Source organism: Channa argus, chromosome 3 (assembly GCF_033026475.1).
Source record: "Channa argus isolate prfri chromosome 3, Channa argus male v1.0, whole genome shotgun sequence".
Classification (NCBI taxonomy): domain Eukaryota; kingdom Metazoa; phylum Chordata; class Actinopteri; order Anabantiformes; family Channidae; genus Channa; species Channa argus.
In genome coordinates this window covers 15520620-15589791 of record NC_090199.1, presented here as the reverse complement: position 1 = coordinate 15589791, position 69172 = coordinate 15520620, and the positions used below count along the sequence as shown (strand labels likewise).

The 69172-nt window shown below is 42.1% G+C and overlaps 6 protein-coding genes and 1 long non-coding RNA gene across 19 annotated transcripts in view; 4 read left to right on the top strand and 3 right to left on the bottom strand.

The window, feature by feature from the left end:
* The window catches only part of LOC137123437 (zinc finger and BTB domain-containing protein 5), a 7309-nt gene extending 7126 nt beyond the window's left edge, over positions 1–183 (top strand). For all 6 annotated transcript variants that reach the window (XM_067497127.1, XM_067497124.1, XM_067497130.1 and 3 more), the window contains exon 4: positions 1–183. This exon is cut by the window's left edge and continues 3756 nt beyond it. The gene's annotated coding sequence lies outside the window, so the exon portion shown is untranslated.
* grhprb (glyoxylate reductase/hydroxypyruvate reductase b) overlaps positions 1–3526 on the bottom strand; it is a 3566-nt gene extending 40 nt beyond the window's left edge. Inside the window, exons 1-9 of the mRNA XM_067497133.1 lie at positions 3282–3526; positions 2721–2854; positions 2553–2625; positions 2362–2478; positions 2157–2245; positions 1948–2052; positions 1684–1819; positions 1130–1260; positions 1–1021 (exon numbers count right to left, since the gene is read on the bottom strand). The exon at positions 1–1021 is cut by the window's left edge and continues 40 nt beyond it. Coding sequence (XP_067353234.1) covers positions 900–1021; positions 1130–1260; positions 1684–1819; positions 1948–2052; positions 2157–2245; positions 2362–2478; positions 2553–2625; positions 2721–2854; positions 3282–3454 — 1080 coding nt within the window. The 5' untranslated portion in view covers positions 3455–3526 and the 3' untranslated portion in view covers positions 1–899. The remainder of the gene's footprint in view (positions 1022–1129; positions 1261–1683; positions 1820–1947; positions 2053–2156; positions 2246–2361; positions 2479–2552; positions 2626–2720; positions 2855–3281) is intronic.
* Positions 3527–4471: 945 nt separating this feature from the next.
* uba6 (ubiquitin like modifier activating enzyme 6) lies at positions 4472–13841 on the top strand. 3 transcript variants are annotated; one of them, XM_067497117.1, is made up of 32 exons: positions 4472–4531; positions 5024–5116; positions 5283–5377; positions 5466–5494; positions 5617–5711; positions 5843–5954; positions 6536–6616; positions 6731–6853; positions 7050–7173; positions 7415–7518; positions 7634–7696; positions 8109–8185; positions 8334–8400; positions 8518–8661; positions 8876–9022; positions 9107–9187; positions 9295–9372; positions 9482–9663; positions 9855–9960; positions 10073–10162; positions 10281–10361; positions 10479–10607; positions 10724–10775; positions 10926–10989; positions 11085–11154; positions 11228–11299; positions 11386–11509; positions 11674–11867; positions 12203–12330; positions 12541–12628; positions 12782–12876; positions 13082–13841. In XM_067497117.1, the coding sequence occupies exons 2-32, from the start codon at positions 5076–5078 to the stop codon at positions 13221–13223; spliced, it is 3078 nt and encodes a 1025-aa protein (XP_067353218.1). In that variant the 5' UTR covers positions 4472–4531; positions 5024–5075; the 3' UTR covers positions 13224–13841. The 3 variants fall into 3 exon arrangements, 2 of the variants coding, with proteins under 2 accessions (XP_067353218.1, XP_067353217.1); XM_067497116.1 differs by having other exon boundaries at positions 4475–4531; positions 5075–5116; XR_010913848.1 differs by lacking the exons at positions 12203–12330; positions 13082–13841 and having other exon boundaries at positions 4474–4531; positions 5075–5116; positions 12782–12843.
* Positions 13842–15288: 1447 nt separating this feature from the next.
* On the bottom strand, positions 15289–30245 carry polq (polymerase (DNA directed), theta). Of its 4 annotated transcripts, none has more exons than XM_067497113.1 (35): positions 29981–30245; positions 29762–29834; positions 29235–29683; positions 28914–29158; positions 28532–28708; positions 28318–28448; positions 28050–28206; positions 27647–27758; positions 27361–27562; positions 27095–27236; positions 26789–26935; positions 26460–26672; positions 26160–26302; positions 25813–26002; positions 25410–25558; positions 25067–25260; positions 24457–24581; positions 23826–24069; positions 22026–23577; positions 20305–21931; positions 20050–20190; positions 19769–19971; positions 19235–19442; positions 18943–19136; positions 18723–18851; positions 18419–18593; positions 18105–18225; positions 17782–17876; positions 17602–17684; positions 17411–17512; positions 17213–17324; positions 16875–16999; positions 16651–16786; positions 16452–16558; positions 15289–15425 (listed from the first exon to the last, which is right to left on the bottom strand). In XM_067497113.1, the coding sequence occupies exons 1-35, from the start codon at positions 30049–30051 to the stop codon at positions 15312–15314; spliced, it is 8388 nt and encodes a 2795-aa protein (XP_067353214.1). In that variant the 5' UTR covers positions 30052–30245; the 3' UTR covers positions 15289–15311. The 4 variants fall into 4 exon arrangements, 3 of the variants coding, with proteins under 3 accessions (XP_067353214.1, XP_067353216.1, XP_067353215.1); XM_067497115.1 differs by having other exon boundaries at positions 16657–16786; XM_067497114.1 differs by having other exon boundaries at positions 28914–29155.
* LOC137123435 (uncharacterized) lies at positions 25091–28333 on the top strand. Its single transcript, XR_010913849.1, has 4 exons — positions 25091–25231; positions 25903–26004; positions 26496–26703; positions 28122–28333. It is a non-coding gene; the product is annotated as an uncharacterized lncRNA (long non-coding RNA).
* Positions 30246–41544: 11299 nt separating the features above from the next.
* On the top strand, positions 41545–50925 carry ptpn9b (protein tyrosine phosphatase non-receptor type 9b). Of its 2 annotated transcripts, XM_067497119.1 has the most exons (14): positions 41545–41698; positions 43769–43912; positions 44636–44820; positions 44972–45061; positions 45276–45400; positions 45521–45626; positions 45744–45854; positions 45944–46848; positions 46994–47090; positions 47949–48018; positions 48200–48278; positions 48870–49020; positions 49356–49563; positions 49892–50925. In XM_067497119.1, exons 6-14 carry the CDS (start codon positions 45561–45563, stop codon positions 50113–50115), a joined length of 1911 nt encoding a protein of 636 aa, XP_067353220.1. In that variant the 5' UTR covers positions 41545–41698; positions 43769–43912; positions 44636–44820; positions 44972–45061; positions 45276–45400; positions 45521–45560; the 3' UTR covers positions 50116–50925. The 2 variants fall into 2 exon arrangements, with proteins under 2 accessions (XP_067353220.1, XP_067353219.1); XM_067497118.1 differs by lacking the exon at positions 44636–44820.
* A 2519-nt stretch (positions 50926–53444) lies between these two features.
* adamtsl7 (ADAMTS-like 7) lies at positions 53445–65297 on the bottom strand. Of its 2 annotated transcripts, none has more exons than XM_067497121.1 (12): positions 65161–65297; positions 64410–64539; positions 64132–64307; positions 63920–64028; positions 60668–60850; positions 60225–60354; positions 58308–58530; positions 56467–56640; positions 56154–56327; positions 55886–56065; positions 55238–55382; positions 53445–53925 (listed from the first exon to the last, which is right to left on the bottom strand). In XM_067497121.1, exons 1-12 carry the CDS (start codon positions 65293–65295, stop codon positions 53786–53788), a joined length of 1899 nt encoding a protein of 632 aa, XP_067353222.1. In that variant the 5' UTR covers positions 65296–65297; the 3' UTR covers positions 53445–53785. The 2 variants fall into 2 exon arrangements, with proteins under 2 accessions (XP_067353222.1, XP_067353223.1); XM_067497122.1 differs by having other exon boundaries at positions 60668–60826.
* Positions 65298–69172: the final 3875 nt, after the last annotated feature.

The following is a 69172-nucleotide window of genomic DNA, read 5'->3' as shown; positions in this document are numbered from 1 at the left end:
ACACAATACAGCAAGTGTGTCATCTACACTGTCAACAGGCATCACATAGTCGTTGCTTTCATTTCTAGTCAGCACCTTATTGTACTGTAGGGTCCTTACACTGTTAGCCTGTACACAAAAACAGTTTGCTTTGACTCATGTTAATTGATAATGTTAACATTTTATTTTAGAAGTATGATTGCCTTGTATAATGTACTCCCTATAAAGATAATTAACCTACTGTTTACCATGTGAGTCTTTAGAATATATAGTAAAGTCTTTAAAAGTCGACCCCAGAGTTTAAATGGTTAAATGTAATTTCTCTGTGTTGCCTCCTCAAATTCAGCCTCCTCTTTCATTATGGAAAGAAGTACCTGTGATATCCTCTTAAGTCCATCAAAATGGCTTCCATGTCTCACACAGTGGCCTGTTAGGAAAAATAATGGTGCTGTCTTAATGTGAATCTCTAAAAAATGCACTGACTGTCTTACCCCTGTATAGTATGCCAAAATTGAAAACATTTTTATGTAAAATGCCTAAATTGATGGTGAAAGTTGCTGCCTTATACCCTCTAGCTTGAAAAGCTGGGTGTTTGTTGATATGCCAAATCTGAAGGATTTCTGTTTTTTTGTACCTAACATAGTGTAAAATGAGAGGACTAAATGTTTGTTTCTTTACTGGTGAAGGCTAGGAAGATTTACAGTATGTTCAGTTGTTGTAAAGACTGAATAAAAAAACAATGAAATTCATTTTGTTTTGCTGTTGACATTTTTCGAAACAGCACAGACACGATACAAGAATGAGTCAAAAATAAACAAACATTAGGAAAAATGCACTGTTAAAAAAAAAAAAAAAACGATGGTGAGATAACCTCATGGTCCAGTATTCAGCCAATCCAATTCCAGTGGAATGGTTTCCTCTCACAGCTTGAGTTCTTTTATCATCGGTTCACCTCGCAGACCAAGTAGGAGGTTGTTAGCTGCCAGGGCAGACATGTTGTTACGGGTGGTATAAGTGGCACTAGCAATGTGCGGTAGAATAACTGGAGTTAAAGAAATAGAGAAATTATAGGAAGTTAGAATTAAGCATGGTGATAGTGAAATAGCCTGAAAAGTTCCCTTTAAAACCAAATTTGCTTCAGCAAACTTACCACAGTTTTTAAGGGTAAAGAGTGGGTGGTTGGTGGGTAGGGGCTCAGGTACAGTGACATCTAAGCCAGCTGCTGCAATCTGCCCAGTGACTAAAGCATCGTATAGGTCTTCCTGGTTCACTACCCCACCTCTGAAACAGCAGAGAGACCATCATTATGTCAGGTACTATATTTTCGTTGTCAGTCAATTTTTATCTTCTATCCCTCCATCCGTTATCTGTAACTGCTTATCCTGTGTAGGGTCATGGGGTGGGGGGCGGGTTTACACCCTGGACAGGTCCCTAGTTTATCTCAGGGCCAACACAGAGACATGCTACATTTCAAACTCACATTTACACCTATGGCCAATTTGGAGTCTCCAATAAACCCAACATGCTTGTCTTTGGACTGTGGGAGGAAACCAGAGTACCTGGAGGAACCCACGCAGTCACTGGGAGAACATGCAAACTCAAAGAAAGGCCATGGTTGGCTGGGGATGCAAATCCTTAACCTGCTAGCTGTAAGACAGCAGCGCCGGATATGTATCTTGTTTTAAAGCTTGACTTGAGTGGTACCTGCTTGTGTTGATAAAGATGGAGGTATTTTTCATCTTGGAGAAGAGGTCCTTGTTGCAGATCTCCTTTGTTTCTGGTGTTAAAGCACAGCACACAGCCAGGAAATCTGACTGCTTTGCCAACTCATCCATAGACACTGGAGCAATAGGATGTGGACATTTATTTTAAGCTAATTTTATTCCTTAGATTTTTGCTTTTCCCAGTGTAACAAATCAAAATGTTTTCTGAAGGCATTGCAGGCATGCCAATGTTTTTGATCCTTACCAAACTCTGCATTGATGGCCTTAGCCAGGTCTGGCCTAGGCGCCACATCTGTGTAGATGAACTTCTTTACTTTGAAAGGTGACAATCTTTCAGCAATAGACACACCTTCAAGCACAAATGGCTTAGAATGATTAGACTGACTGAAAGGACAGGTTTGTGATAAGTTGATGTAAATATTGTGTGTATTCTATCAGTTAGTGTATGCTCACCAATCCTCCCTAGGCCAAGAATACCCACGGTGCTGTTGGCCAGCTCATATCCACACAGCCACAGAGTTCTCCAAGTGTCCCAACCACCACTGCCACCATTGAGAGAGGAAAACATTTATCTATGTTTTTAGCTTAAAGATTATTATTCATGCATGCATTTTCTAAATGTGTATATGGATAGATTTGTGTTTGTGTGTATCATTACCTCTTGGCCTCATGTGTGGCCTCTATGAGCCTCCTAGATGTTGCGAGCAGCAGAGCTACAGTCAGCTCAGCCACAGCATCTGTCAGAACATCAGGGGTATAACCAACACGAATCCCTCTGGGGAGAAGGACACACAAACATTTACACAACAGTATTTTTGGTTTATCATTAAATATAAAAATAGTGATCACCTTTTTTTCAGCTCCTCCAAAGAGAGGTGGTCAAAACCCACTGACATAGTGGTAAGGACCTTCAAGTTTGGACCTGCAGCAGTAAATGCATATAAAACACAGTGACAAAGATGAGACACTCTTCATTCCACGTGGACTATTTAACTGGATCGAAGACTATCGTCAGACCTGCAGCGTCTAACAATTCTGCATCAATCTTCTCAGTCAGAACGCAGAGCAGACCATCAACACCCTTGACCTTCTCAAGTAGCTTTTTTCTGGGCACAGGTACATCATCTGAGTCCCACAGCTCAAGCTGCACCCTGGGTAAACAGAAACAATGACCAAAGATAGTTGTTCTTTATGATGTATACAAGGAAATTATTATTTTTTTGCTGAAAAAATACTAAAGCATTAACAGCGTACACATATATACTGAAAAGCTGGCTACACCAAATCGTAATGCCGTTAAATCTTTTACTTAGACACACTTGACATTCAAACTGTGTCTCAAGACATGTCGTGTTCTTTGTTGTAAAAGAATACCCTTTAGGCTCCCAGTGTTATTTGATCAACCTAAGGGCAAACGTTAGCAGGGCAGTTTGCTCAAAGTAAATGATGAATTTTACAAAGCAGAGATTCAAGCTACAAAAATTTATCATCGTTGCATCCACTACAGCAGGCATGAAATAAGTCATAAAATATATAAATCATAAATTTGAGGAGACTGAACATCAAACCAAAACTCACTGTCCAGATTCACATAGGATCTTCACCCCCTCGGGGGGTATCTGTCGGGTGACATACACCCGCGGCAGAGTTGACATTTCTCTCCTGATGTTGCCTGTTAGACACCCAGCGATATTCAGTGGAGTAACAGCAATCCTCTGGAGACGACACAGTGCTACACTACTACACCACATTGCTAGGAGAGAGTAAAACTGTGGGCAGACGTTTGTGCAATGAAAGTAGTTCTTTGGAGTTTAGGGTCTGTTTGTGCAGGTGGACAATTTTGGTTCAAGGTCAGGGGGGAGGTTCCTCTGTGTGTCTGTTCTGACCAATATGATTATAGGGAGGACGTCTGTAAAGTCTGAGGTGGGGTTCGTTGTCCTTGCCAAAACTAAATATGTAATATGAAAACTAAATATGAATAAACGAAAATGAGTTTTTATCCATCCTCAGTTTTAGGAAGTCACATTTTGGCTGATTTGCACATCGGGGCAAATCTATCCTCCAAACACAAACACGGACCAGCAGACTTGCAAACAGATAAATTACACAAGCCTGGACTGGCTCAGAATAGTAGTTGGTAGGATGTAAATGTTTCACTCACTGCTGTTGACCTTTGTTTCTTTAAACAGTGGAGGTCCCAAACAGTGTTTTGCATTTTCTGCACTCTCAGGTGGAACTGGTTAAACAATCTGTTCTCTCTTTTGTTGTTGTTGTTTGTTTTGTTATTTCAAATGATTATCCCAACATGGTTTAACAACTGAGTACTGATGTCCAATCCAGGTGTTTATAAATACACATGCTGATATATAAAAAAAAAACCTTTAAGTTAAAAAAAAAGTTTACAACTTTTTGGTGTTATACAAAAACAAATGATATGTTTGGACTTTACTGGATATGTATATTTATTTATTTAAAAAAATATATTAATTAGGGATGTATTGTAAGTATTTTTAGGAAGAATTGCTATTATATTGGTGGGAGCTGCTGTGAATTCTTATATAAACAATTTCTTGTGTTTTCTTGTTTTCTTGTTTTTCCTTGATTTGTAAGATATAGAAAAGGTATTTATGTATGGGTAAAATGAGTGCGCTTGGTTGGCGTTATAAACTTTTCTGACGTAATATTTTCAAAACAAATGAATTGCTTTGAAAAAGCCTGTCAAGCTATTGGATGATCAGGATCATGTGACTGTGGTAACCCGGAACTACTCTAAGTTTTTAGCCAGTCACAGCCATTCATTCGCTACAGCTCGTCGCGCATACTGACAGGTAGCGGATTATTGATTATTTGCTTTTTAAACTGTATTACCAACCAGTTTTTCGTCTTGCTTGAAAGACTTATAGTACCCAAAACAACTGATTACTTTGAGGAGTTATTTAGTGCCTAACGTATGTGCTATTAGTTTTAATGAGTATATGACAAGTGTCCTCTCGCCACCGGCACCAGTGGTACTCAGTGCTAGCTAGGCGTACCAGCTAAGCTTCTTCAGCAGTTCACAAACCAACCAGTGCTAATACAGTAGCTACATACCGTAACCTTTAATTGTTAAAGGAAATCTATTTATTAGTCAATTTAAGGCTTTTTAGCGTCTAGCATTTGATCGTTGTTAACAACACAACAAGAAGTAGCCGACATGAGCAACCGTTTAGTTAGCCGTTTAGCTAACCCACAACAGGGCGTTGGTTTAGATCCTTAACGAAAACATCTAAAACGTTTTTTAGCTTTGCTAAACAATGTCTGTATATTCATATGTCAAATAGGTATAGAACCTATTACCGACACAGTTGAATTACCCCCTCTTCCCCTTCCAGCATGGCTGCAGACTCGATGGAGATCGATGATTCTCTTTACAGGCAAGTCTGAATTAATTTAATTCTGTTATGATTAAAGATAATGATTCACACCAAAGGCACCAAATGGCAGTGCTATGCTTTATACTGCAGTCAGTGTAATTATATTAAGTTGATGCTCCTCACTGTCCTCTGATTTTCATACCCTCACTACGTTTTTCTCCTCCAGCCGCCAGCGGTATGTGTTGGGAGACAGTGCTATGCACCAGATGGCCCAATCTTCAGTCTTTCTTAGTGGAATGGGAGGACTGGGGATAGAGATAGGTAGGTTGGCAATCACAGTAGTGTACAATTGTATTCAAATGATCTGCTTTGTCAAGTGACAGTAAACAATATGACCTCCTTGTCACAGCAAAGAATATTGTCCTGGCTGGTGTAAAGGTAAGTGCTCTCATTAAATACAGTCATTGTTCAATACTATGACACTAACGAGTATCAGAAGTATTTTGAAAATCAGTCTAACTTGTGCCTTAGCTACTGTCCCTGTATGTGCTTATGTATAGGCAGTCACCCTTCATGACACAAAGCAATGTGACATCTGGGATCTGGGCTCAAACTTCTTTATCCGAAAAGAGGATGTGTTGGGCCAGAAAAAGAGGTACTACACATTACAAACCTGAACTGTTTCTCTTAACATCTGATTTGAATGGTCATGGTCTGATATAGCATCCACTCACACCTTGTAATTTTACACATAAGCAAACTCTTCTATGTTTTGGCCATCCTCAGGGTGGAGGCAGTGTGCCTTCGGGTTGCAGAGTTGAACCCTTATGTTCATGTTGACATGTCTTCCTCTGCTCTGGATGATAACACTGATCTCAGCTTTCTCAAAAAGTATCAGGTAAGAATTGTTGTTTCAGAATCTGGATTATAATAATGTTAAAAAAAGCTGGAATCTGGAGTTCACACACTTTATCTCTTTAAATTTGTTTACAAAAATATGTGTAGAAATGTGTGTGGATTAAATTGTTCAGTATGTAGTGTTTGTGTGTAAACCAAATTATCAGGTAAGAATTGCTGTTTCAGAATCTGGATTATAATAATGTTAAAAAAAAGCTGGAATCTGGAGTTCACACACTTTATCTCTTTAAATTTGTTTTCAAAAATATGTGTAGAAATGTGTGTGGATTAAATTGTACAGTATGTAGTGTTTGTATGTTCATCAAATTATGGGAAAACTGGACAAACCCAGATGGTGGAAATACTACAGCTAAAGGTCAAAATATGACGGGTCATAACTGACAAACCTATTAGGATTTGATAAAATATTCAGAGGATTCTGATTATTTTTATTATGTATCTTGTTACTTACTGCCCCATGGGCTATCTACATTAGCTGTTTACTGTTTTACTTGTACACTGTTTTCTACTCTCCTTGAGCTGGTAAAGTTCAGTGTCTGTGTGCTCTTATCGCTTCTACAGTGTGTGATTCTGACTGAAACCAGGTTGAGCTTACAGAAGAGAATAAATGAGTTCTGCCATTCGCAACAACCCTCCATCAGAGTAAGTATACAGTCACATTACAGACTTGGAACGTGGAATGCACAAACAGTCAAATATTAACCAAATCTTTTCCCTGTGTATTAACCAAACTGTGCTGCCTTTTGTCCTTGCCAGTTCATTGGCTGTGATGCATATGGCATTTGTGTGCGGGTGTTTTGTGACTTTGGAGAGGAGTTTGAGGTGTCTGATCCCACAGGAGAAGAGCCCAAGGAGATTTTCATCCAAAGTATTACTCAGGTAGTCTTATAGGTCCCATAACGTGTCCATTACTAATAATGAGCTACATTTCTGTTTGTTGCCAGATTTTCGCATTGTCTTAAATTGTTCTTTTCAAACTGCTGTTTTGAAAATCTAGCAGTAACACTTTAACAGTCCACAAAGAACATCTGCTCTAAAACTTTTATGATTTTCTTTTTGAATTTGGACACTTTAGGACAATCCAGGGGTGGTAACCTGCATGGACAACCAACACCATGGCCTACAGACAGGCCAAAGTGTTGTCTTCAGAGAAGTCAATGGCATGGTTGAACTGAATGGCACTGCACGACAAGTGACAGGTACAGCATTGGGTGTGAATTGCAGATCAGGGTTTAAGTACATTAAAGGTCTTTACAGTGCTTTCACTGTAAGCACCGTTATAGAATGTTCTGATTAATATTTATTCACATTAAACAAATAGATATTTTGAATAAATTCAAGATCAGATCTGGTGAGATCATTTTTGTATAAGGGGACATAATAGTGTAGTAATCTGAGGTGTGTGTGTGTGTGTGTGTGTGTGTGTGTGTGTGGTATTAGTCCTCTCCCCTCACAGTTTTGCAATAGGAGATACATCCCAACTACAATCATATGCACATGGAGGGTTCTTTGTCCTGGTGAAAACCCCTAAGACGTACAGATTTGTAAGCTAACTACTTGCCAAGGCAACCACAAATATCACAGTTTAAGAAAACAAACATACAAACCTAATAAGCAAATTGTCTCTTGTGTTTGTGATTTTCCATGTATGCATTTCAGGAGACAATAGAGAAACAATTGTGTGATCCTCAGGTCCTGACCCCAGACTTCAGTAAACCACAGGTGAGCATGTAAACCTGCCCCTGGAGACAAACTTACAGTGCAATCTTAATTGGCTAGTTAGCTGGCTAAGTTAAGGATTTATAGGATTTTTAGGTAGCTCGAGACCAAGGTAGTACATAATCAAAAGGCTAAATCAGGACAGGTTAAGTTAGGGTCAAATATACTAACTAGTCAGTTTTTAGGAAAAATGCTATATGGGCATAACACTATTTATGTATTAAAAGCATGGCATACAGTGTGTTGACAGACAAGTAGTTCGCTTCCATGAGTTAACAGCTTTAACCTACCTAGCTTAACTAGCCAAATACTTCAAATATTGGTCACTTAACCTTGGTACAGACTCCAGCATATTTGTCATTTTTTGTTTGGCCAAGCAGTTTCCTCACAATTCCTTTTTATGTCTACCTATCAGGCTCCACTACAGATCCATGCAGCCATGTTGGCCCTTGACAGCTTCCAGGAGCAACACAGTAGACTTCCCAACACTGGGTAACCAAAATATTTCTCTGCTGTTCACTATCTGGATCCAAACTGCTGCTCTGTTTACTGTATTCGAACAGTAGCCAAGGATATCAGTGCAAGAACTTGTTCACTGTGTCATGTTCACTTATGAGCTGTTTTACTCTGATACAATCAGGTGTTTACAGGATGCTGATGTTTTACTGAAACTTACTGAGGAAGTGAATGCAATTCTCAGGAACAAAGTGAGTTGTTTTTTTTCTTCTTCATGTTTTTTTTGCTTTTGAACCTGCAAAGATACGTGCACAAACTCATTGTACACATACCCCAACATTTAAATTTTCCTCTCCCTTTACTCCAAGGCTCCTGTGAATGATGAGTTGGTGCGCTGCCTGTCAAGAACAGCAAGAGGAACTCTTCCTCCATTAGCAGCAGCTGTAGGAGGTCTAGCAAGCCAGGAAGTCCTTAAGGCCATCACAGGAAAGTTTGCACCTCTGCAGCAGTGGGTAAGTTGCAACAATATTTTCCCTGCAGCCCTTCTGTTAAGAAGCAAAACTAATATGACAGTTTAGTAGTTCAGCCATTTTGTTGTAGCACATCAATGCAAACTGTTAATTTGAAAAGTTCTTACTACATTTTGTTAAGCATCCTTGCATATATTTTAGTAACTTTAACCCTAACTGTTAATTTAATCTCCTTCTCCATTTTTTCTGTGTCTAGTTTTATCTTGATGCCATTGAAGTTGTCAGACCAATCCAGTCTCTCCCTGCAGAGGAGTTTTTGGCCAGGGGTGATCGTTATGATGGATTACGAGCTTGCGTTGGTGAATCGATGTGTCTCGAACTGCATAAGCTCAGGGTCTTCATGGTAAGATTTTTTTTGTATTTTAAATGTGTTTTCAAAATGAATTATCTTAAGATTTATGTCTAAATGATCGCATTTCTCTTACAGGTTGGTTGTGGTGCCATTGGCTGTGAGATGTTAAAAAACTTTGCCCTGCTTGGGGTTGGATTGGCTCAGAGTTCAGGAGAGGTGTGCATTCCTACTCTCTTTTTGTTCTCTCCCCTGTCTTACTGCATTTCATTATGCATTACAGTATATATATTTTTTTTACTACTGAAGCATCTGTCTATCTTCAGGTGTGCATCACAGATCCAGACCTTATTGAAAAGTCCAACCTCAACAGGCAGTTTCTCTTTAGACCACAGCATATACAGGTTAATAGATGTCTTTTTCCACCTCTGTCCAATAAATATTAAATTGCTTGAGTCACGATGAGTACGCACACACATTAAACACAGCCATGCACATTTTCTTGTGTCTCAGAAACCAAAGAGTACCACAGCAGCAGAAGCCAGTCGCAATATCAACCCAGACCTGCAGGTGGATGCTCACCTTAATAAGGTGTGTCCAGCTACTGAGAACATCTACAGTGACTCTTTCTACTCCCGCCTGAACCTAGTGGTCACTGCACTGGATAATGTGGAAGCACGTAGATATGTAGACAGGTTAGTGCAAAATTAACGAAATTAATAAAATTATTACATTAATACAATAAGTTTTTTTTAATGCCTAAAACCACACGCAATCACATATATATATTGTTCTTATGACATGACATACTGTTGGAGTTAGGCAAATTTTTGTGAGATATTTACTAATTTTTTCAAGTACTCATATTGTTTTTCTTCATTTGCAGCCGCTGCATATCCAATCAAAGGCCTCTCCTTGACTCTGGCACCATGGGAACTAAAGGACACACTGAAATCATTGTGCCAAATTTGACAGAGTCCTACAATAGCCACGTGAGTATGTCTGTGAGAAACTATATTTTTGTTCTTTGCTTGCATTACTCCTTTACATTGTAGGCAGGGGCTTTATACCAAGTACTTATGTATATTATTATATGTTTTTCAGAGAGACCCCCCAGAAGAGGAAATCCCATTTTGCACTCTCAAGTCTTTCCCTTCTGTCATAGAGCACACCATCCAGTGGGCCAGGGACAAGGTCGGATTCAGTTAAACTCCAACAGAAATCCTCTCCCATTTGCACTTGATTATTTTTGAAAGTATCTGTTTCTATAGTTCCCCAATTTTATTGTTTTTTCCCTTGGGTATGTGTGTAGTTTGAGAATGCATTTGTGCACAAGCCCTCTGTGTACAGTTCATTCTGGGAGACCCACTCCTCTGCTGAAGTGGTGCTACAGGTAAGAATTTATATGTTTATACATTTTTTTATTTATAAATTATTTATTATTTAACACAGCAGTATATGCTAATAATGGGCTGTATTATTAAAGATAATGTTTTTTTATTGTTTACAGAGAATGCAAGCAGGAGAAAGTCTGGAGGGGTCATTTCAGGTCATTAAGCTGCTAAGCAGACGGCCTAAACAGTGGAAACAATGCATTGCTATTGCCCGTCTAAAATTTGAAAAGTATTTTAAGAGAAAGGTAATTGGTGTGCACATGGAAATGCATGTTGAAACCAAAGACATTTTACATGTATGTATGTATGTATGTATGTATGTACAGTAGTTGCATTGCTGAATGATGTTTCTTTTATGTAGGCCCTACAACTGTTGCACTCTTTCCCTTTGGACACAAAGTTAAAAGATGGAAGTAAGTTTTTATGCATAGCTATAAATTAAGACAATTATTTCACAGTAATTTGTTATGCATAACTACAAGTGTAGTGTAGTTGTGCTTTAAATTAAGCATTTAAAAGTGTACATGAAAGTAGCAGCAGTGAAAACTTTGTCCTTCTCTTAGGTTTGTTTTGGCAGTCCCCAAAAAGACCTCCAGCACCTATTGAATTTGACTTGAAAGACCCTTTGTGAGTAGAGATTTTCTCAGTTTTTACAGTTTAAGCATTGCTTATATCATATGTTTTATATCAAAACTAGCCAAACTATCCTCTATTCCCATCAGGCACTTTACTTTCATTGTCAGCTCTGCACGGCTCTTTGCAGGGATAAACAACATCCCTTACTCAGAAAAGGTAGGTCATAAACAGTCAGGTTTACACTATCACACGCTTGCAGACTCACTGACATTTCATATCGTTTGACCAGGACCTTTCAGTAGAGGCAGTGACCAAGATTCTCTCTGATGTCAAGATTTCTGAATACAGGCCCTCAGAGAAAGTAAGTTTCTGCATTGATCTGTTTTCTTTTCATTGCTTTCTTAATATCTAAATCTTCTTAACTGTTTTGGTTGTGTCCCTTTCCAGAGTATAGAGACAGATGAGACCGCAAAGAAGCCTGATCAAATCAAGCTGCCTCTAAGCAGTGAAGAGGAAAGGGAGGCTATCGCACAGCTGGAGCAGGCTATTGCTACTGACGGTGTCCAACCAGGTACAAAAACAAGGACGGATACAGCCAAACTGACGTGTTCGAGATGATGGTTAAAATTAAACTCTGCTTTTGTCACAATGCTTAACTATTGTATAATTGTTATCTTCTTTAAAATGCCTTTATAATAAAGGGACAATCTCTGTGCTTTCACATGTTGTCTGTAGAGAACTTGCAAATGAGTCCACTGCACTTTGAAAAGGACGATGACAGCAACGGCCACATGGACTTTGTTACATCAGCCTCTGCTCTCAGAGCAAGGATGTACTCTATCGAGCCAGCTGACAGACTCAAGACCAAACGCATCGCTGGCAAGATCATCCCTGCCATCGCCACAGCAACAGCTGCTGTGGCAGGACTGGTAAGTAACTTGAAGCATTCTCTCACTGTTTTTTTTCACAATTATTAGTCTGCTTGTCTTGTGAAGAAATTTACACTGACTTTACACAAAGACCTTCTTATTCACAAAGATACATTTTCTCCATATACTGGTGGTTTACTTGGTGCCATTGTTTCCAAACCGAAAATTGACAATGCATTGCCATTTCAACGTAAATTAAGAAGCAGAAAAGTGGATTTAAAAGATGATATGACTTTTTTCCAGTTGTTCAGTCTTATTACAATGTTAGTGTACATACAACATATTTTGGAAGGTGTGGATGAATTGTTTTTTTTTGTTTTTTTATATGTACTCAGGTGGCTCTCGAGTTGATAAAGGTGGTTGGAGGCTATGAGTTTGAATCTTTTAAAAACTGCTTCTTTAACTTGGCCATACCTGTAGTGGTGTTAACTGAACCCGCCCCAGTTAAACGGACCCTCATCAGGTAGGGTACATGTACACTTGGTTAGCCTTACCATCTTTCATGCTAGATAATGTGAGAAAACACTGGCAACATAGCTTTGTGTTTAAATGTACACACTGAAAATTCAGTTACACTTCTTACCACAGCCTGCTAATATTGCAGCAGCTCAGCAACCAGCTTCGATGGTTACTGCAATGCAAAGTTGTTACAGCTCTATTGTCTCTCTTCCAGGGATGACATCTACTTCTCTATCTGGGACTGTTGGACTGTCTTTGGCCATGAGGACTTCACTCTCTCTGACTTCATAAATTCAGTCAGGGTATGAACAATTAATCATATTTTACTTTGTTGGTGTATCAACAATTCAGGCGCAGTTGCCACAATATCAAATCATGTTTTGTTTTTTTTATTGCACCTATTTGGTTCATCTTTATCAAATAACATTTTATGAGTATTTTTTGTTTTACCTCAGGAAAAGTATGGAATTGAACCCACTATTGTCGTCCATGGTGTGAAGATGCTCTATGTTCCTGTAATGCCCGGGCACTCGAAGAGACTCAAACTGACGTAAGTACTTTACAAAGAAAGATATTTTCCTTATATAGGTATTTAATTTCTTTAATTTGGATCTTTGCTGGACTAAAAATATTTGGTAAAGCATTTTAAAGGTATGTCAGATCTTGCTTCTTTCAGATAACTGGAAGTGTTTCATTGTGCAGCCTAAGCTGATCAGACTTCTCAGTTTCTCTCTTGTCTCGTCATCTCACTGCAGTATGCAGAAGCTGATCAAACCCTCAGTGGACAGACGCTATGTTGACCTCACAGTGTCATTTGCTCCAGAAGCAGATGGAGACGAGGATCTCCCTGGTCCTCCTGTCAGGTACTACTTCAGCCACGATGGAGAGACGCCCTGACAGCCAAATGTCATCCCCACCTCTTGTGTCTTTACTTTTTGTTTTTTGTTTTCCATGTAAATTATCATACCCCAGTGGGCCAGGGCCAAGAGTTTTCCCACTGGATGTTCTCAGACAAGAGTAAAGCTCCTGGCATGTGCACAAGCCCCCTTTACACAAGCCCCCTGTACTACAATGAGCAAGAAAAAGCCAGTCCTGGTCCCAGTTTTTCTTGCCTCAGATTCAGCCAGTGGAACATGAAGCTGCTTAAGTAGCACTTAACTGTATGTGTACATATATTTTCTCTCTTCTGTTTTATACTCTGGTCAAAAACACAGCACCGTCTGTTTAAATGCCTTAATTGATTAATAACCTTTCTGTTTGTGGCAGTGATTCTGACCTAAAACTACGTTTACGGAAAACCTGGATTCAGCTCTGTTAGTCTCATTTCTGTTAAGGCCTTCAAGTGGATTAGTAGTCTTTAGGCATCACATCTTCATCTTCAGAGTTCTCCAATTGGCAGAAAATAATGCCAACAATTGTCAGTTGTTTGTCATCTTCCCTTATAGCAATATGTCCGGCCCATAATTGTTTTATTATAAAGAATAAAAGAGAAACCACCAAAGATGCTGATTATTATTGCATCTGCAGATGATTATTTTGTTTCATTGTCACTTTGACTGCCTCACAAGAATATTTATATCATAAGGTATGGGTTAATCCCCAAACATTATTGAACACCACACTGCTACTTTTGACACTTGTCTTACTGACAAGCATCAATACTTTTTTATTGTAGTTTGTATGCATAAAATGACACATCTGATATGTGTTGCACCTAACTACATGGGTAAAACCACCTTTTAGTTGTAGCTGCTAGTCATACCTATTTTGGTAAAATCCTAGGTGATGACTGCACTGATATCGGTTACTACATTTGGCCACACAATGTTGATTAGATTTGACAATGGCATGTGTTAAAAGGCTGTTTCACACACCAATATGAAACAACTGTACCAACATTTGGGATCACACTTTTTCTGTTTTAAGACATCTTTTTAAAAAGTTTTTGATATTTGTGGTTTTAGTTGTTTCTTCTGTTTATGGATGTGTGTCCTTGATGTATTTATTTACGTGTTACTCATTTGTCACTTTTTCCTGAGTTGATAAGCTCTGAGTCACGGTGCACTGGTTGTTAATCAACGCTAAACAAGTCATCCTGAAAGTGTTGAAACGGGTGTAAGTCGCCCTTCTATCCAGGTCCAGTTGAAAATGATCTTAATCTTGGCAATAATGTCAATGTAGTTTTGAATGGAATAATTAAAATATTTGATTGAGGTTGTTGAGGTCCACCTGAAGATACAGCCCACGTCTTCAAAACAACTAAAGTTAAAAAAAGTCCTTCCTCAGCCACATTTATTTCTCTAACCATAACCAGAGGGAATTCCGAGTTGCACAGACAATATCAATCACAATGACAACACTTTTAGTGCAGTGAATGTTGTATATGTAAAACAAAACCTTAATGATGTATGTTCTTGTGACCGAAAACTCAACCAATGGTCCAATAAAATGTGAGATTTCAGGACATTCAAGACTAAAGCTGCTCAGTCTTTGTTTTAAACACTGAATGTTTTAGTTAATAGAAAAAGATTCTCCAAATATTCTAATAATTGTGCAATAGAAGTATTGCAAGTATAAGCAACTGTTGTGGGAGAAAAATGCTAAACATTAGCCATTTTTAGCATTATATATTATTGGATGTGCAGCATTTCCTTGTCATGCTATTACTGTGTATATGTGTATTTACATTTTATAAGCTACATGATTCAGTGAAAAATAATCAGCACACAGGTCCTAAAAATCAGATGCTACAGGTGTTCAAAAAATTTCAATTTATTACAATACTATTACATAAAAGTTTAAAAAAGTATTTCTCTATAACGTGTGCGTATATACATATATATTTTAAACAAAACACCAGAGTAATTCTAAATACATTTGATATCACTTAGAGTTCATAGTGCAATTATAGACTGGGTTGATATTTTCATTTTTGTGATTTAAAATCAGTTAAAATTAGATATAGCAGAGCTTTGAGCAGGAACATTATAAATCTAGGTCCTGCAGATTCCCCCAGCTTGGTCCGACCTTTACTTTGGCCTTAAGCTTTACATACAGATTCACTGCTGACTCCATCTCCCTCTTGACTATCTGTGCAACCTGACAAAAAAGGGTTTGGGAGACAGACCAAAATTTATGTATACATATGTTCCAGCTTGGTATAACTAAATATCTTCTTTTATGGTTCTCCATGTATTTTTCATTTTAAATAAGGATTAATAATACATATTTGTCAGCCCTGAAATAACAAATATTTTTCATAATGGAACATCAACATCAATCGTCACTGGGGGAGCTGTGGGGTAAACCCTGGACTGCCAATGATTTAAACTCACATATACACTGAAAGGCAGAACATTACGAAGATTCTGATGGCAAATTATTATGAGACCCCTCTCATTAAAACAGCATCACTTTGTCATAAGTAGACACAAATATCTGAGACGATGCAGCCTAGAGCGAATATATAACATGAAGCTGAGCTGTATGACATTCCCTGCTAAATATACACGATGACCAAACATAATGTTAGGTCTTAATGTAGGGCGGGGTATTGAATTTCAATACTTTTATGTCCTTTTATGGACATGCTTCCATACTAACAAGTATCCAAAACTCCCTTGTTATTTAACACCAAATGTTAATACCCAATAAATAAATCTCATTAGCATCAGTGAGCTAATAAGCATGTAGCATGCAACATTGATTTGCAACTGTCTTATGCATGCATTGTTTATATTTGTACCTTTTTACTGTAATATTTTTTATAGAGTGGATGTGGTTAAGGAGCAACATCAGTCAGCTGGTAACCTGGAGGTTCCCAATTCAAAACTGGCTTTCATACATTTGTATTCACTCATGTTAGCAGACAACTTTAACTTGTAATAAATAGGTTTCTTTTTTATTAACTAGATTTTTAGCTTAAATGTGTAATTTTCTCTGTTAAAATATTTTTTTATACACACTATAAAAATACAAAATTTTAGAAATTAACAACAAACGTATCTTGTTAAAACAAAAAAGTATTTTGTAAAAACAAAAAAATGTAACTCATTCTAACAAGAAAGGGTTTTCATTATTAATAGAAAACAATTTATTTTGGAAGCACTACACTGACTTACATACCTGTATGAGGTCTTGTTCTGTTGTTTCATAAATGAGCTCATCATGCAGCTGCAGAACAAAGTAGGCTCCTCTGAGATGAGATGTTCTGGCCCGGCACTGATTGGAGACTGTATTTTGAACAACATTTAAATCATCAGACACAAGTAATTTACAGTGTTAGCCACGGTTTCACTGCTGAATGAAGCAATTTGTGTGTGACCTGAACTTGTGTGCTGGTGAGACAGTGGAGCTGCAGGATATGTTTTTTGCAGTCGCTTCTGGATGTTCACTGTAGCAAGTTTAACAATGTCTGCTGCTGAACCCTGCACAGTTGTGTTCACAGCTTGACGCTCAGCCTGGATAAGGGAGAAAGAGATAGAGAAGCTATGCAATAAATCATACATTCATTTCATATTGGCTATGAGTTCTGATTCTGATACCCACATGAGCTTTGATGTGCACATTGGTGTTAGTGATTCCAGGTAGGTATCTCCTACGGCCCATCAAAGTCTGAACATAACCATTCTTTATACAGTTCTTCACTGTCTCTTTAAGAAAAGCACTGATTCCTGAAAGATATGAGCACAAAACATGGAAGTTTACTAACTCACCTGACATCATGTTTCATTATCTTATGGTTGTAATTTGATTGGTCCATAGGAGTTTCTTTTTTTAAAAACTTCTAGAGTCCTACATTAAATTCCCTTTGTGAATAATGATGTTTAGTTCTTGTTTTGTTGATTCAATACTGTGATGATTTAAAGGCTGTATTTTGTGTGTACCTTTGTATCTGGCCTTGAAACTTTCTATGTAGCTGGCAGCATCGTTCTCCTCCACTCCCATTTGCTCCCCCAGAGACTTTGCTCCCATCCCATAGATAATGCCATAGCAAATCTGCAAAGCCAGGTACACACTGGTGAGATTACCAGTATGGTATGCGTGCATGTCCACGTTATTGCCGCTTTTCTGGCTAGCTTTACCTGTTTTGCCTGCTGTCTGAGACCATCGTTCACAGTCTCTGGGTCAACATTTTTCCATTCAGCAGCAATGCAGCGAAACACATCTGCTCCTTCATTCAGCACCTGTGTGTTAATCAGGTGCTGAATGAATGAATTTTTTTTAACCTGTTCTTTTCCATTATAATTGTCTTTGAGCGTGTAGCTGTTGTTACCTGAATAAGTCGTTGATCCTTTGATAAGTGAGCTAGTACTCTCAGCTCCAGCTGGGAATAATCCGCTGCTAATATCATCCCACCTTCGGTACAGTACAAAAAGACAAGGCTGATACAACAGCTTCAGATAAAGTTACAGACAGAAAAGGCAATCTTGCAGAACTGATTTAACTTAGTAACCTGAAAAGGGTATAAAGGCATGTCTCATGCTGACAGAGAATGCTGGGCCTTGTTCTGAAGCTGCAACTGAAGGCATCACAGAATGTTTCTTCTTTCTGTAATTGTATGACAAACCACATTATTCAATAGGTCATAGTGACTGTTAAGTAGTCTTAACATGGTCATTGGACAAAACCAGTGAAATTTTGATTCCAACAGTACTTTTACATGAATTTAAAACAAGGTTAATTTTACTGAACACAGACTAAAAGCCTCTCAATTACACTGAGTGTCCCAAAACCATTGACTACTTTTTAAACAACAGGTCCATAGATCCTACCTACCCTGCTCGGGTCATTTTACCACCATTTTGTGAAGGTGGGCTCTCACCCACTACTGTTGGCATGTAAATGTCGAAGTCTTTGGGGACGTTCTGTATGTTGGGTTCAGTGAAGCTCACTCTACCTAACAACAGAATGAGCCAAATCACTGTATGCCTTATATTTACTTTAAATAAAATTCTACTGTAACATGAATTCACCAGCGACCTCAACATATGACAACATTAAACATACAACAGAATGTATGGTAAAGAGAGGTGCATGTGATGTTTTTGTGAATCTACGTACAAGAATGTTATAATTATTTTGTGTTTTACCTGTGGCTGTGTGTGTCTGGGAGATAGGGTATATTCTGTCCATAGCCAGTGTAGGGTGGTATTGCTTCTCCCTCTGCAGGGGGAACACCACTTTAGTTAAGGCATTAGTGATGCGCCTCCACTCCAGAATCACACCTGGCAATGGGTGCATGGGGCAAAGCTTCTCCAGAATATCCTGCCAACATCATTAGAATTCAGTTTAAACACAGTGAAAATGTCATCTCCCAAATGTTACATTAGTATGAAGCCATGTAATTACTTGAAGGCTATAGTTATAATTCCGTGTAATGCAAAGAAGTTTCACCTTGGTGGTGCTGAACTGCTTTCCAAGCCTTACTCTGCCACCACCTCTCCTGGTGTAGCCCAGAGTCTTCTTACTTTTTGATCCCCCCACATCCCCATTTGCTGGCAGATGGAGCTCTAAGAACAAGACCTACAGCATTCCATGTGAATTTGCAATTCAATGACAAATGTAGAATTTGATTCAAAAAGAAGGCTGAAGTAGAGAAGAAGAGGCACTGAACCTGTGCTATGTCATCAATGCTGGTAAGGGAGAAGCTGTGTCCAGCCAGGTTGTAAGCCTGAGATTCCAGAGCTGTGAGTTTGGCCTTCATTACATGTTTTTGTCTCTCACACTCCTTAACACTGAAGCCTACTCCATTTAATTCCAAAAGAGCCAAACATATCTGGGAAGGCATCTCAATGTTCCTGAATAAATCTGATACATGCATAGAAAACATCAGGACAATCCTACAACCACTGATTTTTACAACACTTCTTCCTGCTCTTGGATGACTTTTTTTTTTTTTTTTTTACCTAGCATGCCATCTTTCTCCAGCAGGCCAGTGAGATGGTTCATGACAGCAAGCACGTGCACACTCTCAGTTGCTGCCCTAACACGAGGACAGTGTGCATGGGCATTCCCCAGTCCATCTAGCAGAGGTAATTCTTCAGGACAGTAGACAGTCACCATGTTTGGCAAAGTTCTCTCCTCACTGCTAGGATCCAACAGCCAGCAGGCCACCTATAATAAACAAATAATTTTCTGCAAATTAAAGGTTCTTAGAAGGACAATAGATGATTTTCTCATATTGTGTGAGCATGTCTTTTGGAGGGTGGGACTTTTTTAGTGATGTGTACTTTTTCATATAATGCCATGCTACTTGTTCCTGCATGTACCTTAATTTAACCTATGATGAAAAGTGAAACGGTCTTGCTTTACTTGGTCATTTACCTTTTAGAGTCATGTCTTAAACAAAAATAAACAGCTCAGGTGTATTAGGGAAGTTCCTGCATGCCTAAATGTTAATCAATACTGTGCACGCAGGATTTTTCCTTCCATTTCCTCACCTTGGGGTCTTCGCAGTTGCACTCCAAGCTGATGCCACAGCTCAGAACTAACCTCTTGTATCCCCGGATGATGTCATACGTGATAACCACACTGCCTTTATGTCCTGTCAGTGGCCGGTTCATACAACTCTTCACCTGCTGCAGCCTCTCACTTACTGGCAAATCATCATCAAGGGGAGGAGGGGCCAGGCTGGAGCTCAGACCTGAGGGGTGGCCGACAGTTTGAAGTAAGGACACTATTTATTTGAGCTTGTGCATGTATTCTATGCATGTGTCGATACCTTTACTCTGCTCTTTCTGCAGAGATATGTAGTATGCATCTCTTGCTCCCCAGCAGACTGACAGCCCAATTACTATCAGTCCATCACTGTCTATTATTGGAAAACCATCGGCCTTGTTGAGTCTCTGATTGGCTGCTGACACTGCACAAATAACAAGCATGGAAGAGAAAACCTTATTTAACACAGGCCATATGAGGAAAAGCAGTTGTTTGTGTTGTAGCTGGCAAGAAAATGTACTAATGCATCTGTTATTACCTCTCCTTTGTTTCCCTCTTATTTCATTCTCAGACTGCTGTCTCTGCTCCCTCTTTTCACAGGCCAAAGCCAGAGAGTACCTGTCCTTTGTTTTCCACTCTTTGATAAAAGTGTCAAAGAGAAGCCTGTCACTTGCCACATCTATGATGGAGAAAGTCTCAGAGTTACTAGCATAGAGCGATTCATCCTGGGACAGCTGAAGAGAGAAGTGTTCATCAACAAGTGAATCTGTATCAGAGGGAGGCTTTGGCTGTGGGGTGGATGGGAAAGTACAGTCCAAGGGAGGCCTGAGATTCTGGTCAGCGTGTAGCAGGGGTTTGGAGGTTGAACACTGAACAGATGTCAGCTCAGGTTCAGGTAGAGGCCTTGGTGCATGTCCTAAGTGGTGTTTGTGCTGGTCTGTTATTATGTGACCCTCATTACCTGCAGGTTTTAGCTGATTATTATTTGAAAAAGCTTCCGGTAGATGATGACTGTCTCCTCTGTGAGATTTGGGGTATTTTAGGAGAGCTGGTTTCTGTGGAGAGAGTGTTGAGGGAGTCGACTGGGTAAGTGGCTGGGCGGTGAGAGGCGTCTGGACGGATGAAGTGGTCAGTTTTAAACGTGGTGTGACAGGTGGCCTTTCCTGGGTTGGAGGAATATAGTCACATGCCGAGCCTGGTCTCCCTGCGACATTCTCAGTGTCATGTGTTAAGGGATGTACCAGCTGAGAATCACTCTCAGCAGCGGATTGCCCATTTAGCTTTCCAATGTTGCTGCCTACTTGTAATGAGGACTGAGGTAGATCTGGATCTTTCACAATGTTTGCAGCATTTATGAGTGTTTGAGTGCCTCTGTGGCCAGCTGTAGTGTTTTCCATGGGTTGGTCAGACATACTTGGCCAGCGGTCAAAAATCTCTTGTAAACAAGGACTGCAATGTAAAAACCTTTCAGATATATTATCAGAAAATAAAACATTCATTTTCTCTTTCTTACTTTCTTTCTCTTCCAGCTTTCCATTTTCACCCGCCCTTTTTGTCCTTGCCTGTCTTCCACCTGGATTTCTATCGTTTGGACCAGTGGTTATATGTTTACCGTTGTCCTCATTAGCCTCATTTGGAGTTACAATCCAAGCAGACTGTGACTGTATCTGACTGGGTTCAAATTGTAAAAGTGACAGATGTTGCTCAGGAGGAACATGGTTTGTGTTGTGATGTTGATGATGGCAGTCTTCTTGTTCCTTTTGTGTTCTCTCTGTTTGTCTCAGCAAGCTCTGCCTCTCTAGAAAATGTTCGCCCACTAGCAGCGAATCACCCCACTCGGATAAGTTGAAGGATGACTCACCCCATTGAACTGCCTCTTGCTTTTCCGCCTCCTGGTTGACAATGAGCCCACTACGTCTTTGCTCCTGGGTCGATGGAAGAGGCCATTCGATTTGGATGCCCCCTTTATCTGAATGTTCTGGGATCTGGTTTGGGCTCAGACCAGCAAGCAGAGAGCTGTCATACAGGCTGTCAAAGAGGAAGCTACTACTTCTGTTAAGACTCTCAGAAGTGACCTGATTGACTTCAGGGGCTTCCTCATCATTACTACTATCCTCATTTCTATCTTTTTCCTTGTTATCATTACCACTGGCACCAGGGGAAATCTGTAAAAAACAACAGCATATGCTTTATAAAAAAGGAAAAATATTTGCTTACACAGTGTATCATATTATTAATTGATGAATTCCGGCCAGTCACCTGATGGGTAGTGTTAAGGATGAGCTCCATTTGGCTATCAGTGAGAGAAATGTTAAATTTGGGACATACATCGCCTGGTGCTTCAAGCCCATTTCTTCCCTCATCTGTGTCTAAGGCTGTTTCTATCTTTTTCTTTTGCCGCTGTTCTGTTTCTGCCAAATGATTCACAGCTGTATCATTGCCCTTTTTGTCTTGATATGCCGGCTGAAGAATGATTCTTTCTGTCTGAGTGTCCAATTCAAAGCTGTCACCAAAACTCTCCTCTCCTTTTTTAACGTTTTCTTTGAGTTCTTCATCTCTGTCTTCTCCTACATACAGCTCAGGGGATGACAATTTGTCTCCCTCTGCTCCCTCTATCCTTCGTCTCTTCGCTTCAGGAGAGATTAAGGGAACTGGAGCAGGAGAAACAGACATAGGAGAATCATTTGTGGGCTGGATTCGTGGCACAGAGTCAGTAGCTTGAACATTGGTAAGCACCTGGGCTGCAGGTGCAGAGTTATGGGCTGAGGCCAGGTATAATGCCTGTGCAGTGTCTACATTATGTTGTAAACTTCTGTCAGTTTGTATTGAGTGCAAGACTTTGCATAGGACTCTCGAGTGCTTCAGGCTACCTGCCTGCAAAAGTGAAGCAGCAAGCCCTGTAGTATCATCTCCTTTTGATGTTCTTGTGGAAAGACTTTGTTGTTCTTCACGTGATATCGGGGCTCTGAAGCGAGGGGGAGGCATCGGAGAATCTAGGGGCTGAGGATGTGGCAGCAGCTGAGGGAGAGTGGAGACAATGTCACACAATTCTTGTGTCAGGCTCCTTTCAGGAATGCACTGTTTTGCTTGTTGACCCCCTGCTTTGACTGAGATTGTATCTTCACTTTCCTGGCATTCTTGCTCCTCAGATTTGTTGCTCTCCTTACTTTCATTCGCTGACCGTTTGTGCCTTTGTATTTCTCTTATTTCATTTGGATTTTCTGTGCCATTTGCCATAGATAATGCTCCATTTGACTCTTCTTTCTTTTTTGCTTTGCCTCTTTCCACAGGGGCTTGATTACCTGTTAGTTCAATTTCTGACTCTGTCCTGTCTCTCTTTCTTTGCTCTTCTAATTTTTCGGTTACTTGTACCTCTTCAGACTGATCTATCTTGGCTTCTCCTTTTTGTTTTTTGATTTTCCCTTCTACTGCTCTTTTCTCTGGTTTATAATCTTTAATCTCATCTCTTTTCCTGTCAGTTGCTCTGCTGTCACTTTTCTTCAGCCTGTGTGTCTCTCCCTCTTTTAGGTGATCTGCTTTGGCATCCTTTGAGCTGATATATAAGCCACATGACTTGCTGCTTTGGCGGTCATCAGGGTATTTCACAGTAGGTGCTCCAGGTGGAAGTGTCGTTGGGTCCCACTGAACTCCGAGCTGAGCCAGATCATCCTGAAGTAGAAGTCTTGCTTCAGACACTATCTCAATGGCTGCTTCCTGTTCTGTCAGGGCCCGGCCACCAGTTACCCAAATACAGCGAAGGCTCCGTCTCTCAGCTGCCTCCATCTCACTTTCATCCACTGCACGTTTTGAACTGTAACAGTAACACAGGCTTAAAATTTCAGGTTGTTTTCTTGAGACATTATAACTTGGTGTACTATTGGTACATTTGTGCACACTAAATGCAAACTTTAAGTTTTAAGTGAGGTTTACAGGACTTGTTTAAAATAATATTGCATGCTTATAGTAGTGGTGTAAACAATGTACAATATCCCCTTACAATGCCTGTGTGTTGTCAAGGGACTAATAATAACTAAAATACAGGAGCATACATAGACCTACCTTTTAAATGGAACTGCATTCCTCAAGGCTTTCTCCACATCAGCTACGGTAGCCCTCGCTAGCTCAGCCACAGTACAAAGCCCTTGTGCATAAAGTGCTCTGGCTCGTGTTGCATTCAATAGCGAAACCCTGACCAGGTCGATCAATTCCCTCTGGACTCCAAAGCTCAGTCTGGTCTGATACTGGGAGAGCAGCAGCTCCATGTTGTGCCAGCCCAGACGTTTGCAGAATACCATTACCATACCTGACAAAAGGCAGAAAGTGCAAGTGTTTCTGTTAGCTGTATATCTGTACAAAAGTATTTTTCATAATCAAAGCCATCAAACATGTTATTTAGAATGACACCTGCACAAACTTGTTTTTGAGCCATATTTAGGCACATACCTATTCAGTCTAAATTACACTAAAACTCTCACACAGTAACTTAATACAAGAAGCATGTGTACTGGAATCAATGGTGGATACACAGCGCTGAGGAAACCACTTAGGTGCTGAAACATAAGCTAATGGAATTAAGTTTCTGCTGTATTCTATCTTTCTTTCTAAAGTGCTATTGCTTCTTGCATTAAGTTACTAGTTCTATCATGTCATCATTCATGTCTTGTGCTGTAGACACTTATGCTTCATGCACCTGCATATGTAGAGGCAGATTGCTGGAGAGACTGTAACTGCCCACGACTGCAGCTGTATTTGGATGCAACGGTTCCCAAAGGCACCTCATTCACTAGATCCTGTAGTACGAGGGTGGTAAAAAATCTGTGAAATAACAACAAAAACAGGTATGTCAGATAAAATTCATATGTGATCAAAACATTTCACAAATGTTTTGAACCTGCAGTAAATTACTGATTGGTTTAAGGCTCTCTCTTCTGTGTCACTTTTTATCAAAAGGAAACAATTTTGAGGATTAGTGTGCACACAGAATGAGACCGACAGCATGATGACCTGAAAAAATGTAATCATGAACAATGACTACCCATAAACAAGAAATATACAGTAAATATTTATGACCCTTTATTACATGCAAAAAACAAGACTATATTCTTCTTAAGGGTACATTTATAAACGACCTACTGTACTATACTGTATAGTATTCCTGTACACAGAAATAGGTGACTATACTTCGTATATTTGTTTTATTTGATTTTATAAAATCAGGGTTCGGCAAAAAAACAATTTTTGACAATTCTATGATATACAGCAAGTATAGTATGTGTAATTAACATAAATCTGATCTTTACCGTTTGTGAACTGCCATCTGTCTATGCTGCTTTTCTGTCTTGGCAACAAGTTTGCCGCTGACAGAGCGTGCAAGGAAGCCTTCCTGGACACCCACCAGCTCTGCTACTCTCTTCATCGATGACGAGAGTTGTTCCCACAGACAGAAGAACTGATACCAATCTATGGTAGTCCACTCTGCATACAATGGTGTGATCTAAAGAGCATTTGACATTGGGATTTTGCTATAGTTAACAATTACTGACGATTAGTAATGTATTGGTGAGGGTTTGGGAATTATAGGGAAAGAATAATGTCGACAGAAACTCGTTAAACAAGTTACAATGAAAACATTTTGATGTTTACCAGATATAGAATGTGCAAGTCATTTTCCAGTACAAAGCCTTTCATGGCCCGCTGAAGATCTGCAAATATTCCCAGAGCCTCAGGAGGGGAGAGGGAAGAGGATAGGGTGGCAGCACCGAGTTGAGTGGGACAGTACCGTTCCTCTTGATCTGCAGAGAAATCAGGGAATATATAGTTGTTTCTGAAAATGGCAACGGTGCAAAAAGGTCATTGTTGGCCCTTCTCATAAACTAGTATATGATCTTAAAGAGAAAAAGAATGACTGCAGACATTTTTATTGTAGTTGTTACACGAGGGATGATTAGTGGAGGTCTACTCTCACCATATAGTTATTACTGTAGCATCACTATAAAATAAATAATGGATACATAATAAGACAGCACTGGGTCAATTGTGGCAGTACCTTGCCCGTCTTTCTGAATAGTAATAAATTCATTCTCCATGAGCCATTCAACAGAGGCCATAATAGCTCCTTTGTTGTTTTCTTCATTAGAATCGTTTTTCCCATCACATTTCATGCTGGCGGCCAGTAGAGACCATGAAGCATATAACCTCACATCCTGGGGAGTGCTGGCTACACCTCCAACAATGATCTGTAAGTTAAGAAAATAGTTTATGTGGCAGAAATTAGATTTATCACTCAAATATGTCATTGACTTTCGCAATATAAAGCATGTTATTCTTCTAGAACGAGGAATTCATCATGATCTATTTACAGCCTCGCCAAGTTACCTGAAATATTATTCATACCTCTAGAATGGCTCGCAGCATGCTAGTGGTGACACCTTCCCCTTCCTTTCTCACCAGGCAGCTTCTGATTGGCTGAAGATTTCCCATTATGAGACTAATGCCTTTCTGACGCTCAGTCTCTTTACACACCAGCAAACTTTCACCTGAAGGATGAACAAAATAATTTGAAACTATAATTAGCTGTAATCGACCGATTTACTCATAAGAGGTTTTTTCCTTCTCCTGGAAACTTGATAATAATGAAGTAATGATACATTTTTCCATGCCATTTAATTTGTTCTTTGTTTTGTCTTTCTATACCTGTGGTGTCTATTCCTTTTCTTCCTGCTCGCCCAGCCATCTGCTTGTATGTTAGTGGGTCCAACAAGTGTCCATTGAATAAAGGTGTCCGAATAATGACACGACGGGCCGGGAGATTAACCCCTGAGGAAAGGGTGGAGGTTGCAGCAAGAACTCTGACCATGCCCTGGCGAAAAGCTCCTTCCAACACATCGCGCTCATCAAAAGTCAGACCTACAGGAAATTTAAAAATACAAAGCATGAGGTACCTTTATTGTGTTTATATACAGAACAACTATAACCTAAATAGTTTGTTTATTGTAGCTAAGGTACTGTATAAATGTGTTCACCTGCATGGTGAAAGGCCACTCCCCATGGCACAGTTCGCTGGAGGATGGGGTCTAGGCCAGCAGGAGTTCGTTTCAGCTGAGCTATAACATCCACTAGTCCCTCTTGATCTAGACACACTGACTGGGCATCACTGTCGCCCTGACAATCTGTAAGAGGCATACACACAAAACCTTAATAATTAATTGGAATTTAACTTCTACTGTGAGTGTGTAAGGTCCTACTGTGTAACACAAACTTGTTCTTAAATACAATACATTCTGATGGTAAAATAATTAGATTTAGATAAAAAAATGAATTTGACACACCATTGTGTCTGAGGTTGTAGAATTCTCTGGCAATGCTGTCTGCCAGTTTCTCACACCAATTCTTTGAGGGGCAGAAAAGCAGCACAGAATGGCCTTCTCTCACTGTCTCATAACACAGACTCACTATGTGCTCGTCATCACCCTTAAAGCACAAAAAATAATAAATTTAAAAAATTACAGGAGATGAGTACATTTATGGTTTAAAGAAACAATGCATAAATTATGATAACACATTCTGGATAATCTCCAGACTGAGTCTCCCTTGCCTTAATGTGGAGTGCAGGAGTAAACTGCCGGACCACAGAGAGGCTCTTGTCGTAGAAGTTACAACCCACTTTAAGATGCTCCTGCAAGGGTACAGGTCTGTAGTCTGTCTGGTAAAGCTCTGCACCTAACCAGCTTGCCAGGAGGGAGAGATTAGGCAAGGTGGCACTCATACCTATGATCTGTACACCGTCAGACAAAGACCTGTAGAAACAAATGTAAAGACAAACATATTAACATACTATAAACAACAGGATTTTTGAATGTTGTATATCAAGATGTACAGACCCTGTGATGTTGTGCTTCTGTGCAATGTAGCGGATTTTGGTTAAGAGCAGTTCTAGCAGATATCCTCTTCCAGAATCTCCAACCATATGTAACTCATCCACCACCACCATACCTATTTGCACAAAATTAATTTTAATTTCAAACTCACACTATCATATATCCTTAATTTCACCGGAAATGATGATGTTGCTTTTTAAACTAATCAACTAGTTCTTTAGTCAATAAAAGTTTCCAAAATATTTAGGGGGGAAGTCTTCAAATAACTTTTATTTAACCAATAGTGCCCCATACAGAGATACTATATTAACAGTGAAATAACACAGAGAAACATCTGACAATTTAATAAATGACTGAAGCAACTATTATAATGAATTACATTATTCATCATATATGTATTTATTACCTAGAAGTTTCATACTGTCTTCTTCAATGAGTCTGTTAATCAGAGAGTTTGCTTTTTCAATTGTGCAAACAGCCACATCCAGTGTTGTGAACCCTCCGGCAGCTGAAGTGCTGCCCATGTATCCCTCCACACGAATTCCTGCCTCTTCAAATACACTCTACATGTACAGAGAAACAAGTCTGTTACATTTAGATGAACAAACGCACAGAGATGGATGAGACTCTGTCGATAACAACATCCAATAATCTTCCATCTAGCTCTTCCTCACCTGAAGGTAGTGCATCTTCTCTTTGGCTACAGAGACAAATGGCAAGATGAAGAGAGCTTTTCTTTTGGTCTCCAACACACGCTTCAACATCAGCAACTCTGACACAAGAGTTTTCCCTGCACTGGTAGGGGCTGACAATGAAGGAATAAATATTTTTAAAAACAAGCTAACAATGATCCCTTGTATCACTTTCGTACGACAGTCATTTTCTTACCGGAGTACACCAGGTTACCGCCCTGCAGCACATGTCCAACAGTGAGGCACTGAGCCTGCCACTCAAACATCTGGGTCACTCCATGTTTCTGGTAGCACTCTAGGACAGGTTTTGGCAAACCCCAGCTAGATAACAGCAGCTTTTCAGTTTGCTCCACAGGAGCACACAAGGCAATTCCTAAAATAGGGCACAGATAACTCTCTTTACATATGGCTTTGCATCTCTTTGCACTCTACACTGGAGACACAATTTAATATGAGATGTACAGCATTTCAATTAAATCAGATAAACTGTGCATACATGAAGGGGTGAGAAAAAGGACAAATGTTTACAGCACTGTGCTGATCTAGGAGAACATTTTGCTGTGCTTACAATACATCACCTGGTTGAGGTAAAGTGTCGGTGAGAGTGCTGAGCTCTAACCCACAAGGGACTGTGAGAACAGATGTGGACTGATACTGTAATGACCACTGGAGTTTGGCCTTCTTCGTGGCAGCTGCTCGGCGTGTGGGGCTGAACAAGATGTAGTCTCTGGATACATCAAGAGCCCCCTCAGCATACTTACTTGAACCATTTTCTTCTTTGCTAAGAAGGGAGCTCTTTCCTCTGGATATACATATCTGTCTGCTGAGACAGAGAACCATTTTGTAACAGTATGGAAGCAAAAGACAAACTGAATGATAATTTGTAAGTTCAGACTCACTTGTTGCAGATGCCTGCTTGCCAGTTGTTTTTTCTTTCTTGACACGACAGCCCATTGATTTCTGGGCCCTTATTAGCATATTCTGCTTCCTCCAAGTCCTCACTAAAAAGTAGCTTCTGAGCCAGGTCTTTACAGTCAACTGTCCGCCCAGTTTTCTTACAGTCACCAATGAGGCCACAGATGCTTTCCTGGGTCACGGGGGCTCTGTAGAGTCCTTGTCCTTTAGTTTGAAGGAGTGCTCTCTCATTCTCCCTTAAACTGTGTGCAACTAGTGCAAGAGACAATGATGGAGCAGCTGAAAATGCTAGCTCTTCCTCTGCATCTCTATCTACTGTTGTTGGGCAATCAGTGTGAGCTGCAGGCGTTGCAGGGTCAACAGCATTCAGCACCGCCAACATCTTATCAAGAGCCAATGTGGATTCTCCCAGTGGGCACACTGCTCCCCCACCCTAAAACAACAAATATCGTTTCATTTATGATATTTGGAGATAATATACATAGTTAAAAATAAAAAAACTCACACTCACCAAATATCTATTTTCTGAACAAGTTGTCTGCACCACCCCATCTGATTTTTGGCTTTCATCGGAAGTTTGGAAGCTATATTCGGAAAATAAATGTTTGTCGCAGGTAAACTGATCTTTATAAACAGAAAATGGAAGAAGACTCGAACATGTCTCTAGGCAACAACCGGAATATGCTAATTGTTATGAATTAGCCAAAGTGGATCTGTTACTTATACTTACTTTCTTCTTTTCTTGATCTGGTGCTGCCCCATGTAGCTTTTCTTTTTCGTCGGAGGACCCAAAGTGCTCATAGTGAAGAGGTTGTAGCGTTATTAGCTTTAAAAAACGTCTGATTAAGTGGATGTTTTTAACATGGCATCAATTCTACTGTTAACACCACGTAACCACGTTTAACGATGTGGACTAAGCCAAAACAAACGTCACTGTACAACTGATTGTTTGTGTTGATAACTATAAACATTTTCTTTCTGTCGACCAAAGCTAAAATCAAAAAGTCCGCCGGAGCGCCGCCCGGTGTTTCACCAAAACAGTTCGACGGAACAAACGCCCAGACATAAAAGTTCCCAAAAACTACGTACTACCACCACCACTGCTGCTACTACTTAAACATCTACGACAGCTATCTGCAAATAGTAAGCTGGTTCTTCAAATAGTGCATATTGTCTCTGGATTAAATAAATGTGTGAAAGCAATGTTTTTGATTAACCTTTTATTAATTTATTAGTTTTTGTCTATTTGTAAATCGATTTAATGTGTATAGAACTGTTTTCAGATATTTTGTATGTGGTAAAATGTAGGCTCAAAAGAGTTTATTAGAATAATATAAATATACTGTAATACAGATTTGCACTGACAATTTACTGATTTTTTTTATCCAGACCATGTTTTTGGTTCAACATAGTGCATTAAACAGTGTGTTTGAACTGCCTGACAAATCCATGGATTCAATCTACCTGCAGGATGCTGCCTTTCTGTGTGGAGTTTACATGTTCTATCTATTCTACGGTTTCTTCCCACAGTTCAAAGACGTGCATGTTAATTGGTGACACTAAATTGTTAATGTGATTTAGTGTGGTTGTGTAATGGTTGTGAGTATGTGTCTATGTGTTGGCCTTGAGATACACCTGTAATTGGTGTGCACTGCTTCTTAGAGCTGGGATAGGCTGAAGCCCTAAGAGGTCTTTAGTAAAGGGAATACATAAATACAGTGTTTTTGAGTTGCCTAAAGTACATTTTATCGATAAATACCATGTTTGTCTTGAGTTGCCTGTAGTACAATTTACTGATACATTTTATGTTTTTAAGCTGTTGATGATATAATGTATCGGTAAATGCCAAGTTTGTTTTAGCTGTTTCAAGTATTTTTTATTGATAAATACCATGCTTTTGATTTGCCTATAGTACTGTCACGGCCCAGCAAGTGGGTTAGTGTGGGGGCGGATGCAATCTGCCCCGAGGGAATTATGGGTAAATGTGTTCTGAATAGTTCTGTGCTTTAATTGCTTAAATGTTAAATGTTGTTAAATGATTACGTTACAGTTAGTGTTATTAGGTGTGTTCACATGTTTAGGTTTGTCATGTAAAGTGTATGTGTTAGCCGGCACCGTGAGTGAAGGTGATGGGTGTATGAATGGCCATCACGGTGATCGGCTACTTGTGGGTGTGTTCAAAATAAAGCTCAGCTATCTCTGTTGTGAGAGGTAGCTGTAAAAAGGCAAGAGTTGTGTTGTGATTGCTTATGTCAAACAGCTCGAGGCACTTGGGGTCGTGCGGTGTATGGGGCGCAAGTGTTCTCCCTTCCGCCTGCCATTTTGAACTGTTCGTTGACGTTAGCTTGCTAGCACCCAAGCTAGCCGATTAGGTTAGCTAAGTCAGTTAGGGTTAGCCTTAGCTTTAGCTTCACCGCCTCCCACAGTTAGCTCCCATAAACCGTGGGTTCGAGACTCATCCGAGACTCATCGAGACTCATCGAGACCATCGCTCTCCAGCCCAGGCCGGGCAAGAGAAGCAACGGAGACGCCGCGGGAGCTGCACCACCAGGGCCAGCGCACCCCAGCAGCCTCATCGAGACCATCGCTCTCCAGCCCAGGCCGGGCAAGAGAGGCAACGGAGACGCCGCGGGAGCTGCACCACCAGGGCCAGCGCACCCCAGCAGCCTCATCGAGACCATCGCTCTCCAGCCCAGGCCGGGCAGGAGGGGCAACGGAGACACCGTGGGAACCGCACAGCCAGGGCCAGCGTACCCCAACAGCCACCCCCCCGTGCCTATGCTCCTTCCTCTGATGAGACTGCTGCCGCTGTTGCGGAGCTAGCGCAGCGGAGCGGTGGACACCTTGACGCAGCGCAGCGGCAGCAGCTGAACAGGCTGCTGCAGGACTTCGTAGACATTTTTGCTGCCAGGGACGAGGACTGCACTAGGACGGGCCTGGTGCAGCACCACATTGACACTGGCGATGCGCCTCCCATTCGCTTGCGGCCCCATAGACTGCCGTTGGTGAAACGCCAAGCCGCACAGGAACTGATCGAGAGCATGGTGGCCAATGACATCATCGAGCCCTCGGACAGCCCGTGGGCTGCACCAATGGTGATGGTGCGGAAAAAAAACGGGAAAATGGCGCCCCTGTGTGGATTATAGGCGTTTAAACGCAGTAACTAAGAAAGACTCTTACCCGCTGCTCCGCATCGACGATGCCCTGGACTATGTTGCTGGATCCTGTTGGTTCAGCTCTTTGGACTTGTGTAGCGGGTACTGGCAAGTAGAGCTGGCACCAGAGGCCCGCTCAAAGACTGCTTTCACCATCGGGCAAGGACTGTGGCAGTTTAAAGTAATGCCTTTTGGACTTTGCAATGCCCCTGCCACCTTTGAACGGTTGATGGAGCGTGTTCTTAAGGACATTCCACGGAGCCGCTGTGTTGTCTACCTGGACGACCTGCTGGTGCACGCCAAGGGCTTCGAGGACGCCATCAATAACCTTGCAGGCATGTTCATGGCCATTAGTCAGGCTGGACTGCGGCTTAACCCAGCGAAATGCCACTTGCTGGCGAGAGAGACTCAGTTTCTGGGTCACGTGGTCAATGAGCATGGGGTGACCACGGACCGGGCCAAGGTGGCTGCAATTAAAGAGTGGCCCCAGCCAACCACCACCAGTGAGCTGAGGAGTTTCCTTGGCCTAGCCTCCTATTACCGGAGGTTTGTAAAAGACTTTGCCACCATTGCCAGTTCCCTCCACCGAGTGACTGAGAAGGGCCGGCAGTTCGAGTGGTCTGAGGCCTGCTCAAGGGCTTTCCAACGTTTGAAGGTGGACCTCTCGGAGGCTCCTGTCTTGGCGTACCCCGACCCCCAGCAGCCGTTCATTGTGGATACAGATGCCAGTGGAGTGGGAATTGGAGCGGTACTCTCTCAAGGGGGGGAGACAGGAGAACGAGTGGTGGCCTACTACAGCTGCAGTCTGAGCCGCCCTGAACGCAACTATTGTGTGACTAGGCGAGAACTGTTGGCGGTGGTCCTGGCTGTAAGACACTTTAGACCATATCTCCTTGGCACCAGGTTCACTTTGAGGACCGACCACGCCTCTCTCACCTGGCTGTTCAACTTCAAGCAGCCCGAGGGCCAGGTGGCAAGGTGGCTGGAGATCCTCCAGGAGTATGACTTTGATATCCAGCACCGGCCAGGGCGACAGCATGGCAATGCTGATGCCCTCTCATGACGCCCCTGTCTTCTGGATGAGTGCCGCTACTGTCGCCGCCATGAGGAACGAGAGCTGGGGCCATCAGCAGCTGCAGTCACCACCGGGGAGGGAGAGCCATTCAGCAGAGAACAGCTGCAGCAGCATCAGGAGATGGATCCGGTGCTGGCTGAGGTTCGGAGCTGGCTAGAGACTCAACAACGACCGGAATGGCCGGCCATTTCAGCCAGAGGGCCAGAGATCAAACTGCTTCACTCACAGTGGGGCAGCCTGGAGCTCTGTGACGGTATCCTCTACCGGCGGTGGCGGGCACCAGGTGGGGGGGCTGACCGCCTGCAACTCTTGGTCCCCAGTGCTCTTCGGGCGGAGGTACTCCGGTGGGTCCATGGATCTGCCGGGGCTGGCCACTTTGGAAACTCATAGACGGTGCGCCGTTTGCGACAGCGTTTCTACTGGCCAGGCTGCCGTCAGGACGCGGAGCTTCACGTCCACTGCTGTGATGACTGTACAGCTCAAAAAGGACCCACCCAACGTCTGCAGCACCTCTGCAGCAGTACCTGGTCGGTGCGCCTATGGAGAGGGTCGGCGTGGATATCCTGGGCCCTTTTCCCACTACCGAGGCTGGCAATCGCTACATCCTGGTCGCAATGGACTACTTCACCAAGTGGCCTGAAGCATATGCAGTTCCAGACCAGACTGCCACTACAGCTGCCCAGCGACTGGTGGAGGACATGTTCTCCCGGTTTGGGGTACCGGAGGAACTGCACAGCGACCAGGGGCGGAACTTTGAGAGCCGGCTGTTTGCTGAGGTGTGCCAGCGGCTCGGGGTGAGAAAGACTCGGACCACACCACTCCACCCTCAGAGCGATGGACTGGTGGAGCGGTTTAATCGCACCCTCGCAACTCAGCTTGCCATTCTAACCAGCCAGCATCAGAAGGACTGGGACCAGCACCTACCCCTGGTCCTGTGGGCTTACCGGACTGCTGTCCAGGAGTCCAGCCAATGTACCCCAGCCACACTGATGTTTGGGAGGGAGCTCCGGACACCAGTGGACTTGGTTTTTGGGCCACCCCCGGAGCCTGAAATTACGGGGGGCCCAGAGTTGGATTACCTCAGGCGGCTCAAGGAGCGCCTTAGTGTGGTCCATCAGCTGGCTCGGGGGGATGCTGGGGCTCGACAAAAGCGGGCATATGATGGACGGTGCCATGGACACCCTTTTGCAGTTGGGGACAATGTCTGGGTGTACTGCCCTGTGAGGAAGCGGGGGCTCTCGCCAAAACTCACCAGCCACTGGCAGGGGCCCGGAGAGATCCTGGACCGGATCTCTGAGGTGGTGTATCGGGTTCGCATGCCGGGAAGGGGGCGGAGGGTGGTGCTGCACAGGGATCGGCTGGCGCCATATCATCCTCTGGCTCCGAATCCGGTGACAGAACCGGAGGACAGTCTTTTGTCGGCCACTCCCAGTGCCAGCATGAACAATGGTGGACTTGGGGCTGAGCCTGGTACGGTGAGTGGGCCGCTGCAAAGACCGGCGCATGCTCGACGTCTGCCGGGACAGTTGAGAGACTTTGTTGTGGGACTGAGTGACTGAGGGTTGTGGGGACACTGAACCCTCTTGGGGGGGGGCAGTGTAACAGCCCAGCAAGTGGGTTAGTGTGGGGGCGGATGCAATCTGCCCCGAGGGAATTATGGGTAAATGTGTTCTGAATAGTTCTGTGCTTTAATTGCTTAAATGTTAAATGTTGTTAAATGATTACGTTACAGTTAGTGTTATTAGGTGTGTTCACATGTTTAGGTTTGTCATGTAAAGTGTATGTGTTAGCCGGCACCGTGAGTGAAGGTGATGGGTGTATGAATGGCCGTCACGGTGATCGGCTACTTGTGGGTGTGTTCAAAATAAAGCTCAGCTATCTCTGTTGTGAGAGGTAGCTGTAAAAAGGCAAGAGTTGTGTTGTGATTGCTTATGTCAAACAGCTCGAGGCACTTGGGGTCGTGCGGTGTATGGGGCGCAAGTGTTCTCCCTTCCGCCTGCAATTTTGAACTGTTCGTTGACGTTAGCTTGCTAGCACCCAAGCTAGCCGATTAGGTTAGCTAAGTCAGTTAGGGTTAGCCTTAGCTTTAGCTTCACCGCCTCCCACAGTTAGCTCCCATAAACCGTGGGTTCGAGACTCATCCGAGACTCATCGAGACTCATCGAGACCATCGCTCTCCAGCCCAGGCCGGGCAAGAGAAGCAACGGAGACGCCGCGGGAGCTGCACCACCAGGGCCAGCGCACCCCAGCAGCCTCATCGAGACCATCGCTCTCCAGCCCAGGCCGGGCAAGAGAGGCAACGGAGACGCCGCGGGAGCTGCACCACCAGGGCCAGCGCACCCCAGCAGCCTCATCGAGACCATCGCTCTCCAGCCCAGGCCGGGCAGGAGGGGCAACGGAGACACCGTGGGAACCGCACAGCCAGGGCCAGCGTACCCCAACAGCCACCCCCCCGTGCCTATGCTCCTTCCTCTGATGAGACTGCTGCCGCTGTTGCGGAGCTAGCGCAGCGGAGCGGTGGACACCTTGACGCAGCGCAGCGGCAGCAGCTGAACAGGCTGCTGCAGGACTTCGTAGACATTTTTGCTGCCAGGGACGAGGACTGCACTAGGACGGGCCTGGTGCAGCACCACATTGACACTGGCGATGCGCCTCCCATTCGCTTGCGGCCCCATAGACTGCCGTTGGTGAAACGCCAAGCCGCACAGGAACTGATCGAGAGCATGGTGGCCAATGACATCATCGAGCCCTCGGACAGCCCGTGGGCTGCACCAATGGTGATGGTGCGGAAAAAAAACGGGAAAATGGCGCCCCTGTGTGGATTATAGGCGTTTAAACGCAGTAACTAAGAAAGACTCTTACCCGCTGCTCCGCATCGACGATGCCCTGGACTATGTTGCTGGATCCTGTTGGTTCAGCTCTTTGGACTTGTGTAGCGGGTACTGGCAAGTAGAGCTGGCACCAGAGGCCCGCTCAAAGACTGCTTTCACCATCGGGCAAGGACTGTGGCAGTTTAAAGTAATGCCTTTTGGACTTTGCAATGCCCCTGCCACCTTTGAACGGTTGATGGAGCGTGTTCTTAAGGACATTCCACGGAGCCGCTGTGTTGTCTACCTGGACGACCTGCTGGTGCACGCCAAGGGCTTCGAGGACGCCATCAATAACCTTGCAGGCATGTTCATGGCCATTAGTCAGGCTGGACTGCGGCTTAACCCAGCGAAATGCCACTTGCTGGCGAGAGAGACTCAGTTTCTGGGTCACGTGGTCAATGAGCATGGGGTGACCACGGACCGGGCCAAGGTGGCTGCAATTAAAGAGTGGCCCCAGCCAACCACCACCAGTGAGCTGAGGAGTTTCCTTGGCCTAGCCTCCTATTACCGGAGGTTTGTAAAAGACTTTGCCACCATTGCCAGTTCCCTCCACCGAGTGACTGAGAAGGGCCGGCAGTTCGAGTGGTCTGAGGCCTGCTCAAGGGCTTTCCAACGTTTGAAGGTGGACCTCTCGGAGGCTCCTGTCTTGGCGTACCCCGACCCCCAGCAGCCGTTCATTGTGGATACAGATGCCAGTGGAGTGGGAATTGGAGCGGTACTCTCTCAAGGGGGGGAGACAGGAGAACGAGTGGTGGCCTACTACAGCTGCAGTCTGAGCCGCCCTGAACGCAACTATTGTGTGACTAGGCGAGAACTGTTGGCGGTGGTCCTGGCTGTAAGACACTTTAGACCATATCTCCTTGGCACCAGGTTCACTTTGAGGACCGACCACGCCTCTCTCACCTGGCTGTTCAACTTCAAGCAGCCCGAGGGCCAGGTGGCAAGGTGGCTGGAGATCCTCCAGGAGTATGACTTTGATATCCAGCACCGGCCAGGGCGACAGCATGGCAATGCTGATGCCCTCTCATGACGCCCCTGTCTTCTGGATGAGTGCCGCTACTGTCGCCGCCATGAGGAACGAGAGCTGGGGCCATCAGCAGCTGCAGTCACCACCGGGGAGGGAGAGCCATTCAGCAGAGAACAGCTGCAGCAGCATCAGGAGATGGATCCGGTGCTGGCTGAGGTTCGGAGCTGGCTAGAGACTCAACAACGACCGGAATGGCCGGCCATTTCAGCCAGAGGGCCAGAGATCAAACTGCTTCACTCACAGTGGGGCAGCCTGGAGCTCTGTGACGGTATCCTCTACCGGCGGTGGCGGGCACCAGGTGGGGGGGCTGACCGCCTGCAACTCTTGGTCCCCAGTGCTCTTCGGGCGGAGGTACTCCGGTGGGTCCATGGATCTGCCGGGGCTGGCCACTTTGGAAACTCATAGACGGTGCGCCGTTTGCGACAGCGTTTCTACTGGCCAGGCTGCCGTCAGGACGCGGAGCTTCACGTCCACTGCTGTGATGACTGTACAGCTCAAAAAGGACCCACCCAACGTCTGCAGCACCTCTGCAGCAGTACCTGGTCGGTGCGCCTATGGAGAGGGTCGGCGTGGATATCCTGGGCCCTTTTCCCACTACCGAGGCTGGCAATCGCTACATCCTGGTCGCAATGGACTACTTCACCAAGTGGCCTGAAGCATATGCAGTTCCAGACCAGACTGCCACTACAGCTGCCCAGCGACTGGTGGAGGACATGTTCTCCCGGTTTGGGGTACCGGAGGAACTGCACAGCGACCAGGGGCGGAACTTTGAGAGCCGGCTGTTTGCTGAGGTGTGCCAGCGGCTCGGGGTGAGAAAGACTCGGACCACACCACTCCACCCTCAGAGCGATGGACTGGTGGAGCGGTTTAATCGCACCCTCGCAACTCAGCTTGCCATTCTAACCAGCCAGCATCAGAAGGACTGGGACCAGCACCTACCCCTGGTCCTGTGGGCTTACCGGACTGCTGTCCAGGAGTCCAGCCAATGTACCCCAGCCACACTGATGTTTGGGAGGGAGCTCCGGACACCAGTGGACTTGGTTTTTGGGCCACCCCCGGAGCCTGAAATTACGGGGGGCCCAGAGTTGGATTACCTCAGGCGGCTCAAGGAGCGCCTTAGTGTGGTCCATCAGCTGGCTCGGGGGGATGCTGGGGCTCGACAAAAGCGGGCATATGATGGACGGTGCCATGGACACCCTTTTGCAGTTGGGGACAATGTCTGGGTGTACTGCCCTGTGAGGAAGCGGGGGCTCTCGCCAAAACTCACCAGCCACTGGCAGGGGCCCGGAGAGATCCTGGACCGGATCTCTGAGGTGGTGTATCGGGTTCGCATGCCGGGAAGGGGGCGGAGGGTGGTGCTGCACAGGGATCGGCTGGCGCCATATCATCCTCTGGCTCCGAATCCGGTGACAGAACCGGAGGACAGTCTTTTGTCGGCCACTCCCAGTGCCAGCATGAACAATGGTGGACTTGGGGCTGAGCCTGGTACGGTGAGTGGGCCGCTGCAAAGACCGGCGCATGCTCGACGTCTGCCGGGACAGTTGAGAGACTTTGTTGTGGGACTGAGTGACTGAGGGTTGTGGGGACACTGAACCCTCTTGGGGGGGGGCAGTGTAACAGCCCAGCAAGTGGGTTAGTGTGGGGGCGGATGCAATCTGCCCCGAGGGAATTATGGGTAAATGTGTTCTGAATAGTTCTGTGCTTTAATTGCTTAAATGTTAAATGTTGTTAAATGATTACGTTACAGTTAGTGTTATTAGGTGTGTTCACATGTTTAGGTTTGTCATGTAAAGTGTATGTGTTAGCCGGCACCGTGAGTGAAGGTGATGGGTGTATGAATGGCCGTCACGGTGATCGGCTACTTGTGGGTGTGTTCAAAATAAAGCTCAGCTATCTCTGTTGTGAGAGGTAGCTGTAAAAAGGCAAGAGTTGTGTTGTGATTGCTTATGTCAAACAGCTCGAGGCACTTGGGGTCGTGCGGTGTATGGGGCGCAAGTGTTCTCCCTTCCGCCTGCAATTTTGAACTGTTCGTTGACGTTAGCTTGCTAGCACCCAAGCTAGCCGATTAGGTTAGCTAAGTCAGTTAGGGTTAGCCTTAGCTTTAGCTTCACCGCCTCCCACAGTTAGCTCCCATAAACCGTGGGTTCGAGACCCATCCGAGACTCATCGACCACCAGGGCCAGCGCACCCCAGCAGCCTCATCGAGACCATCGCTCTCCAGCCCAGGCCGGGCAAGAGAGGCAACGGAGACGCCGCGGGAGCTGCACCACCAGGGCCAGCGCACCCCAGCCGCCTCATCGAGACCATCGCTCTCCAGCCCAGGCCGGGCAGGAGGGGCAACGGAGACACCGTGGGAACCGCACAGCCAGGGCCAGCGTACCCCAACAGCCACCCCCCCGTGCCTATGCTCCTCCCTCTGATGAGACTGCTGCCGCTGTTGCGGAGCTAGCGCAGCGGAGCGGTGGACACCTTGACGCAGCGCAGCGGCAGCAGCTGAACAGGCTGCTGCAGGACTTCGTAGACATTTTTGCTGCCAGGGACGAGGACTGCACTAGGACGGGCCTGGTGCAGCACCACATTGACACTGGCGATGCGCCTCCCATTCGCTTGCGGCCCCATAGACTGCCGTTGGTGAAACGCCAAGCCGCACAGGAACTGATCGAGAGCATGGTGGCCAATGACATCATCGAGCCCTCGGACAGCCCGTGGGCTGCACCAATGGTGATGGTGCGGAAAAAAAACGGGAAAATGGCGCCCCTGTGTGGATTATAGGCGTTTAAACGCAGTAACTAAGAAAGACTCTTACCCGCTGCCCCGCATCGACGATGCCCTGGACTATGTTGCTGGATCCTGTTGGTTCAGCTCTTTGGACTTGCGTAGCGGGTACTGGCAAGTAGAGCTGGCACCAGAGGCCCGCTCAAAGACTGCTTTCACCATCGGGCAAGGACTGTGGCAGTTTAAAGTAATGCCTTTTGGACTTTGCAATGCCCCTGCCACCTTTGAACGGTTGATGGAGCGTGTTCTTAAGGACATTCCACGGAGCCGCTGTGTTGTCTACCTGGACGACCTGCTGGTGCACGCCAAGGGCTTCGAGGACGCCATCAATAACCTTGCAGGCGTGTTCATGGCCATTCGTCAGGCTGGACTGCGGCTTAACCCAGCGAAATGCCACTTGCTGGCGAGAGAGACTCAGTTTCTGGGTCACGTGGTCAACGAGCATGGTCCACTGGTGTCTCCCTGTGGTGCTGCACAGGGATCGGCTGGCGCCATATCATCCTCTGGCTCCGAATCCGGTGACAGAACCGGAGGACAGTCTTTTGTCGGCCACTCCCAGTGCCAGCATGAACAATGGTGGACTTGGGGCTGAGCCTGGTACGGTGAGTGGGCCGCTGCAAAGACCGGCGCATGCTCGACGTCTGCCGGGACAGTTGAGAGACTTTGTTGTGGGACTGAGTGACTGAGGGTTGTGGGGACACTGAACCCTCTTGGGGGGGGGCAGTGTAACAGCCCAGCAAGTGGGTTAGTGTGGGGGCGGATGCAATCTGCCCCGAGGGAATTATGGGTAAATGTGTTCTGAATAGTTCTGTGCTTTAATTGCTTAAATGTTAAATGTTGTTAAATGATTACGTTACAGTTAGTGTTATTAGGTGTGTTCACATGTTTAGGTTTGTCATGTAAAGTGTATGTGTTAGCCGGCACCGTGAGTGAAGGTGATGGGTGTATGAATGGCCGTCACGGTGATCGGCTACTTGTGGGTGTGTTCAAAATAAAGCTCAGCTATCTCTGTTGTGAGAGGTAGCTGTAAAAAGGCAAGAGTTGTGTTGTGATTGCTTATGTCAAACAGCTCGAGGCACTTGGGGTCGTGCGGTGTATGGGGCGCAAGTGTTCTCCCTTCCGCCTGCCATTTTGAACTGTTCGTTGACGTTAGCTTGCTAGCACCCAAGCTAGCCGATTAGGTTAGCTAAGTCAGTTAGGGTTAGCCTTAGCTTTAGCTTCACCGCCTCCCACAGTTAGCTCCCATAAACCATGGGTTGCTACAGTACTATGTATTTATAAATTGCCTAAAGTACATTATATTGGTAAATACCATGTTTTGAGCTGTCTATAGAAAAGTGTATTGGTAAATACCATGTTTTGAGCTGTCTATAGAAAAGTGTATTGATAAATGCCATGTTTTGTGTTGTGTAGTAGTGAATGGAAATGGGCGGGGCCTTGGGCTCTGTCTCTGAGTGTAGGGCGTGCGAGTGGCTGGTGGGCGCGCCCGCTGCGACGTTGCGGAGGCTTCAAGATGGCGGAAGCCCTGACAACTCAGGAGCAGCTGGTAAGGGACTCATGTTTTTTTAATCTTATCTCTCTATCGTGTTCAGCGTGTATGTGTCCCTTCAACAGTTATTTTTTATTCGGTGATTTTTTTCATAATCTCTTATCACTGTAAATGTTCCAAGCAAAGACGTGGTTTAGTAAACCGCCTTGGCCCGTTTTCACTCCGGTGTGACTGACAGCAGTTAGCATGTGTGCATGATGGCGTTTGCTAATGCTAGTAGCTAGTTGTAGGGATCACTTAACCGGCTTTACATCTGTATTACCCCTTTACGTGATACGTTCTACGCTAAGTGGGGTTATCGTTGGGTTCATATCACTTACGTTATGCAACGGTAGCAACACTACATTTTATGTTTAAATCACGAACATGTGACTTTTAGATTATTTAATAATATGTTTAGCCATCTATCTAGCACATGTAACCTATCCGTTTGCTAAGGCTAATAGCTTTTGTTGACTTGCAGGGAATTTCCTCGACAGCTATCTTGCCAGACGTAACATTTTATTTGTGACCAATCGTGAAGGTTATAGACCAAGCAGTGGTTGCTTTAATAGCAAATTTTCATTATATAACACGAGACAGTTAAAGCTGAACTAGATCATAATTCTTAAACGCGACTGCTTGCTGTAAGCCAACTAGGTAGTAGTGTCCTGCCTATCGGATTTACGGTAACGATTTCAGAGAAATGATCCCCTGGTTCCTAGCACTGCTGTTGCCATCACTTTCTAGTAAATGGGGTGGGACTGACATTAATGGCAAACGTATGCGACGTAGCGATTCTGATGACAGCTCCATTCTAGACTGTTTATATTTGTATGTCTTAAGTATTCACTGTCATAACAGATTAGTAAAATAAGTTAACGTACATGAAACACTTCTGTTGCTCAGATTTGTCCTTTTTTTCACTTCCAGATGAAAATGTTGATAATGTTCAGTGACTTGTTTCCTTGTCTTATTTGGTCACCATGGTAGTACTGATGTTAAGTCACTAGTGGTCTCATACAGTATACTGATTGTGGCTGTGATGCACAGTCTGAGTTGTTATCTATGCGCCACTTGGGTAAAAGGTAAAAGTCTCACTTTTAAGAGTAGGACTCGGCAACAAAGCAGCACATATAGACTAGGATCTGCTAGTGTAAAAAACTCTTGAATATGAAATTGAAGGATTTTTTTTCCCAATAAACATTAAGAATATTTCCAAAAAGAGAAACAAATCCATGTACACATGGTCCCTTTGCTTCTCTTGCCTTGATTAACATTAGATAATTAATTATTGGTCATGTTTCTCACATGTATGTGTGTTTAGGATATATACTGAGAAGCCACTTCATTAGACATTAAATTCTACTTTTTTAAAAAGTAGAATTTATGGCAGAGCTGCTGTATGGGTTGCATTAGATTGTCAAGGTGTAACTAATGATGTAGCAATTGAGTATACTAAGGTTTTGAACACTGAATTGTATTAGTATATTCTTGGCATATATGTTTTGATGCTCCATCACAGTCAAAGGTCTTATAAAGTCAGATAATTAAATTAATATTTTTGTGTGTAGGCTCGTTGCACTAATGATATGATTTCATACTTTTATGTTGTGTGCTTACAAAAGTATGGCAAATGGTGTCACATCAGCATTAAGGGAGACCCCGTCTGTTGCCATATTACAAATTGATTATAATTTTCTTATCTGGGTTTATGAAATGCATCTCTATGTCTTGAAAGAAAAGGAACCAGAAGTGCTATTTCAAACAGCAGATGCCATGTACTTTGTCATTTTTTTGTCATTATCTGATAAATTGATTATGACACAACATACATCAGGATGTGGGTGCTTGCTCTGCTCTACTGAGAGCATTACCATTTATTGATAAATGTAATGGTTATTGAGAAATTCCAGCCTGCTGCTCTCGTCTGTATAGCACATTAATGTAACTTTGGCTGGTAAATAAATATCAAGTTAAAGGGACAGATTTGTGTCTTTATTTTGTCAGTTGCCATCGCCATGACTCACCATACACACACAAACAACTTTGCTTTCTTTTTCTAACTCTTCCATCACATCTGTCCAGGCTGTGGAGGAGTTCCTGAGGGAGGTTCATAGCAGGGAGCAGCCTCAAAGTGCTGGGCTTGTTTCCCAACCTACAGCTGTAAAGTTTCTTATGGCCCGCAAGTTTGACGTTTCAAGAGCCATCGACCTCTTCCAAGCATACAAGGTACAGTCGTGGTTTAATTGGAATCACATCTGAGACGACTCTTTTTCTAACATTAACATTAAACCAAAAGGCTCAATTTGTTTTGTTTTTTGTTTTTTTTAATTAATGTTGCCATTTAAATTTCTACACCACTTTAAACTAGATCCAACCTTATTTGTTGGTGTGAACAATTACTGTACAATGCATTATTGTTTACCCTATTGTTTTGTATTATACTGTTGTACAGTATATGTACCTTAAATAAAAAATAAACTTTTCTTGTTTGTACTTAAAATAAATAAGATAATTTAATATTTTAAATAGTAATGATATTCAAAGGTTGCATTATATTGATTTACAGATTCATAGTTTTTCATTTATGGTAATGAGATTTATTGTTTTAGCTATTGTCTGACAATAATTGGACTATTGTCCCCTAATTTATTGCACTTTGTTGTAAACACACAACTAATAAACAGACAGTTACCTCAGTTCGACATTACCAAGTTTCCTTCAGGTGTATTTAATTACATTGTTTCTCTCTTATGAAAAGTATTCTTTGACCCGCCTCCTGTTTTTAATTTAAAAATCTTCATTTGTCTCCAGTGTACAGACTCTTAACAGATGGACTCATTATTTTGAAATGTGACTGACAACCCCTCACGATATATTGACAAGTCAGAACTGTAGTTTTAAAAATATTTGAATTGCTCATAAGTTTTGAATTACCATGCTCTTGTTCAGATCTGAACCACAACATGCTGTGTATCCCTGTGAACCATGGTCCACTGCAGACCAGTACAGTGGGTGGACAGACTATCCACATAACAAATACTATCTATGTTAGTTGCTGAAACAGAACACAACGTTCCTCCACTAGAACATCCCATTATTTCCAAATCTACTGAAAGGTCTTCCTTTTGTACACAGTAAGCAATGACTAAATCAAAGTTTTCAGTTTTTTGTTTTTTTGTTTTTGCTTTATTTTTTGGTGCTGTTAAAACTCATTTGCATGTTGACTTGGCAAGTAAACAGCTTTCTTTGTTCTTCCCTATCTTTACCCTATTGCATCAAAATTAGAACACAAGAATCAAAGAGGGCATCATTAATATCAACCCTGATGAGGAGCCCCTACGCTCTGAGCTACTGAGTGGCAAATTTACAGTCCTGGTGAGTAGAAAATATGCCAAGAACCACCTAACACAAAGAAACCCATGTTAATCATTTTGTAGTTACACCCTGATCCCTTGAAAGAATATCTTGTTTTTTGTGTGTTTACGTATGTCAGTGTGGACTTGTTTGTAGATTTTAAAACTGTCACAAATTACATAGCATGGTTGAATTTGCAATTGTGTATATGACAACCCATTAATGTTCTTACTAGCCTGGTCGTGATGCAAAGGGTGCGGCTTTAGCACTCTTCACAGCTCGTCTCCATCGGCCAGATGTCACCACCCACAAAGCTGTGCTTCAAGCCATCATTTATCAGCTGGACAAAGCCATAGAAAGGTGATGGCCTAATGTTAACGTTATATAAACAACTTTTTTCTTTATTTTTTATTTTTTGCACTTTGGTGATTCTTTGACCCTCCTCCTGTTTTTAATTAAAACATTTATCTTTCTCTCCAGTCTCCAGACTCAAAGAGATGGACTCATATTTATCTATGACATGACCAACTCCAGCTATGGCAATTTTGACTATGAGCTCTGTGTCAAGATCCTCAATTTGCTCAAGGTAAGTAGTGTATAAGGACCATCCTCTGTTGCCTGCCTTCTACTCTCTGGTGGTTAAACTGTCTCTACTGTACTACTACTACTAACACATTCCTTCATTAATTCTTGTGTTTTCCAGGGTGCATTTCCAGCTCGTCTAAAGTGTGTCTTCATTGTTTCATCACCTCTTTGGTTTCGAGCACCTTTTGCAGTTCTCCGCCTCTTTGTGCGTGAGAAGCTGAGAGAAAGGGTATGTGTTTTTATTGTCATCACAAAATTAGGTCATAAAATGTTAAGTTTTTGTTTGAAATATGTGGGGTTTTGTTCTACAATAACCAGGTGTGTACAGTGAAAGCTCATGAGTTGGCCAGTCACATCCCAGTCTCTTCCCTTCCTGAGCACCTGGGTGGGACATCCCAGTACAGCCATGTGGCTTGGATCCAGTCTTGTGTTAACATTCACACAAACACTGTTCAGGGTGACACACAGGAACATGACACACACGACTGTGTTGGAAGCCTGCTGCTTTCTTACAGCTTAGAGTGCAGCAACACAAGCACGGGTGCTACACTGTCCCACACCCATATAAATACACAGTTAAGTTCTGAGCTAGCTGTGGCTAACTCTAACTGCTACGATGATAGCAATGCTAATCCACACAACCACTGCAGTGTGGTGGAGGGCAGGACTCAAGGCCTAAGCCAATACCAACAGAGCCCAAATTCTGCTGCAAACAGGCTGCAAGGGAACCACCAACACTGGAATGGCTCAGCAGTAAGTGGAGCCAACATGGCTGTTAGTGGCTCTAGTCCCAATGCTAATATGAATGGTTGTGGCCACCAAGCGCCTCCTCAGTCACACACACCTCCCGACACACCTTTTTTCCAAAAAGGTGATGGAAATGCAGTAGATGGCAAGGTAACAGACTCTGCCCATAGATCTCAAAGTGAGGGCATTAAAGAGGAGGAGGAGGAGGAGGAAGGGGAAGAAGGGGTGCCACCATTGCCGCAGAAGTCTTTGCCTCGTCCACCCCACCAGCCTTCAACTCAGTCCTCACCCCTGTCATCACTGTGGGGTCAGGATGAGGACCACTGCATGGAGGTGTCTGTTCACATTCCAGAGCCAGGAGGCATGACCGTGCATGAGCTAGTGGAGCATGTGAAGAGGAAAAAGAAGAAAGGAATTTACCAGGAGTATGAGGAGATCCGCAAGGAGCCACCGGCAGGCAGCTTTGACTACTCCAAGTAGGATATAAATATATTCTATCCATTCTGCTTCTTTCTTTTCTTTCTGCACTCTTCCTTTTGTTTTGTTCTGTGTTTGAGTATAGAAGAATTACAAGGCAGATAACACATTTGTTCCACAATGAACTAAATTCTGTGTCTGCAGGAAATTGTCAAATCAGATCAAGAACAGGTACAGTGACGTTCTCTGCCTAGACCAGTCACGCGTGCGACTCTGCCAGCTCTCTGATGACGAGGATGAGGTAATAGTCAAACTATTAAATTCACTTCTTCTGTGTTTCTTAGCTGTAGTTGGTGACAAAATATTTAAGTATTTTCTGTTAAATTGTGTAAAATTGCTGCCAGCAACTGTCACATTCATAGGGCTTATCATAAATGATTGCCCACCTACCTGGGGGAAGTGCAAGTGCAACTGAAATGTATTGTGCAGTTGCCCAATTCTATTTCTGGTTAAAATGGAACTGAAAGGCATATTGAGCAATAAGAAACAGTCTTAAAACCTCTACCATGTTTAAAACAAGCTGCCTGAAATTATTCCTTAAGTAGTCTATTTTATATTTAACTTCCTGGTTCATATTAGCACTAAATAAGTGATGGACATTAAAGTAAATGGCAAAAGGTAGGCAGATAGGCAGTAGATATAAGTGTTGAAATCTTATTTGTTGCTTTTTAAGAACAAACATTAAAACATTAGGGTCATATTTTTGTGTCTTCACCTGTGCTTATCTATTTTACCTGTGTTGTGTGAAAGTGGAATATTAGGCGTAATTATATGCACTAGCTGGTTTAAAAAAAATGTTTTTGGCAACATTGTTTTTCAAGCGACTACAGTGTGTCCAGGGGGCCAATATTTTTGTATTCTTGCCAAACAAATGTCTAACAAATGAGTTTCAATAAACGGAGAACCTGTATTTATATTTTGTGGACTTTATTGTACATACACAGTATTTTTATGTGACTCTAGTGACTCTACTCTCTTAAACTATAAACCATTCGTTACCAGCACCCATATATTAACAAAAAGTTTCCTCTTAAAAGGTGACAATAGAACCAAACCCAAGCAGTGTATCTTACCCGGCTTTGCTATGGTTTTTTTGTAGACATCAGATTATATTAATGCCAGTTTCATGGATGGGTACAAGAGGAGCAATGCATACATTGCTACTCAAGGTGAGTACAGAAATTCTTATCTTACTCTGTATCATTTTAAATAATCATTCATGCATTATACACATTTCTATATTACACATTTTTAGTAGAAAAGTGTATTTCTCATGGGGGACTATATAAAAAGACATAGGTATGGTACAGTCTGGCGTTACTGTGGCCTTATAAACATTTGTGTCCTTAGGTCCCTTGCCAAAAACCTTTGTTGACTTCTGGCGCATGGTGTGGGAACAGATGGTACTTATAATTGTCATGACCACCAGGTGAGGCTACTTTCATAAATGTATTATATGTTGGGCCAGGCAGACACACTGCGTCAAACCCAGTTTAACCCAAAAATGTTAACCCAGCTAATTTAATAGGGGTGTAATTTTTATGTTCAATTTTTTTCTGCGACAATGTCTGTATGTCTGTGGGAGGAAAGTAGGCCTCTCTGGAGAACCCTCTCTGAATTGCAGTGTCAGGCAAGCGATGTAGCACCAAGCCCTTGCTGCACTGTGAGCATCAATACATTTTGTTGCTTTTTTATTTATCTTAATTTTATGATGACACAGACCCAAAGAGCGGTGCAGATCGTGGTGGAGTATCGAGATTTAATCATAGCTGCAGCAGAGCGAGGGGAGGCAGGGCAAGGTGGAGAGTAGCTATATTTCAAAACTCATGCTACAAATAGCTTAAATTTGCACATTGTAGCTTTGTTGTCTGTGGTTCTTGTTTGTGCCGAACTATGTGTGGTGAGCTGTATGGATCACAGATCAACCATGATTGGTTACATCATTATATTTTAGGAAAACTATGTTTGTGTGCATAATTGGTAAAATAAACACTTTTTTAAAGAAATTTTGTGCTCTCAGGGTGGTGGAGCGTGGTCGTTTGAAGTGTGGTCAATACTGGCCTCTTGAGGAGGGCAGGACTGAACAGTATGGGTATTTCTTAGTCAGGAACACACACATCCAGGTGTTCCAAGACTTCAAACTGTCGCATCTTGAACTCTACAACACACAGGTAAGTCACACTGACCACATTAATAGTTCTAATTAAGTTTATTGTTCAACTAAGTCTCTTACATTTAACAAAAAATAAAATGGCCTTAAAAGTATCTTTTGTGGTGTTTTTAGATATTTAGAGTTTTAAATACATATATCATGTTGACAACTTGCGTTTTTTTAGTCTCACCTTTTTATAGTCATGTAATCTGAGGAAAACACTTGTATAAATACAAATATTTATAATGTATTAATATTAGCCCATAGGCTTATAGATTTATAAGGCGTTCCAGTTTAAAGGAACCCGTCTAAAATGTTGCTGTGTTCTACTATAAACGTGTCTGATCTTTTTAGTCTCAGGAGAGACGGGAGGTGTGCCACTACCTCTATGTCAGCTGGCCAGACTTTGGAGTGCCCAAGAGTGCTTCTGCTATGTTGGACTTCCGTGAGCATGTTCTTCAAAGGCAGGAGGCTGCAGTTCAGAGCCTAGGATCCACTTGGAAAGGGCCTCTGGGAGGCCCTCCTGTGGTTGTGCACTGTAGTGCTGGCATTGGCCGCACAGGTAATGACAAATGCCACTCCAGGGGGTGATATTCCTTTTACTGTGAAATGTATGAAACTGCTCAAATGTTTTTTTATATATACATTTAATAGCCACTTTCTAGGATATAGCACTCCACCATACATTCACATATTCTATAGTTATTTCTTCCTATATAGACAAAATGTAGAAATGTAGTAGTGTTTTTGTAATCAGTTTTAAGTTTTCCCCTGTTGTTGTGCCTCCATGGTTGATTTTTTATATCTGCTGTTAGTAGGAACATTTTCAGTTAATTGAGTTTTGGTTTTTTAGCTTCTTTGACCGCTCTCCTTCTGTGATTCATGTATAGGTACGTTCTGTACACTGGACATCTGCCTATCCCGACTAGAGGACATTGGCACTGTTGATATCTGTCAGACAGTGCGGCGGATGCGTACACAGAGGGCTTTCAGCATCCAGACCTGGGACCAGTACCACTTCTGCTACATGGCAGTCATTGAGTATGCCCAGCGTCATGGGAAACTGAGTCCAGTGCAATGGTCTGACTCAGACCTAGAGACTGACAGTGAATAACGGGCATCTGGAGCCATAACTAGACAAATGCGAAATCCAACATTAGCGGAAATCATAGGAACAAACGAATGGCGTTTCAGAGAAGAGGAGGACAATGGCTGCTCTGCCATAGGAGAGAAGAGACAAAGAATGGGCATACTGTTTTGGCTCTTGATGTAATGATGCAAACTCCCACAAATGCTCTTCCTTTACAAGTGTATAGAGGGAGGAGGTGAAGAGTGGCAGGAAAAAAATACAGGGAGTGGAGCCTGTGCATTGCATCACTCATTGAGCAAGCTGTCCTGCCGGTTTCCAAGCCCCTTTTTATTTAGCAAAATACAGGGGGACTTGGACTGCCCTCAACCTGTCTTGTTGACAAGAGCGTTGTACGACTTGTAGCATTTTTATACTGACTTGCACATGACGAATGACAAACTTGAACATTACCCCTTAAAATTCTCCAAATCCCACTCATTGTTCCTTTTTGAATTTCCTTTTGAAGTTCCTTTTCAGCCCTCAACAAGTCAGTGGTCGCAAATAAAATGGCAGGGTGTGGAAAGTTGTAACTTGAAAACCTTTTTTTTTTTTTTTCCCCAATTAATTTGAGAGGAAATATTTTTTTCTGCATGAGCAAATGGTCTTAAATGACGTAAGTCCGAGTGTGAGCCATTTAATCCGTTTTTGTTTGTCCTTTATTTTTTAAGTCTTTATTTCTATGGTGCATTTTCTACATGTGTTTCATAATTGTGCATATGTGGACTAACTTTTCAAAGCCAAAGTCTTCACCCTGAATGCTTGGATGTACTCCTTAACAAGATATTATAGACTGAAGCCCGTGTATATTCTTGTAACGTACATTTATACATTATTGTGCATAATAACAAACTCTCAGAGAAGAGCAAAAAAAGCCTTGTTTAATGTAATTAATTTAACGTTTATCTATGTAGGGAACAAGGCTATGACAATATATGAATTCTGGTATAAAAACTGATATCATATTGAAAAGCTGTGTGATTTGTCAGCACTAACATCATCTTTACTGTCAGCACGTTCTAATTGGACGATCTTAAGTAATTTGGCCTTAACCTGATTCACTGCCTCGTTGTTGTCAGACCTGAACCATACCTGAAGCTGTAAACTGTTTAATTTTCCCCGTTGTTCTTTACAATTTTGAATAGTAATATAGTGATATCACAACTGTTGTGTTCAAGTTTTGAGGCATATTCAGCCTCACATAATGGTGCCTTCAAGTTTTCATTAGCTTAATGTCTCACCAGTATAGTAATAATGCCCAAACTAGGGCACTTGCATAGTACACACTGACTATGTACTACAGAGGACACTCACGTTTTGCCTGTGGTCCTGTTCATAGTACACTACGTACGAATGATATGAAAGTAGTGTGTGACTGAGCTCTAGTTTGAGGCATGGCTATTCTCCTATCGTTTGACCTCAGGGGGTAATTCTAGTGTTTTTTGCCTAGTGTCAAAGATCCATTTCTGGGTTTGCCTCTGATAAATTATCATTTAATAATAACTATATGAACTTTATTTTGTATTTTTTACTGTATTGTATCCTATATTTATGTCTTTGTAAAACTTAACAATACAATATTGAAATCAGTGATTGTTGGTACGATGTTACGAAGTAAACAAACCAGTAATTGCATTTGATAAGCTGAACAAATCAGATGGGAAGTGAAGTATATTTTTTTGTTAACAATGACATTTAAGTGGAAAAATATCACTGGTTATTGTATTTTCAGAACTGACTTGTATAAATGGTGATTGTTCACTTCAAGGACAATTTTGGGTTGTGGGGTAGGAGTATGAGGAGAGTTGGTGTGGCTAACAGTGTTTTTAAGAGTTCATTGTTTGAGTCAATGTCTTACTATCTGGTACTCAATGCCAAGGAAGAAGCAAAAAAAGAGCCATCTATAGAAGAAAAAGCAAAAAAGAGGGAAGAGGCTGTCAATTCTGTATAGAGAAACCTAGCTTGCTGTCTATACACAGAATGGGTTATCAGCATGGTAAGAGAGCCTTGAATGTTTTTGGGGAACTGGTGTCCAAGCAATTTAGTGAAGACGTGGATTTTACAGGCGAATGTGGACCCTGCATCCCTCAATGCCAAAGGCCTAGGCTCACCCTAAATAATATTTTCCTACTGCACATCTTCGACAGCCTACAATTATGGACTTACCAGTGCAGCCTTGCATCCATAGACACAAAGGCTCTGGAGCACCACGGGAACATTTCTAAAGATAATGTATAAAGCTGCAAAATGGGAGCCTGTGTTCGTACTCAAGTCTCTGCTTGGTTCTCATGCTATTTTTAATTTGTTTAATGAAGCAGAGAATGCATCTTGCATTTTTCATTAGTGTTCAATCAGTGTTTTTTTTTTTTTTTTTTCTGTGCTTTTAAGTTCTCGTGATTGAATTTTGACCATGCTGTCAACCCAGCTGCCCCATTAAAGAAATGGTATTACTATGTTGAATGAATACAAAGGTAGAGTGGTCTCCTTTTGACTGGACAGATTAATTCCTTCACTCCACATAATTTTAACTTCACTAGATCACACAATAATTTATTGTTATAAATAGAAAAATAAATAAACCACCCAAAAGCATGTAACAAAAGTAAAAATCAGACCCACCTATCTATCAGACTCATGTTAACATCCATCTATCCATTAGCTATAACCACTCACCTGGGTGACAGTGCACCCCAAACAAGTTGTGAGACTGTTAGTGCTGACGCAGGCACTTAACTATTCACACAGTCACACCTACAGTCAATTTGAAGTCTCTGTTAACATACTTAGAAGGACTTGGGACTGTGGGAGAAGACAGGAGTACATGGGTGAAAACATGGATGCAGGCACATACAGACTCCATGCAAATGGGGCCCCATCTACAAACAAGTAAAATTGTAACAATCCAATAAACCCACACATTATTGCATAATGTTATAATAGTGCTAAGGCCAATTTACACATCACATTTGCACTCTTTGCCAGTTTGTTGCTAACTACACTGATATCACAAACCATGATAATTCTTAGCACACCAAGCTACAACTAATGCAGTCTAATAGTCCTGCAATAAATTCTCCCTTCATGAAGACGATGATGTTCAGCCTTTGTGTGAAGAGTTGTTGATTCACCTACTGATTATGATCTGTTGCTTGTCCAAGTTGTTAATAATAGCCCTGCCACTACTAGTTATGACAGAGAACTGCACTTCAAACTGTTTTAATATTCTCAGTTAACTCTACAATAACACAATCAAAACAGTATCATATACTTTATTAAGTATAAATATACAGTAAAAATGCAAAACCAAATGTGACCAGTCCAGTTTAAAGTTAAAGTAAGAATGAAAACACACTCTCACACTATAGAAAGAGAAGTTCTAGCAGAAGTGCGTTTGTTGTTATAATGTGAAAGTTTCAAGCTATTTTCATCCAGTTTGGTGTCAGATGAAACCACAGCATGATTAAACAGCAGCAAATGTGGGTATTGACATTTTTATAAAACAAGACAGCAGCTGTTTATCTGGTCCTAATCTGTGTGTGACTGAATATTAAACCATGCTCTACACACAGACACTGCCTACTCAGAACTACATCTAGGTTTCGTTTTCACAGCTTTTTATTGTATTTTTTTTTTAGATTTGTGACCTTCTGTGGCAGCATCACCTGCGAATGTGGTTAGGATATGTTTTCTGCATCTCAGAACAGGAGGCGCAGCAGACGCTTCTGTAGTAAGGGTAAACGCAGAGTCGGGCTTGAACCACCACCAAACAATTGTGATACTGGTTGCTGCATGATGGATCTATGACAGAAAAAAAAGTACTTACATTGAGAACAAATATTTCTATCACCACTCAATATTCTTTCTCTGCTTGCTTTATTCAAGACACTCATTTGTCTGGGCTTTTAAGGATTTAAAGATGTAGGACACATTTGTAAAATGAATTAAATGTGTCCAATTTGCATTTCTTTGGAACAATTGTGTTTCTTTCTGTCTCTTTGTATCTCTTTGTGGCCATTTAGCGTCAGTTTGATTTTTTTGGTGGTCTGCTTGCATTGTTTTAGCTTAATTGTGTGTCTCTGCAGTAATTTGATTTATTTCACTTCATACAGAGGCCCTGATCCTGGGGGCCCTGAACTGTGCCCGAAATGACCATTCAGTAATCCATTCATTATACTAATAACGATCAATTCCTCGAGGCCTATCAGAATTCTGGCTCTGCCCACACCTGACCCCACTTTGTATTGACTTTACAACTGTGAAATACATGACTTTATAAATGTGTAAAACTGTTAAAAAGAAAAATTAGCTGATTTAATTGCAGTTTTTAAAGAATGTGTAGAGGGCAGAAGCTCTACCTATACATCCAGCGCATTTCCAGTTTAATACAATATAATTCAATTGCAACATTATCCAGTGAGTAGTTTTTAAGTTGCAGGTTCAGATTCAAATTATAACTTCAATTTCTCAGTGAACATGTCATAATCCAAATCTATCTCTCATAATGAAAAACTGATCTCTCCTATCTGGGAATTAGGTATCACAAAACATTTATTCTCATCACATGCCTCAGTGTGTTTTCACGTACATTACTTGTAAGTGATTTTTAAAGGTCAACTAAAATGCTTATCTATAATGTAAAAAAGAAAAGCTACATGATGACACTTTCAAATGGCCTAATATTACCATTATGTTACTATACCTGCACCATCTATGGTGATGTTTATCATCCATTTCATTATCTTAACAAATCATAGTAGCACCAAGACAGTGATGAACCACTGAACGTCAGATGTGTCTTGAACATTAAATGTTTTTTGATTTTTACTTACTAAAAAGTCTCTTATTTCAATAAAAACATTTTTTGCAAATACATTATTTGGGTGGGGAGTTTCCTTCATACAAGTCATAAGAAAACTATGCTTTCTGTTTTCTTATAAGCTATCCATTTCTGCTGGTTGAGAAAATGTGTCCCTGTGGAAGGATAGAAACATTATGAATAATGACAGCATCACAGAGAAATCCTGCTCCAGTAAGGTCCACTTTGACTCTGGGGTAGAACTCTGACCCAACTACACCCATACTACAGCACAACACTGCCAGGGACGCCTACCTATCTCAGCTACACAAGGCTGTGTGTTGCACTCTTCTCGACTCTCTGGGGACAAACTGGGGTCACAGTAGTCACTCGGGACAATGTTGTCAGTGAGACAGCGCACCTCTCGTACACGGTAGCCACCGTTGCAGGAGCGAGAACACTGAGGTGACAGAAGACAGAGTGAGCAGAGGCAGATATGAAGGGTCACTGAATGTAAACACGTAGACACTTTTTTGTCACTTCAACTCATCCCATACTTCTGAACTTCCTTTGAATTATCAATAAAAATAAATACACTTTAAAAATACAAAGCGTGCACTGCTAAAAAAGTTTCCTCACATTCCTTAGGTGGTGCCTGGACAAGCAAACAGTTTCAGTTTTATGTGTTGAGATGTTGAGAGATTCTGCTTCTACCTCAGTACAATGGAGGTGAAATTACTTTTATTTGTTGTGTTCATATCAATGTAAACCTGAGGGAAACAACAATTATCTGTAGGTAGATGCTATTACATGTAAAATGTACTCATTTTATATTTTGAACTGAACCATTACTATCCCTACATTACATGCATCAAATAATGATGTTGATTAATTTCTGTGTCAGACTACGATAAGTCTTCAGAAGGATGTAGTAGAAGGACAGAGACTCTTTGAGACACTTACTGTGCTCCACTCTGTGACGTACCACTGGACTCCACATGGCTTCAGGCTGCAGGTTTGAGCTGTGGTTGGCTGAGGCAGACCACAACATTTTACCTGGTCCACAACCTCCATACGACCATTGTTGTTGAAAAGACAAGCCACACTCCGGGTCTGTGTACCATTCCCACATTCTGTAGAACACTTAATAAAACCCACACACAAATACCAGGTGTTGCATCAAATTGATTATGTTTAAGGTGTGGGAACTTCATACATGTATGTAAATTACCTGACCCCAAGGTCCTGCGTACCACTCCAGCTGGTTTTGGCATGGGCCTGCATCACAAAATATTACTTCTGCTGGGCGTTCCCCTTCACAGCTGTCCAATGGGAGATCAGTCACATGATCCATCAGGCATACTGCCGTCCGGGTTCGCTTGCCCCCACCGCATTCTGCAGAGCACTGAGGATTATAACACACATATCCGTGCTTTTTGATTTCAACATGATTTATTTCCCTTTCCCGTACCACACTAGCCTACTATATGTCTCACACACACACACACACACACACACACACACACACACACACACAGCATTACTCGTTGGCTCCAGAGGGAGGTGAACCAGCTGCGTGCACAGGCTCCCATGTCACAGTTTTGTAGTGTGTCTGGCTTTAGGTTCATGTTACACTCCTCATCCTCCTCCACATCACCCTGGTTGCTCACACACACCACCTCCCTGATGCGCTGGCCAAGCCCACATGGCACCGAACACTGGAGGAAACAGAGCAGGAGAGAGAGGAGTTGAGGGAAGAGGAGAAACATCATTTTCTTGAGTGAAAATGCAGAGGTTCATCGTATTCAACAGCATTTATAATAATTCCAGCATTGCAGTAGTAAATTATGCAACAATTATTGATAAAGCTAGATTTTGCTTTTGGGTGTGTGTTAATTACTTAAGTGCTGAAATGTATAACTTAATTCTACAATACATCTATAGCACTAAGGTGGTTCAAGATCATCAGTAATTCTTCTGTGATCAGTAGGTATTTTAAGTCTTTAATCATTGCGCACCCTCCCAGTGTGACCCAGCTGGGGGTGAGCAGTCCCCTTTCTCAAGTACTTGGTCGTGGTGTCAGTGATACCAGCCCTCACCAAAGACTTCATGGGCAGCAGCTCAGGATGTGTTTTTGGACCCTTTCTGCGCACAGCAGACATGTTAAAGTGTCTGCCAGCAGCCTAGCAGTTAATGTTTGATGAGCCTGAGAGGATACAGTCTTCCTGAGTTACAGTTACAGCTCTGTCCTGGTAATCCTGCAGGCAGTTACATTCTCGCAGTTAGTCCATGCTACTTAAACTATTTGGGAGATTGAGAAACTGGGAATAGGATAACTTAAGATCTTCATGGTGGTCAGTGTAATGCTTTACCTCATCACTGATTATCAGTGCAGTGTGTTGCAGAGTGACTCTTAGACTGAGACTAACTTTTTAGTGTTCAGGATGAGGTCTCTGATTCTTGCTGAAACACAGTGTTTTATCCGTGCTTTCTCCATTTCCAGCGTGCCTCAAAGATCAACTGACACCATACTGAGCAGCACTCCTCAGTTCTCCATCCACCCTGGCAGCATGGTGGCTCTCCCCTCTGTGGTTCTGTGTCAGGCATTCTTATGTAGTTAGTAGATAATTAGTAACATAATGCAGGAATCTGAAAGGAGTTTTTGTGTTGTATTTTGATGAGTTGCTTATCAAGTTCAGGCTGCTCTAATCACTTCCTTGACTTCTTTGTGGGTTTGATAGTGGGTGTTGATGTGCTGAGCATTCACCCCAGGTTCACTACCCTCCTGCTGTGTAACTTAAGTGCAGTGTGATGTCCTTCAAGGTGCATGCCAGGTTGCTTCCTTATTTTTGCCTAAACAATTTTGCTCTAAATGTACGGTACAACCCACCTTGCCCTGATCCAATTCAGGATCAGGGTGCCAAAAGGTGATGAGCCTCTTCCTAAAATGTCAACAATTATTAACTTAAGGATTTATCACATTAAATTAACTACTATTATTGTATGCAAGGATATAACAGTACATTACCAAGTAAAATACTGTATTATTTGCTATTATGCAGTTCTTACTCCACTACTTAATTTAGCAACTGCATTTGTTACTTAATGTAGATTATTTTTAAATATAGAAACTACCTCTCATAAAATACAGTATATTTTATATTTAAAACTACAAACCTTAAATAATAATCATACAATGTAGTATATACAGTATGTATGAAATATAACACTCTTCAAAAAGGGACAATTTGCTTAAGGAGTTCTAGTGACTATGGTGAGGAAGGTTTTCCTGGTGATTTTTCTTTATTTTAACATAAGTAAAGTGAATGTATGTATGTATGACTTTCACTTGCAATTGATTAATTGTCTATGTGTGTTTTCTCACCGGGCTCCACTGAGATCGTATCTCCCACTGACTACAAATCTTCAGCTGACATGGAGACCTGGTCACTGGTTGGTTGGACGATCCACACAGATCTGGCGCCACAATAACTGAGCTCTCTCTCCCGTTGGCATGAATGTGAGTAACCTGGCGACAGATGACCTGGCGGTGCTGAGTGCCGGGCCCACACCTCCTGTTGCACTCTGACCACTCCCCAACGTCCCAGCTAGGAGCCATTCACAGAAGCCAGAGGGCTGGGATAAATAAAGAGCCACTCCTCGTTCATTACAAAAGATTTGTTATAATGGTTACATAAGGACCTGTCTCATAAATGCATGTCCCAGCAACTATGTTTGTCCGCAGTTTGTGTCTGTTCAGTTTACCATAGCTTACTGGAAACCAGGTAAAGTGCAGTTTACTCTAAAAATAGAATAAAACTAGCCAGTTTATGCTGTACAGTTTAAATGTTTCTATTCCAAGTATTTTGGAATCCTTTTTTGCTGCTGTGCTCACATTAGAAAGTTTCAGTGCATCCAGAAGTATTAACAGCACTTAACTTTTTCCATATTTTATTATGTATGTTATGTTGTTATGCCTTATTCCAAAATGGATTGAATTCATTATTTTCCCCAAATATCTACAAACAAAAGCTCATAATGACAACGTGAAAGAAGTTTGTTTGAAATCTTTAGAAATCTTTAGACATTTATTAGAAATAAAAATTAAAAAAATGATTCTACAACTTATTTAGATTCTGCCTGTGGGAAATTCAGTTAATTGGACATGATTTGGAAAGGCTCACACCTGTCTATATATAAGGTCTCACAGTCAACATTGCGTGTCAGAGCACAAGCCATGAAGTTCAAGGAATTGTCTGTAGACCTCTAGGACAGGATTCTATCAAGGCATAGATCTGGGGAAGGGTACAGAAACATTTCTGTAGCATTGAAGGTTCCAATGAGCACAGTGGCCTCCATCATCCGTAAATAGAAGAAGTTTGGGTCCACCAGGACTCAACACTCAACCGATCAGGCCTGTACGGTAGAGCGCCCAGACGGAAACCACTCCTCAGAAAAAGGCATATGACAGCCCGCCTGAAGTATTCTCAGACCATGAGAAGCAAAATTCTCTGGTCTTATGAAAAAAATATTGAACTCTTTGGCCTGAATGCTAAATGTCATGTCTGGAGGAAACCAGGCACTGCTCACCACCTGACCAATACCATCCCTACAGTACAAACATGGTGGTCGCAGCATCATGCTGTGGGGACGTTTTGTAGTGGCAGGAACTGGGAGACTAGTCAGGATCGAGGGAAAAATGAATGCAGCAATGTACTTCTTTGATGAAAACCTGTTCCAGACATGACGCTGGACCTCAGAATGGGGCGACTGTTCATCTTCCAACAGGACAACAACCCTAACCACACAGCCAAGATGACAAAAGAGTGGCTACGGGATAACTCTGTGAATGTCCTTGAGTGCCCCAACCAGAGCCGAGATTGAACCTGACTGAACATCTCTGGAGAGATCTGAAAATGGCTGTGCCCCGATGCTCCCCATCCAACCTGATGGAGCTTGAGAGATACTGCAAAGAAGAATTGAAGAAAATGCCCAAAAAAAGGTGTGCCAAGCTTGTGGCAAGCTACCATACTGCTACATCTTTGCAATGTTAAGATGTAGCAGTACAGTATTAAATATAATATAAATAAAATATAATATAATATATTTCAATATAAGAAATCCGAGCCACACCACAGTGAGTCGTGAGAGTGTTCGAGTATGACTTATGGCAGGAGTGTGTGTGCGAGTGGTGATAGCGTACTGGGAAACCCGTGTGGAACTAAAAATGTGTGTGTTTATGTCTGTGTGTGTGTGTGTGTGTCATAATCACTGAACAGGAAATCAGGTGTATTTGTCTCACTATGCAGGACAGGGCTGGGAGATGCAGTCTTCATCCTGGTATATTGGTTTAAGAGCAGGATCACAGAGATCAGCAGGAACAGTCACCTGGGAATCTTTCTCTACACAGTCCCAGAGCACCTGATGTCTGTCTGGAAAGTGCATGTGCATAAACACACAGAAACAGGAGAAAGACTAAACAACTTATGTGGATTTGTCTCTAAAATATGACTATAGATAGAAATAGTGAAAATAAAGTAGCTTTCATTCGTGGAAATAATAAGTCACAAAGTCCTCTAGGTGTTCAGCAGCTACTTTTGTAGCTGTGAATTAAATTTTGCTCGTCACGGATTTTCTAACATCCTGATATCTTAAGATTGCTTAAATGTGCTTCCTGTGCTGAAATGCAAATATGTCAATGTTTTTATATGTGTATACTTTTGTGAATTGAATGTGTTTCCCTACCAGTACCACAGGTCACACTGCACTCTATGTTCCCACTCTTTCTCCAGGTGTAGGTGGGCTGAGCGTCAGCATTCACACTGGGATCAGATGAAACCTGATTAGGCGGGGACATCTCCCTGATATCATTGTTACTGCTGTCGCCTTGTTCGACTTTTTCACCTGAGTAAGAAGATGAACCTTCAGCTAGAATTATTAGGAAGTGAAGGTTAGAGGCAGGAGATCATTTAAAGCATTTTATAGAGACAATAAAAGTAAAATGATTGGATGATACAAGAAATAAAAGCTAAGTGTAAGTGTTGAAGGCCCGTAGTATAAGCACACTGTTGATTTCTCTTTTATGGATAGTTAAATTTGTTTTCACATTGTCTGCAATGTACATGTATCCAGATACATTTCCTGTATGTGTCCCAACATGTGCCATGATCAAAGCCCAAAAGAAAAAGTCTGAGTCAGAAGTTGCTCTTACTGATACATGTCTAGTTAGTGGTGATGTGCTGGCACTTAGTAAAACTTTTTCCTCTCATAAGGGGCTTAAGTTTGAACAAAGAAAGCATAGTACCCTATCCCCTCTATTTGAAGATGTTTCAGAGGATGCAATTAAAGAAGTTCCTTGTGGGTATTTTTTGAGAGTTGGTATCCTTATGAGGAAGGGGACCCCTCCTCAGATGTCTTGTTAGGATGACTGAGTAGTGTATTCCAAGTCGTTGTCCCAAATATTTATCGTGGCATTCAGAAAGTCCTTAGATAGAGTGTCGCATCATTTTTATTGGCCTGGTGTTAAATTGGATGTTGATCATTATTGCAAAACATGCCATGTGTGCCAAACTGTAGGTAAGCCGGAAAATTCCACCTGCACCTTTACAGAAAATTACAGCAAGAGCAGTTTCTAAAGCTTTAATCAAGTTTTTAACATTGTTTGGGCTTCCGAGGACTGTCTAGACTGATCAAGGTACAAATTTCTTCTCTCAGGTGCGTCAGCAGCTGTCTGTTTAGCATTGAACCTCATTTGTCTACAATCCTGAGTCACAAGGAGCCATAGCCAAAGTGAATGACTGCCAGGTTGATGAGTGTGACTACTTAAAACTCCCGATCGTAAGCGTAAAACAGGCTTATGTCATATTAACCTAATTAAACCTTACTTTGACAGAAAAAAAACTGGATTGCCAGATGTGAAGCAGGTTCCTGTGTTAACCAGGGCTTCTGAAGTTAAGGACACTGATGCCAAATCAGAAATCTGTGTGGGGAGGCTACCAAATTTGAAATCTTGTCCGACTTAGGTGCTCATTTGAGTTATTTGGAGTATCCAAAGCATTCTTTGCATTCATAAAGTTGATTACATGTTGGACCATGGGATTGCTAAACGTAGTACCATTTCACAGAGTTCAACCTTGCTTGCTTGTTGACAAGTCCGATAAAACACATCACTTTTGTACTGACTTTCAGAAGGTCAATTCATTAACTAAGCCTAGTTGTTATCTTCTTCCTCGACTAGATGATTGTGTTACTGCTAATTTTGTTACAAAGTTAGACCTCTTAAAGGGCTATTGGCAGGTTCCTCTCCATGAGAGAGCCTGTGAAATTTCAGCCTTTGTGACAGATGATGACTTTGTCAATATACAGTCATGGCTTTTGCAATGCGAAATGGATCTCCCTCATTCCAACTTCCTACTGAAAGGAGTTGTAGGTTGTGAAGTCTACCTTGATGACATTGTTGTCTACAGCTTTAGTTAGTCCCAGCATGTAAGTCAGTTGGCAGATGTATTCAGTACCTTAGCCAATGCCAACTTGACCTTGAACCTTGCCAAATGTGAATTTGGACAAGCCACTGTTACCTATTTAGTAAAGGTTGTTGGCCACGGTATAGTTTTCCCCATTGGCTCTAAAGTAAAAGCGAGTGTTAAGTTTAGTGTTCCTGCATTTTGCCATGAGCTGAAGCATTTCCTTGGGATGGCAGGGTATTAAAGGAGTTTCGGTAAAAACTTTGCCTCTGTTGCTGCTCCTTTAACTGCTCTGCTTAGGCCAAGGGTTCCATTTGTGTGGTCAGATACATGTCAATGTGCCTTTAAAAATCTTAAAGCGCTATTCAGTAATGCTCCTGTACTTGTTGCTCCTGATTTTGACAGGCCCTTCAAATTAGCTATGGATGCAAGTTATGAAGGCATTGGAGCTGTTCTCCTTCAAGACGGCCCACCAGAGGTGGGGCTTCCTGTGTGCTATTTCTCTAGAAAATTTAAACAGTACTCTACTATAGAAAAGGAGACTTTAGCCCTTGTACTTGCTAGAAACATTTTGAGGTGTATGTCTCTTCCAGCTAGACCCTTGTGGTCTATATAGATCACAAAACTCTTGTTTTTCTTTGTAGGATGAAAAACTCAGACCATCAATTAATACAATGGAGTTCCTGCAGGGATTTAACCTGGACATGCAGTAAAGTACTCAGTGCACAGCATTGGTGCAAATGCAGTAAACTTGGACTTGGAAAAAAACAAAAATCATCAATATCGATACTAAAAAGAAAACTGAGGAGCTTGTTACAGCTGGAGAAAACAAAAATATTTCTGTATAGAAGGGAAACATCTCTAGTATCACCTCAGAAAACAAAAAAGTTAATATAATTATGGAAAAAGGTCTTTCTCTTAAGTTTAACCGACAGTGGCATTTTAGAGTTGGGGTTTGATGCTCATATAGTGCAATCTTTTCTTTTTTTATTAAATGGGTAACCATGTCATTCTTACCAACACAGAGTCAGGTGACTAGAATAGTTTCCACATGGCACCACCTAACTCTGGGAATGTCTTTATATTGAGTAATTGTTTTCCAGTTTGGGCAGGTACACATGAAGTTATTCATTTAATGAGGGTTGAATATTAGGTAATGAAATTAAATCTGACCCAAGTGGCCCTGATAACTGTCTCTGTGTGCAGTAAAATCTTCTTGGCCAGAATTGAGCTTGGCTGCTCTCCTACATAAATGTTATCAAAATTCTAATAAATTTTCAAAAGGACAGTTTTGCTGAAAATGATACATGATGGCATTACTTTGACCCTGAAGTGAGTGCTAAACCACACACACACAAATGCCATATTGTACATGTAAGTAGGGGCATCTGTTGCTTGTTATGCCCCTCGAATCAAAACCAGAATATTTCTATGAGAAAATGTCTTTGTGGTCATTTAGTGTCACGTTAATAAAATAATAATCTAATAATAATTAAGAGTGGGTTTGTGTGTTTATCCTTCTGTGTGTACTTACCCATTGGCAGAACATAAGAAAATGTGTCTGACTCAGAAGTGGGGTGTGTGTTTTGTAAAGGCACACTGTATTCATAGTATACACTTGGACCTGGTTGCTGGTAGATCAACTATAGAAGAGATGATAGAAGCAAATTTGTTTTTGTATCCATTTATATATAACATATAGAATAATATCAAGTTGATGCAACTGTTGCTATTTTGGCATCTCACAAAAGCATGCAGGTCCTCAGTCAGTGGCCCAGGTGCAGTGATAGACTCTCCTTTTCGAGAACGGATTTCATTAGGTCGTCTGTAAATTAGCTGTGTTCCAACAGCAGTGAAGATCCCAGGCCTGTCAATGACCCAGTTCCCATTGATGATGGAGACACCAGTTTGGGTCTGCAGAGCTAGAGCAAAACCCTATGTTCATCCATCACTGCATTGTTTGCCATGCTGAAAATGTTTCTGTCTTTGTGTGTGTGTGTGTGTGTGTGTGTGTATTTGTGTACCTAGGTAGTTTCGGCTCTTTATTGTCTCCTGAATCTTGATGTTTCTTGCTCCGGCAGGAATTTCTGCAATCTTATGGTAGCCAAGACGGAGGAAAGTCAGAGAGAAATTCCCCTTCACCACCTCAAACCCCTGCCAACACACACATTCATACACTTTTATGAGCACAAAGCCAAAGGTAAAAACATGAGTACATTGGCCTACTCGTGCATATGTAAGGACACCCTCTGCATGCTCTGTGTACCACAGTTTCTCCATTACAATCATTCATTTCAACAATGTACTCATAAATTCCGCTGGATCACATTGCTGCACTTTTTTTCTTATATTCACTCATCCACCCTGGACTCCAACTCTCCCTCTCTCCTGCTGGAAATCACAAAGCCCACGCAGCCAACAGTCCAACAGTTGGTTTGAGTTGGTCTTCTTTTCTATTCCTCCTCCACACACATCTCAATTTTTCAAGTTAACACTGTACCTCTTCTGTTCTTTATATGTCATGTCTGCTTTATTCCCAATCTTATATAGTTTATTCTGTTAATGAATAGTTAGCATTAGTGAGGAACACACTGATGTTCTGCCATGAAGTTAAACTTCATCTGCAAATTTTGGTTGGATTTTAGCTGTTGTGTCCATAATAACAACAAAATAGAATCTATATGATGCCATAACTTTAAAAAAGCTTGTAACATGCATTTAGATATTTATGAATTATATTTTTATTTTTTTTCCATGACCATGTGGATGTCTTACCTCCAGAGGGGATGGACTGGCTTTGAAATCCCAAGAAAGAGCACCTGAGGGTGGGTAAAAAAGACAGATGAAGTAGAGGAAAGCGAGAGCTATACCCTGCCTCAGGGAGCTGAGGTGCTGCCACAGTCTGGCCATGGAGAGACTGAGGGAGGAGGACAATCACACACACACGTATTTAAAGGGGTGTGTTTGTGAGGTGGGGTTGGCTTGAGGGGTGGGAGGGAAAAAAGACAACGGTTGGGAGGGATGTGAGGAGAAATGTTGGGAGAAAGTTTCTGAAATCTGTTGGCATGTTTTAATAAGTTGTTTCAGTATGAATGTTATGACATCTCATCTTGTGTGTCTGTGTTTGTGGCATGTGGACAGGATCCTGTAGTGTATCCTCATACGTATCCAAAATCAATATCTCTTCCTGTGAATCATCATGGAAGCTTGTGAAGCTTTGGACACACATCAATCTTGATCTTGCTTTGACTGCTCCCCCCGCTTCTTGTTTTTCACTTTTCTAAGACCTGCCTTCTCTGTTAGCCCCCTTTTTTCATTTAGGCAATAACAGAAAAAATGAAGAATAAAAAAATCTAAATTAAAGATACCATAGTACAAAACAGATGGATTAAACATAACTGACAAAACGTGTTCAATCGATTCACAGTGTATCACCTCCTCTTTGTGTGTAATGAACATAAAACTTGTAGAGTACCATTTTTTTTTCAGTAATGAAGTTTCTCTTCATCACTGATTCTCAATCAAAAGATGGCAATGTAATGACTGATTTTACCGTCATGGCATGTCAGGGAGCTATCTCATCGATTCAGAAGTTGATGTAAACCTACTGGCCTACAATCAAAACCCAGTACTGACAAAATCCTCAAGTCTCCATCGAGAAAGGTTATGGTAATATTGGCACGGAGGTCAAAAAGTTAGAGAAGTTTAAACACAAATGGATGCAAAATATCCCCCTGGCTGGATGTTTGGGTTCTGAGTTGAGGACTGTTTATGCCTTGTAAACCCTTAAAATACTGCTTGGCTTTTTAACTTTCCACGGTTTTATGTTGAGGAGTGAGGAGAGGTGAGAATTGTAAATAACAGAAACTACTTTACCTGTCAACTGTAAATTATTGTTGTGGTGTGGAGGGATTGAACAGGATGGATAGATATAATAATTTTTTCCTACCTGTTTTGTGTTTGTATGAAGTGGCGGAACCCACAACATTTCAGATCTATTGCAAAGAAGCATTTTTCCCGTGGACTCCCAGATGACTGAAGCCACAGCTGTTCTCAACATGGCTATGAAACTGCCAAAACTGAGAATTTCACAACTTCTCTTACAACCTCGATTTCTTTGTGATTGTGTGTGCATGTGTGGGTGTATATACTGTATTTGTGTGTGAAAGATATATGAGTAACATATAAACGGACAGGGCACTATGATGCAATGTCCATAATGTGTCATAAATCAATCTACATACGGTGAACGGGGCATGAGTGAGAGTTAAGTTATAATCCTCATAAGGATGCCAGGAGCAGCACAGGGAGAAATGACGCCATTGTATTGTTTTCTCTGTTAATATGCATTTGTCTGTGCCTATAAGACAACCCATTATATGGAACAACACACATTCATGTTGTACATCTTATCACCCTTAACACATGCTTCTCCTTTCTTTTCCCCATCTGTGGCAAACAGCCATATTTAAGACTGGTTGGCTGCAGTGGGTAGTCACAGGGCTATGACACAGGAATTCTGAGAGCCTCCAAATGCCAGTCAGGGAATACTGGGAATTTTGTCAATGTCTAGGTAACATGTCTGAAAGTCTGTTTTCACTGTGGCAGCTTAATAGCTTTATGTCTGATTACATAGCCTTCACACTCTGGGGTGAGTCTCTGAGAGCTCTGTAACACACATTTGTTCACACAATAAAGTCATGCTTCACCAAATACATGTTAATAGTACAGTAGTCTGTAACAATAGTGTACTTATCATATTTTGCAATCACTGGTGTGATCAATTTGAGATTTATCTGACTATACCTAATGGCAACACAGTGATTGATACTGAAACTCGTGAGGCTTAACTGACAACCCTCAGGCCTTCCATGGCCATGCTGTTTCAGTAAACCCACTGAGTGTAACAGCCATTTATCTGTTTCTGTTCATGGAAGTTCCCTTGAGTTGCTTCTTATAAAAGGACAGAGAAAGGGGAAAACCCACCGACTTATATGTCGCAGCACATTCAAAATGTCTTATATTGTTCATTAAAATTGTGAGCTCATGGATATTTGGGAATGAAAGGACCCTTACTGGTAGGTTTGTTGAAATGTTTTTTTACCTAAACCAATATTTTGTGTTTTGTGTTAGCAATTCAATGCGTGTGTGCATATCCCAGATGGCCAAGCTGACTACAAACAAATGAAAATGAAAAGAAAACAAAATAGTGAAGACACCAAGAATGAACAATAGAGTCAAAGGAAAATTTGCTTACCCCTGAAATCAAAGATGTCTTTTCCCCTCTCTCCCCCATTTTGCTTTTTTCTGCTTTTCACCTGTTTGCATGCTCTTGTCTTCTTCTCCTCTCAACCTCTCCTTTACCCTCTGTTTTCCTCCAGCTGTGGGTTGTTTGATGTCCCTCTGTCCCATCCTTCCCAGCTGCCCCAGAAACAAAATGACATGTTCTCTTCACCCTTTGGCACCCTAATTATTGGTTACTTCGCTAATGACCAACTCTTTCCTAACCACCAATCAATCATTGAAATTCCTTCAGAGCTGTCTGTCCATCTTGGCTAAATGTCAGAATGCATTTTTAATTTTTCAGGATGGTGCATACATTTTGTGTGTAGCTGTGTGCGAGATCTATCTTGATAAATTTAATGGAGGACAATGACCGAAAGAGAAGTAGTGTCTATGGCATTTACAGCACAACAAGAAAACAGTGACGATAAAAGTGGTTGAATACAACTGTTACAGATGGCTGACAATTGGGTTCTGTCACTCACCTCCCACCTTTTCCTAGGTACACACACATGCACACACACATACGAAAACACCTTCTGACACCATAAATACACGTCTCTGGTCAGTTACTCTAGCCCCACACCTGTAGGGTTAAGGAGAAAAGTTTGCAAATTGCAGCTCACAGGTTGCTTGTGTCATATAGGTTGTGAATACTTTCCATGTTTGCACGTAAATCTGTCTGTCATTTCATTTTAAAGTAACTTGGTAAAAAAATGTTGCACCGAGGGTGATCACAAAGTATAATTTAAAAGTAATAATTTATGAAGTAAGTGTACTGTATGCACTGTATGTTGACATACAGCTGAGGTGAATGTTGGTATGTGTGAATGTCTGTGATGTGTGAATGTCTGAACTTTATCTAAATCCTGTGTAACACATGTCCAGGGGGTACAGTGTACAGCCTGCAGATCGGGACTGTCTTAAATGTCAAAATTCTCTCACTAGTGTTAATTTAGGTTGGAAGAATTTTAATTTAATGGAAGAATCCTCCAGCAGAACCAGGCTTAGGGTGGGCGCCCATCTGCCTTGATCAGTTGGGATGATTGGAAAGCGGACAGACAAAAAGAGAAGAGCAACAAAAAGCATCAACAAAACACTGGGCAGGTTGGTAGGACCAGTAGCTGCACACTGGAAAACACAGCTCTAAAGTTGGGGACACCTGCAGAAAGGGACAGGAAGAGGGAGACAGAGAAAGAGAAAGACAACTACAGGAGAAAGACAGTAAAGTAAAAAAATGAACCCAAGCTATGGTGGTAAAAAACAAACAATTTCTCTATAGAATCCTCTTGCATGCAAGTTCACAAGAGGGAATAGCGGTTGAGCAATTATAACTTGATTTCTTTTGGTGGTGTAACATATGTATAAATCCAAATATTTATATCTTTTTATTCTTGTGCAGTCATGGAAAATAGGTCATTACTTTTATACATCAATTAAGTCACTTGTTGAATTGGTTGAATTGCACTTATGTATTCTGTTTTATGATTTTTAATTTACCCAA

Coding starts and splice junctions, on each gene's coding strand:
- uba6 (XM_067497117.1), top strand. CDS start 5,076: ATGGCTGCAGACTCGATGGAGATCGATGATTCTCTTTACAG. Junction 9,023..9,106: donor ATAAGCTCAGGGTCTTCATG/GTAAGATTTTTT, acceptor TTTCTCTTACAG/GTTGGTTGTGGTGCCATTGG. Junction 9,373..9,481: donor TTAGACCACAGCATATACAG/GTTAATAGATGT, acceptor CTTGTGTCTCAG/AAACCAAAGAGTACCACAGC.
- polq (XM_067497113.1), bottom strand. CDS start 30,051: ATGAGCACTTTGGGTCCTCCGACGAAAAAGAAAAGCTACATGGGGCAG. Junction 19,972..20,049: donor GCAGAAAGAGCAGAGTAAAG/GTATCGACACAT, acceptor GCCACCCCTCAG/GTCTGAGCTCCAGCCTGGCC. Junction 19,443..19,768: donor GCAACTGCGAAGACCCCAAG/GTGAGGAAATGG, acceptor TGTTTATTATAG/GTGGCCTGCTGGCTGTTGGA.
- ptpn9b (XM_067497118.1), top strand. CDS start 41,666: ATGGCGGAAGCCCTGACAACTCAGGAGCAGCTG. Junction 43,913..44,971: donor ACCTCTTCCAAGCATACAAG/GTACAGTCGTGG, acceptor CATCAAAATTAG/AACACAAGAATCAAAGAGGG. Junction 49,021..49,355: donor TTGAACTCTACAACACACAG/GTAAGTCACACT, acceptor TGATCTTTTTAG/TCTCAGGAGAGACGGGAGGT.
- adamtsl7 (XM_067497121.1), bottom strand. CDS start 65,295: ATGGCCAGACTGTGGCAGCACCTCAGCTCCCTGAGGCAGGGTATAGCT. Junction 64,540..65,160: donor CCAGTCCATCCCCTCTGGAG/GTAAGACATCCA, acceptor GTGTGTTGGCAG/GGGTTTGAGGTGGTGAAGGG. Junction 60,851..63,919: donor TTCTTATGTTCTGCCAATGG/GTAAGTACACAC, acceptor TAATAATTCTAG/CTGAAGGTTCATCTTCTTAC.